At 33.2% G+C, this 72,089-nt stretch overlaps 1 non-coding gene across 1 annotated transcript; it reads right to left on the reverse strand.

The window, feature by feature from the left end:
• Nucleotides 1-1,540: 1,540 nt before the first annotated feature.
• Trnay-gua (transfer RNA tyrosine (anticodon GUA)) lies at nucleotides 1,541-1,613 on the reverse strand. The gene has a single exon. It is a non-coding gene; the product is annotated as a tRNA-Tyr (tRNA).
• Between the last annotated feature and the right edge of the window lie 70,476 nt (nucleotides 1,614-72,089).

The following is a 72,089-nucleotide window of genomic DNA, read 5'->3' on the forward strand; positions in this document are numbered from 1 at the left end:
TAAATCAATTTGCCGAAGTCTTCATACGTTGGAGTAATTGCAAGAGACCGACGCAGAAGAAATGGAGCAAACGCCTTGCCACTATGTTATTGAGGCTTTGGAATATATAGGCCACTAGATGACTGCAAAATCGCACGAACATCACACTTCATTACCTGGTGATTTTAGTCCAGAGAAATAAGATTTTTCTCGTGACACATCCCCCTCCAGGCCTAAACAAATTTTTTGAGTAGTACTAACAGTAGGACATCTATATTAATAACCTATATGTTTCCTGCAGCCGATTTTGATGATATTCATAGTTATAAACAAATGAAGATCAAAAACGGTAAATGTTCGCTTTTTTCGTCTATTACTAAAAAGTGAAGCACTTTAAACAAATTTGAGAGTAAGAAACTCATAAATCATATAAAAAAGAATGTGGGTGTACTTTGTACGCACGTAAGAAGTTATACTTCTATTATATAGTTTCAACGAAATAAATATACTTAACAGGTTATTCGTATTTTATTTAAATATTAAACTAACTTTCCTACCTACCACTTTTAAAAATTTTTGAAGTTATACTTCTTTACGCGCGATATGAGGGTGAATTTTTATATGTTAAAAAACGTACGATCCCGGCGCATGCGCATTATAACTTTGTTCTGATTGGATGTTCAAATGACATGTCAAAAATTATCCAATATGGCAGCTGTAGCGCAGCTGTGGTTTGGACGGTTGACGGTTTGGTTATGTATGGTTGTTGCGTTTTAAAATTTGTGGGAAGAGAAACAACAAAGGTTAGTTAATAGTTATACTGCCTTTTTAAATAGTTTTCATATTATATTTTTGAAGTTATACTTCAAAATGTTTTAATTTATGTATCAGTCCAGAAAAGGTGTGGAAAGAATATATTAGTGTTTTTAAATATATCTACAAACGTGTCAAAAATGCAATTTTTAGGACTCCATAAGAGCGTTAAAAATGCTACTTTAAGGCACTAGTGCTTTAAAATTTTTAAGGCACTTCAGTTAAAAGTGAATTGTCAAATTGTGAAACGTCAAAATATTTATATTTCATTTATTAACATTAATATTAATAATACAACTTGCGCAATTTGAAAAAGGTGGTTTAAAAGGTTTTTTATTATAATTTTGTGTCTTTGGATTTGTCTTCCTTGGGCGTAAAATAATAAAACATCTATTTTTATATTTCACTTGTCACCGTGATGTATAATTATGTATATCTGAAAGGTAAGTAGCATGCGGCTTGATGGCCTTGTTGGTAGAGCATTGGACCAGAGATAAAAAAATCGCGAGATTGCAGGTTCAAATCCCGGAAGATACATATTTTTTTCTTTTTTTTTTTTAATATTTGGCATTGGTTTTGGTTCATTTTTGGTAATTATTGTTAATTTTTTGTATTGTAACTGTTAAGTAGGTATATTTATTTCGTTGAAATTATATTATAATAGAAGTATAACTTCTTACGTGCGTACAAAGTACACACACATTCTTTTTTATTAAAACGATACCAAAAATAAAAAAAAAAAAGAATATGAATTGTCCGGGGTTTGAACCCGGGACCTCTCGATCTACGGTCAAATGCTTTACCAACCAAGCTATCAATCCCCTTGTAAGTGACGTCTCGGATATAATTATACATCACGGTGACAAATAGATCAAGTGGAGTATAAAAATGTTATAACAGATATTTTATTATCTTACTTCCGAGAAAGACAAATACAAGGACACAAAAATTATAATAAATAATACATTTACTAAAAACACTAATATATTCTTTTAATGACTTATTTGCGCTGACAGCGCTGATACATACATATCTTGAAAAATTAGCAACGAACTACATACTGTCTGTGTGCGCATGCGCCCGGGATTATAAAATTTCACTCTCGATCGTAAAGAAGTATAACTTCAAAAAACTTCAAAATGGCTTTCGCTGAATATGTCTATCCTTATTGGTTGCTTAGAAAATTGAAAAATAAATCATAAATTTCGAGTTTTTATAAATATTCATGATTTATGTAAAAATTAACTTAGAACCTTCTTATTACACTGAATGCTGAAACTTCTGGTATACCCTAAATGTCAAAGCAATTGGTCAAATAGTTTAAAAGTTATTTAATTTGTTTTTCCCAAATTAATTTTTTTGCAACAATATAAATCAGAAAATTATGAGGTTACAGTAATACTTCGGACAGTTTATGAAAGAAAAACATTTATACTATTAACTTAATTAAAAAAAAATGACAAAAGTAATTTTAAACAGTGTAAAATTATTTTGCAATAACATGTCGATTTTTTGCTTACTTATAAACAATTAGAATAACTCTTTAACCGTTACCCGTTGAAAAGTTATTTTTTCCTATTTAGAAAGCCTGAATTTTTAAAAGAAAAAAATTATCCTAGGACAATTAGGGACGAAGTTAGCCCCCTCCCCCTTTTTAATTCACATGTTCTTGCAAAATAATTTTGAAATATTTAGATTTTTTGTCATTTTTTTAAATTAAATTAATAGTGTAAATCTTCTTCTTTCATAAACTATCCAAAGTATTACTGTAACTTCATCATTTTCGGATGTTGCAAAAAAAAAAAATTGGGAAAAACAAATCAAATAACTTTTAAACTATTTGACCAATTGCTTTGAAATTTAGGGTATGATTTAAGCACCAAAAGTCTCAGCATTCCGTGTAATAAGAAGGCTCTAAGTTAATTTTTACATAAGTTATGAATATTTATAAAAACTCAAAATTTATTATGATTTATTTTGCAATTTTCTAAGCAACCAATAAGGATAGACATATTCAGCGAACGCCATATTGAAGTTTTTTATACGATTTATGAGCTCCTTACTCTCAAATTTGTTTAAAATGCTTAACTTTTTGGTAGTAGACGAAAAACGCGAGAATTTATCATTTTTTGATCTCAATCCGGAATATCATATAAATGGGCTACAGGAAACATATGGGTTATTATTATAGATGTCCATAATACTCAAATAATTTGATTTCGGCCTGGAGGGGGTTGTGTCACCAACAAGATATTTATTTTCCTTATTTCTCTGAACTATTTCGCGCTCGATTCTATTTTGTACGCGTTTGACGAAAAAATAAATACAGTGGAACCTCGATAAGTCGGATTAATGGGGACCGCGGCCGATCCGGGTTACCGAAAATCCGGGTTAGCCGGAGAATATGGTAAAAATTAATAAAATACATGTAAATAATAAACAAAAAATACACATTATAATTGCAAAAACATAAAATACATATGTACAGTACATCTAAATTACGTACAGTTGTTTTGTCTGATGAAAATCGGTCCGGGTTAGCCGGACTTCCGGGTTATCGGAGGTCGACTTATCGGGGTTCCACTGTACACGTAACGCCGCTTTTCGGTTGAGTATCGCGCGTTTTCCGAAAAAATAAATACAAGTGATATATTACTACAACCCCCACCCCTTGTGATATTTCGTGATTTTTTATGAACCTCCCTCCTTTCCAGCCTCACGTTATTAATGAACAGTCCCCTACTTGCTAAATTTGAAGTAAAACGCGCCACAAAAGTTTGCAGTTTGAGGCTCTTTTGGGGCTCGGTTTACTTCAAATTTAGCAAGTACTATGGAAAAATCTTTCAAAATAAATCTATAATTTTATGTTCCATCAAAATGAAAACACATTTTTGCGCTACGCAATATTCATATCAGCTCTTTTGTAGCGTGAATATTGTGTGCGCCACTCATTGTTAAGGTGTTTTTATAAGTTTTTTATAAATGAAATGTATGAACTTAAATGTACTGTTTATCGATTACACGTTAAGTGTTATAAACCACTAAACCATTATCGCCGAAATAGTCTAGTGGTAACGATATTAAACACCTTGAATTCGGATTGCCCCATCAAGTTTAGCGTCGTAACCACTAGACCATTTCAGCGATAATGGTTAAATGGAATTTACTTTTGGAGCTCGATAACTTCTAGATTCTATATGGTTTAACCGATTTTGATCATTAAAAATGATCAAAATGAATTTGAAAGGTATTGACAAGTAGTGTCTGGTGCACTGAAGGTCAAATATTATTTTTAAGTATTATAGGATTTAGTGAGCTTAAAAATAATTTTTTTCTATAGGAAATTGATTTTATCGTACTTATAAAGCAGTGTTGCAAAAGATACGCTCATAGGCGTAACCAGGGAGGGGGTTTGGAGGTTTGGGGATTATAGCCCCCCCCCATTTGGATGTACTTTGAGCTCTACATACTACCCAGAGGGGCGCGACCCAAAATAGTGACAACTCTACCTCATCAATAACAGTCTACGAGAAGTGCAGGGTAAATTGATGATGGAATTACAAAAAAAAATTTATATGTCTTTGTACTCGCTGTATAATGCTCAAAAAATTACAGGTATATTTTTTATACTTCTCGTTTCAAAGTTGCGATTTTGGGGGCGACCCCTCCCAGAGACCATCCAGTAGTTGTAGCTCCCCCTCCCTTAGGATTAGGATCCTCCTGGTTTTTTTTTATCTTTTTTATATTGAATACATTACTGAAAACCCTTTCTACACTAGCGTTTGAAAATGGTAGCACAAATAGCAATGAAAATACTTCTTTAAATTAGGAAACAAATATACATTAGCTATATTTTCTAATTTTACCATTTATCCATTATAAAAAAATATTTTTACAAACCAAAACTTATTTCAACAGATGTTTATTTGAGCATGGCACTATATAAAATAAAAATAAAACTAAATCGTGCAGTGGCTATCAAAGACTAAAAACCCATAAATAAAATCGGACGGCAGAATCCCTGTTTTTGAAATTTGAGTTGGATCAGTATGCCTTAAGTAAAAACATTTGTGCATGTGCATTCAAATTCTATACAAAACAATTCGCACAGGTCCCTTTTGTCCCTTCTTATCTTAGATAATTACCATGAAAAGTATCGGATGTCGCTAACATTCATATATGCTATTTATAGAAATTTGGGTGGAACCAAAGAAAATTAATGTGTTGTTGGAAATATATGAATTAGAAGCGGATTTTTTCCGGAGAAGTTTATTTTTGTTATTAGCCTGTTGTAATAGATTGGTAGATATACTGAAAAATATACGCAAATATCCGATTTATTTAAAGATACGAAGAAGATACGACAACTTTCAAGAGTATAAGCAAATCGGATAATTATACGCCGATTGGCAACACTGATATAAAGCCTATTACTTAAAAATTCGTGTTTTCCCAGATATGAGGTATGTATACACCGTTAGACGTGCCTGGAGTCCTCCTACAAACGCTTAATTATTGGAGCCATTCGTAGGCGGAAATTTTGAGTAATTGTCGAAAAACCAAAATTTTCCAAATCAATTTTTTTAGTTTTTCCGCTATACTGAGCCGTGTAGGTATATCCGCAGGTAATGTCCGATCCTGACCACTTATAGTCTAGGGCGCATCTGTTTTGAGATGGACGTTGAGAGGTGACTCAAATTTTTTTGCAGAAATTGCTTGAAAATAAATCAAATAATAATATTTGAGTTATCCTCCCTCTCAAAAAGGTCCGGAACATTGTTTAAATAATCAAAATGTCAAAAAATTGAGGAAAATTCGATTTTTTTCTTCGTTTTTTGATTATAACTTTAAAAGTATTCATTTCTGAGAAAAGTTGTACTGACATAAAAGTTGCGTAATTAAATTTCCTACAATATAAAATTGGTTAAAAATTTAAAAAATAGTCCCCATAGTTGCAAAATAGCAATAATTGCGAAGAAAACCATACAAAAACAAGTATTCGCATTTTACGTTTTTCAACCATTTGTGCTACATATAGGACCTTCATATTTCACTCAGAAAAACTTTATGATACAGTAAAACAATACTGTAAATTTCATTAAGATCGGTAAAATAGATTTTGCAAAATAAATTTTGCAATCCAACTTTCGCAAAAAAAATTCATTTTTTCAAAATGTTACAGGACTGAAAATAAAGCAGATAGCAAGTTGAAATTTTTTTGCTTATAGAAGTGTACCGTACCTTTCATTTGTAATTTGCAAAATTAAAATCGATTAATTACCACGGCGTCAGGAAATTTTTTAAATAAACAATAATTTTTGGTGCTACGCGCAGGACAGCGGTGTTCGATTCACACAAGTTGATTTCCACCAAAATTTCTTCCAATCTTTATCTAATATATTATTTTCTTACTCTATATTTTGTTGTATTTTAATATTTTATATCCACAAAAATTAAACTAATTTTATTATTGTTTGTGAAATATTGTTTAAACAATTGCATATGTTTAAAAATAATAAACTTTTATTTTTTAAGTTAAAATATGTGAACAAAGAAAGTTTTTGCTAATAAAAGTATAGAGGAGTTTGCTATTTCAAACGATAGAGTATGTGTTTTTATTTTGCAATAAACAAATTTATTTATTTATATCGATATTTAATAAAAATTAAAATGTATCAATCATTATCGAAGGTCATTGGAATGCCCAATCAGAGCAAACTATCCGCTGTCCTGCGCGTAGCACCAATAATTAATGTTAATTAAAAAAAATTCCTGACGCCGTGGTGTTAATCGATTTTAATTTTGCAAAATTGCAAATGAAAGGTACAGTGGACTTCTATATGCAAAGAAATTTTCAACTTGCTATCTGCTTTATTTTCAGTCATGTAACATTTCAAAAAAATGAATTTTTTTACGAAAGCTGGATTGCAAAATTTATTGAACCGATTTTAATGAAATTTATAGTATTGTTTAACTGTATCATAAAATTTTACTGGGTGAAATATGAAGGTCCTAAGTGTAGCATAAATGGTTTATTATTATTATCCAGATTTAGCTATACGGCTCACACTCCCTCTAAGGGGAAAATTGACTCATCCCAGATACCTACGGTATCAAAAGGATTGAGCTCTGGTGGGACTCTTTCCGTGTTATCGAGCCCTAGGTGACTTGGTATGCAGGTGTATCTCCCAAAAATTTTCGTACACATCTGGCCGTTGCGAGTAGTACAGCTTTCTGCATGGTCTTGTAAAGATGTTCATTTAGACCCAGCCTTTTTATGCTTTCGAGGAGGTTCTTCGGAATGACTCCAGTAGTAGATATAACAATAGGTATCGTCTGGGTACTTTGCATTCTCCATTGCCTTCGTATTTGAATTTCTAGATCTCTGTACTTGGCGATCTTTTCAGTGAATTTACTACGTAGATTATTGTTGTTAGGTATCGCCACATCAATTAGTGTTGTTTGTCTTGTTAATTTATTAACTAGTACGAGATCTGGTCTATTATGTGCCACTGTTTGGTCTGTGAGCACAGTGCGGTCCCAGTATAGCTTGTAGTTGCCATCCTCAAGCATACTCTCAGGGACGTATTGATAATACGGGAGATGGTCCGTTTGGAGAAGTCCCAGCTTGATAGCTATCTCTTGATGAAGGATTTTTCCCACTGCGTCATGCCGTTCCTTGTATTCAGTTGCAGCAAATGCCTGGCAGCCCCCTGTAAGATGTTGGATGGTTTCTTGGGCTTGACATCCATATCGGCATCTGTCGTTTTGAACCTGAGGGTCTTTTATGATATATTTCAGGTAGTTTCTGGTTGGTATAACCTGATCCTGAATGGCCAGTAATGAACCCTCCGTTTCAGGGAACATCTTTCCTGATGTCAACCAGTAGTTCGACGCTATATTGTCGACATAATCTTGGCTGACCTCATTGGGATGTCGCCCGTGCAAAGGTTTACCCATCCAGGCGCGCACTTTTTCGTCCTTAGTAAGGTGGTTTATGCGCAGTTCTGCTTCCCTCAGTTTGATCGGTGTTGTGTCATCTACTGCGCAGATAGCGCGATGTAGAGTAGATGTCTGAGCCTGCATCTGAAAATAAGTTCTTAAATTAGCAATTTGTTTATCTAATTGCTCACCTATATCCATAAGTCCTCTTCCTCCTAAATACCGGGGTAATGTCGTTCGTTCTACTGCACTTTTAGGGTGGTGTTTTTGTGCCTTTGTGAGGTGTGTTCGTACTTTTCGCTGAAGATTTTCTATATCCGTTTTTGTCCACTTAACAATACCAAATGAATAGCTAAGCGCGGAACAAGCGTAGGTGTTTAGTGCCTTAAACAAATTTTTACTGTTAAGCTGTGAACGAAGCAGCTGTTTTACCCTTCTTATAAACTCAGTAGTTATCTCAGTTTTCATTTGCTTATGGTCAATTTTCCGCGCCTTCTTTACTCCAAGATATTTGTACATATCGTTGTCGCCCATGGCCTCGATGTTCTGGCCATTTTGCATATCGAATCCACCGGGCTGTACCTTTCCTCTGACTATATTCAAAACACGGCACTTGTCTAGACCGAACTGCATACTAATATCATTAGAAAATGTTTCTACAGTTTTTAGCATCTCTTCTAGGTGTTCTCGAGTGGAAGCCATTAATTTCAAATCATCCATATACAACAGATGATTGAGCTTCGCTACCACAGTATTATTGCTTTTAATGCTAAAACCTGAGTCAGTGGAGTTTAATAGTTGGGAAAGGGGGTTCAAAGCTAAACAGAACCACAATGGACTCAACGAGTCTCCTTGAAATAGGCCCCGGTTGATTGCGATATTTTCGGTTTCGATATTGTTTTCACCAGGTATTTGGAGGTGAATTTTAGTCTTCCAATCTCTCATTATATGCCTTAAAAAGGTCACTATGTTATCATCTACTTTGTAAATTTTCAATATATCTATTAGCCATTCATGCGGTACTGAATCAAAGGCCTTTTTATAGTCAATAAAAGCAGTAAAAAGGTTCCTTTTTTTAGTGAATGCCTGGTTAGAAATGACTGAGTCGATGATAAGCTGTTCTTTGCAACCCATGGAACCCTTAGCGCATCCTTTCTGTTGAGGCTCTATGATATTGTTTAGAGCACAGTGTTGGTAGATACGCCGGGTTACACATGATGTGACCAATTTATACAAAGTTGGAAGACAAGTAATTGGGCGGTACTTGGATGGATCTTGGGTGTTATTTTGATCCTTGGGTATTAAATAAGTAGTTCCCTGAGTTAGAAATGATGGTAATTCCTGCGGATTAGAAATAACATGATTAATTAATGTTGATAAGCACTCATGAATGCTCCAAAACTTTTTAAGCCAGAAGTTCTGAACTCCGTCTGGTCCAGGAGATTTCCAGTTATGAAGCTCTTTGATGACATTTGAGACTTCTTCAGTCGTGAATGGTTCGTAGTTAGCAGTGACGTAGTGGTGACAGTTGTGCGTCGTATCTTCTATCCAGCCAGCATTGTTGTTAAAAGCAGCTGGTGTGGAAAGTTGATTTCCCCAAAACTCATGAATTTCTTCTTGGCTTGGGTAAGACTTGTCGACACTTTCTACGGTGGAATTGAGTTTTCGGTAGAACGCCTTCTCAGAGTTCTCAAAAAGTGCATTGTCACATTTTCGGCTGTTACTAACTTTATACCTTCTTAATCGTCCTGAATAGACGGAGAGTTTTTGTTTTAATGTATCCAGACACTGTTGGGCTGTGTTATTTTCTGGATCGTATCTCGAGTGTCTTGCAGTGCTCCGCATTATTTCTTCAGCTCTTTTAATGACTTTTCTACTTGTAACACCTCTTATATATTCTGTGACTTGACCAATATCCCTACGCAGTAATTCAATTTTTCCGAGAAGTCTTTTTTCCCAGGGTGCAATTCTGTTACCAGTCCTTCCGTTATTAGTACCCCGTCGTGTTCTGATCTTAACGCCCATTACATTGGCAATTGCTGTAGCTGCACAGTAGATTAGCATATGCAGATATTCCAATGTGTGGGCTTCTACGACATAATTGGGTAGGACTTCAGTATTCACAATTTGTAACAGTGCACCTAGTTTCTTACAAGAGTTTATTCGTGGTAGCGGTGGTCTGCTAAGTGGATTTGTTCCATTAAACTCTTGTACGGCACGAGCCATTTCGTTCTCTAGACTATCGCGCAACTCGTTGTTTTCCTGCTGTGTATTGTCAGGTTGAGTTTCTGGTATGGGAATCTCAGGAATCTGCTCATCAAGGATTTCATTAGGGACTTGATCTAAAACTAGCTCTTGGTTATTAATCTCCCGTTCGACTTCGCTTTTGATCGTATTGCGTCTAGTCTCTGGGATAAGGTTGTTTCTTACGATTACCCGGTATTGATCTGATACTCTTTGCTCCGATACTTGAATATCTGGGTACTCCCTGCAAAATTCGGCATACAGCTGTTGTCTGTAGCCGATCGTTTCTTGACCGAGATTTGTCACCTTATAATAGAAGCGCAAAATGCTTTCGTTAATGGACACAGTCCATTTCATGCGCTGCCTCGGTCGTCCCGCTTGAGTGAGCGCCGGCTGATGTTCCGGCGCAGCACCTTCAGCGAGTGGAGCTCTTGCTGTTGTTTGGCTCGCTTGTGGTTGTTGTTCTTGTTGTTGGGCTGTAGCTGTTTGTGTGACAGGGGCCCGCCTCCTCAACACCCTGCCACCGACGTCCCGCATGCTGTCACGTCCAGCGTCGGCTCCAGACGTGCCCTGGCGATCCCCAGGCAGCGGCCCTAAACATAAACTATTAGTCTCCATTCTCATGGGTGTGCATTTTATACCTACTGCCAGGTGTCAGTTTTTGTTCCACGGCAAGTATTCCTGCTACTCTCTGGGTATTGGCGCTACGAATACCCAGAAAGCATCCCCCATTCGCAGGGGGCCGCGCCTGATAGAAGAACTGACATAAAACTCCCACAAACTTATTATTATTATTTATTATTATTATTATTATTATTATTATTATTGCTATTTTGCAACAAAAGTGACTATTTTTTAAATTGTTAACCAATTCTATATTATAGGAAATTTAATTACGCAACTTTTATGTCAGTACAACTTTTTTCGGAAATGAATACTTTTAAAGTTATAATCAAAAAACGAAGAAAAAAATTGAATTTTTCTTGTTTTTTTTTACATTTTGATTATTTAAACAACGTTCCGGACCTTTTTGAGAGGAAGGATAACTCAAATATTATTATTTGATTTATTTTCAAGAAATTTCTGCAAAAAAATTTGAGTCACCTCTCAACGTCCAAATGTACTAATATTTTTACAGATGGGCCCTGGTCTATTAGGCAGGATTTTAAAGCTGAACTCAAGCGCTAACATTCTAACAGCAATATTTAAATTAACTCGTAAGTATAAACATAGATTACTTAGATTTGATTTATTACGTTTATTTTTAGGTTTGTACACTTGGCGTATAAGGGCTTGTATTGTTACTCTTTTGGTTTATTAAATTCAACTCGATAATGATATTAAAAGTCCACATTGTGCAGGATTCACACACTCCCTTTTTACTAAATTAGAAAAGGGCCCCGGCATTTTTTCATGTAAAAGTGGATTCAGGCTGAAAATTTACAGAGAGATAATTTTGTTCATTCTGGTCAAAAGTTCTCACTGCCCTAAGAGTCAGAAATCATTTGTTTCTGAGTTACACATGTTCAAAGTCTCACATGTTGAAAGTTTTTAATAATTTTTATATTACATATTTGTATAATATACTGGGTGTTGGCAAATAAGTGCAACAGACTTCAGTGAGTGATTCTGCATGAAAAAATAATGATAGTGTGCTATATAAACGTATGTCCACAAATGCTTCGTTTTCAGAGATACGGGGAGTTGAATTTTTTTCTTAAAAACTGACGATTTAGTTATTGCTCTGAAACCGATTATGCACGTGAAATTTAGCCCGATCAGGGAACACAAAATTTTACGAAAACCTCCAAAAAAATAAAGGAAGGATGAAAATTTGGGAAAAGGTAGTTGAAATTGTCTATTATTATATAAGAAAAAGTTTACAATTCTACATCCCCTCCATTTTAGAAAAATTGGAAAATACGGGGTGAAAAATATTTTCTCGGTGGTGAAAAAATATACGTTCAAAATAAGTCCGAAATTGTATAAAATGACTAATTCTAAGTAACTTTAAAGTTAATACTTTTCGAGTTATTTGCGAGTTAATATGTTCATTTTTAACAAAAAAAAACATGTTTTTGGACTGTTTTTCGCAGATAACCCAAATAGTAAGTATTTTATAGAAAAAAATATTCTTAGCAAAAATATAACTTACTAGCTGACCCGGCGAACTTCGTAGCGCCTTAGATAAGGTGTCATAATTAGATAATGTGTCATAATTTTGATTCTAGGTCAATTGCTCGAACTCAATTGCTCGAAATCAATTTCTCGAAATCAACTGCTCGAAAATGAAAATTGATCAAAATACAAATTGTTTGAATAAAAAAGAAAATTATATGTCTACATATTGTATTCACAATAATGCAAAATATGTAGGTACATAAGAAAGATACATTTAATATGACAAACTATGTGATATTCCACGTATGTATATAATCACATAATATATTAATTTGTGGTTCATAATGGTTTATTAAACGGAATAACCTATCAACACTATCTTCTATGACCATTGCGAGTTTGTTTGCCACTTATGTACTGTTCAATTTTTAGTTCATTTAAACTTTGTTCTTGTTTGGAGGGGAAATAAATTTCCGCCGTTATTTTTCTTAATATTTCCAAAGTTCAAACATATTTCAGATTTGTAATAAATATTTTTTCAGCATAAATTAATATACGATTATATACGTGGAATATTACATAATGTGTCCTATTTAGAATATTATTTTGTAATTTTCAAAAATGTGCTTAATCCCAGAATTTATTAAAAATAAGACACTAAAAATTAGTGCACTTTTAACCCGCTACTATCAAACATTTATTTTTTTAATACATACCTTAAAATTTTATATATTAATTAATTATGACAATAACAAAAAAATAGTGTACACTATATTTTTAATATATTTATATAGAAATATTGTATTTCGGACACCCATTGCGCTAGAGAAAAAATTTTAGTACGGTTCTGCTCGGAATTCAGCAAGGAGTATACCTACTTAATTTCGTATTTTTCACGTCATTATTGTGAGAGTTATGACGTCATACGCAACCCACTTATGACGTACGGGTATGAAATATAGATAGAAACAACCTACTCCCAGCCCGGTCGAGTCTACCTGCCAAATTTCATAAAAATCGGTCAAGTGGTTTCGGAGGAGTATGGCAACAAACACTGCCACCGGAGAATTTTATATAATATAGATGTTAAATATTTAACTGGCTATTTATATAAATATTTATTTAAATAACGGTTGAAGATAAAAAAGTGAAAATTTAGGATTGTATGTATCTTTTGCTTCTTCATCATACAAAATTAAGAAAAAACGGTTTGTCCAATGATTAAAAAAATATATCAGGGTGGGCAAGCCCCTTATGACATACGGGCATAAAATAAAAAGGACAGTTTGTCCTAGAAAATAAAAAATATTTATGGGGGCAAGCCCCCCCTTTTTAATTAATCGTCTCCAACGTCAAATAACCATATGGTTCTAGGCCTTCATTTATTTCGTTTTCATGTCGACCACTATTGTAATATTTTCGTTATTGTTTTTGTATCTTCTTGTCTCTAGACATATGCCAGCCATAACAGTCTTTCACTTCTCACAAATTTTACAATATCATACCCTCCATTGAATTCATTAATTTCGTCGATTCTTGATACTCGCAAAGGTGGCATCTGAGTTCATGACTTTAATTAAGATCATCATATGATCAAATGCATAGTTTGCGAGTCTATAAGGAACATACATACATACATACATACATACAAACATTCATTTTTATTTATATAGAAGAGGAAATATTTAGATGGCTGTTAAAAAATAACGGTTGGTGATAGGAAAGTGAAAATTTAGGATTGAATGTACATTTTGGTTCTACATCGTATAAAATTAAAAAAAGAGCAGTTTGTCCAAATAAATAAAAAATAATTATGGGGGGGGCAAGCCCCCTTTTTAGTTAGGTTGGTCGTACCAACTCAGAAACTATCCCGGGTTCATGTACAACAACTTTGATTGAGATCATCATACGATCAAATGCATAGTTGGCGAGTCTATAAGGAACATACATACATACATACAAACATTCATTTTTATTTATATAGATAAAAAATTGAACGATGTATTCGTGAGGTCTGTAGACCCAGTAGATGCAGAGTTGTAGCTAATGAAAATAGGTTCTTCTCCGTCAAATTCCAAATCGAATATTTCAATTTGAAATAACCCAAAAACAGAGCTCTTTTCGGGGAAAATTCGTTACAACTTTTTTAAAGTGTTTAAAAAAAGGTTTATGTTTGTTTTTTAAAAAAACTTGTAACATTAAAAGTAAGTGAGTTACGCTCAAAATATTGCTGGTCTTTTTTATTTTTTGCTAAAAAAATCCTGAAAATCACCCCCTAATTAGCTTCCCAAATAAAATTAATCCATACCGCTTCACAAGTTACTTTACTTATGTATTGTTTATATTATCTATAAGTTATATTGGTTCAAAGTGCTCATTTTTGAAAAAAATTGGGTTTAAAATGAAACATTTTTTTTAATTTTGAAAAAAATGGAATTTTTATGGAATTAACTTAAAAATTATTAGCAATACCAAAAATAATTGATGGATTCGACCGTTACTTGATGGAAGTTCATTTTATCTCACAATAAAACACTGAAAAACGTTTGTTTTTCTATACTTCCACAAAATTTATTACAACTATGTTATTACTACAGCTGTTTCGGCAAAGTGCCTTTCTCAAGTGATATATTTAACAATGCGTTTGCCTTTTAAAGTCTTTAACTGAAGAGGTTGAGGAGTGGGGAGCTGTTTGTCTCGAGTTGGTCATTCAGAATTATATCTGTATTTTTCAATTTATTAATTTCCATTGATTCTAAAAGTGATAGCTTAAGGCCTTTATTTTGAATATGTAGAATTTGAAACTCTTCATTGAAAGAATGATTATGATCTAGAAGGTGAAGTGCGTATGTAGAAGTGTCTGTTTTTCTATTGTTGAAAGCCCTTTTGTGTTCTGCTATCCGTTTGTCAAAAGTTCTGCCAGTTTGACCGATGTAAGTTTTCGGACAGTCACCACAAGTTAGTTTGTACACACCACTCTGTAGTTGCTTTCTCTTTCGGCTTTTATTGTTTTTAATATGTTTGCTTAAGTTGTTGTTAGTTCTGAAAGCTGGTGTTATTCCTTTCTTTTTTATGTATCTGGCTATTTTTGTTGTTATTTTGCCAGTATATGTGAGAGAGCAGAAGGTACTGGGTTCTTTCTGTGGTGGTGGATACACTAATTTCAAGGCTTTCTTATGGAGTTTTTGGTTTAAAATGTTGTTAACTGTTTGTTCGTTATAGCCATTGTTTACTGCTATTTGTCTAATGATATTTAGTTCTGTCTCGAAGTTATTTTTTGTCATAGGAATTTCTGTCAGTCTATGTACTACACAACACAAATTAGCAGCCTACCATAGCATGATACATAGACTGACAGAAATTCCTATGACAAAAAATAACTTCGAGACAGAACTAAATATCATTAGACAAATAGCAGTAAACAATGGCTATAACGAACAAACAGTTAACAACATTTTAAACCAAAAACTCCATAAGAAAGCCTTGAAATTAGTGTATCCACCACCACAGAAAGAACCCAGTACCTTCTGCTCTCTCACATATACTGGCAAAATAACAACAAAAATAGCCAGATACATAAAAAAGAAAGGAATAACACCAGCTTTCAGAACTAACAACAACTTAAGCAAACATATTAAAAACAATAAAAGCCGAAAGAGAAAGCAACTACAGAGTGGTGTGTACAAACTAACTTGTGGTGACTGTCCGAAAACTTACATCGGTCAAACTGGCAGAACTTTTGACAAACGGATAGCAGAACACAAAAGGGCTTTCAACAATAGAAAAACAGACACTTCTACATACGCACTTCACCTTCTAGATCATAATCATTCTTTCAATGAAGAGTTTCAAATTCTACATATTCAAAATAAAGGCCTTTAGCTATCACTTTTAGAATCAATGGAAATTAATAAATTGAAAAATACAGATATAATTCTGAATGACCAACTCGAGACAAACAGCTCCCCACTCCTCAACCTCTTCAGTTAAAGACTTAAAAAGGCAAACACATTGTTAAATATATCACTTGAGAAAGGCACTTTGCCGAAACAGCTGTAGTAATAACATAGTTGTAATAAATTTTGTGGAAGTATAGAAAAACAAACGTTTTTCAGTGTTTTATTGTGAGATAATACCAAAAATCTAAAAGAGTAATAAAATGTTCGTTTTACTTTTCTGAATATTTTTGATTTTTTGTTTTCTTATTAGACAAAAAATGGTTATGCTATGGCTGTTCAAAATTTGCCTAAACTGGTGATTAATTACTCGTTCCAGCCATTTTAACTACAGATTTTTCAAAAATAAGCACTTTGAACCGATGAAACTTACAGACCATATAAATAATACATAAGAATAGTAACTTGACAAGTGGTAATGATAAAATTTATTTGTGATGCTAATTAGGGAGTGATTTTTGCGATTTTTTTTTACCAAAAAATAAAAGGGACCAACAATATTTTGAGCTTAACTCACTTACTTTTAATGGGTTTGGGTTATTTCACATTGAAATATTCGATTTGAAATTTGACGAAGAAGAACCTACTTTTCATTAGCTATAACTTTGCTTCTACTGGGTCTACTGACCTCATGCATACACCATTTTTTTCAATTTATTATAAGCTGTATCTTTGCTAAGAATGTTTTTTTCAATAAAATACTTACTTTTTGAGTTATCTCCGAAATACCGTCCAAAAATATGTTTTCTTTTTGTAAAAAATAAACATATTCACTTGCAAATGACTCGAAAAATATTGACTTAAATAAAACTCTATAGAACAAAAGTTGTTTAGAATTAGGCATTTTATCCAATTCCTGTTTTATTTTGAATGTATATTTTTCACCTTCGAGAGGGGGCATTCCCTCCATTTTTGTAAAATGGAGGGGATGTAGAATTGTAAACTTTTTCTTATATAATAATAGACAATTTCAACTACCTATTCCCAAATTTTCATCCTTCCTTTATTTTTTGGGGTCACCATATAAATCCAAACCAAAAACCCCCATAAAATTTTTATGAGCTGCAAAAATTTCACTGTTATTTTTTAAAGATGTTCCCGTCATAAGAATGCCATATGTCTATTTTCAATAAAAAATCTCTAATATTTCGATATATTGGAAAAAATTGACTTTTTTCATTTTGTAACTTCAAAGAGCTGTAACTTTTTTATGTGAACATTTATATTACGGTAAATTAGGTTCAATCGAACTAAACTTGCATGCATAGAAATCCGCCCACTTAAAAATTTGGTCATTTTTAAGGTCTTGTATTTCCTAAACGTGTTGGCCGAATTATGTGATTCTTTTAATATGTTATAGCCCGATTCTTTAGCAAACCGCTATAATAGTATTGCTAATAGTTGCTAAACAGCTAAATTGCTAATAGTAGTATAATAGTTGCTAAACAGCTAAATTCTCATTGTGTACCAGGTGTACGAATCAAACTGTGTTTTTTTATCAAAGTTTGCAACACCCTGTGGAATATTCTAGCATTTAAAAAATACTAAAATTGAAACTCCACTATAGCCACAGGTTTTCTTAACATTCTGTTTTTTGATTCATTCGCTTATATTGGATAGTAAAAAAATTAGGTACTTTAACAATTAGCCATGTTTTTCATCAATACACGGTGTCGCTAAATAACTGCGACAAATTTTAAGGGGAAATTCTGCATGAAAAAATAATGCTTTATAGACGTGTGTCCGCAAATGTATCGTTTCCGAGGTACAAAATGTTGAATTTTTTGTTATAAACTGACGATTTATTTATAGTTCTAAAACCAGTTGAGATATGCAAATGAAATTTGGTAGGTTTTAAGGGATAGTTATTTCAGATTTTTTGACCCACAATTAAGAATTTTATATTCACCATTAGCGTGCATATGGGTAACATGTTCGGTCATATTACCCGTTTGCGCGCTAATAGTGAATATTTTATTATTAATTGTATGTCAAACAATGTGCAATAACTACGTTTTAAAACCTACCAAAGTTTTATAGCAATAAGTAAATCGTCAGTTTGTAAGAAAATGTTCAACATCCGCTATCTCGGAAACGAAATATTTGCAGACATACGTTTATAAAGCAAACTGTCATTATTTTTTCATGCAGAATTACCCCTTAAAGTTTGTCGCACCTATTTAGAAAATCCCTGTATTGATAAAGAACATGTCTAGTTGTTAAAGTACCTAACTTTTTTATTATCCAACATATGCAAATGAATCAAAAACAGAATATTAAGAAAACCTGAGGCTATAGCTGGGTTTTAATTTCAGTGTTTTGTAAATGCTATAATATTCCACAGGGTGTTGCAAACTTTGAGAAAAAAACACAGTTTGACTCGTACACCCGGTATACAATGAAAATTTACCTGTTTAGCAACAATATTATTAAAACGGTATTGCTAAAGAATCAGGCTATAACATATTAAACAAATCGCTTAAATCGGTCAACAGGTCTAGGAAATACGAGACATTAAAAATGACCAAATATTTAAGCGGACGGATTTCTATGCACGCAAAATTTTATTTTGGTCCCAGAATTCCAGAACATGCGATTTAATTTATAACCTGCCTTTTTGTTATACCCTGTATAAATAATATGTGTCTTAGCTGCACCAAAACTAGTAGCACATAAATATTGATGATGCCTGATCCACGACTTTTTCGAGTCTATAATTCCCAACTTGCTTTTATTCTTAAAGGCGTTCTCTATAAAAGAAAACTTAAGTAAAAACAAGTAGACTAATAGCGCCGCACTGGTAAATCCCCTACCTCAACTTGTTCAACGAGTCCCGGTAATAATTCTTAAAAAGGACTAAGGGCTACTGGCAGGCTCCAAAAAAGGATATATGACGACGTTCTTATCCTCTAGCACGTTTTTGCTAACTCTCAACCCTTCGATGTATTTAATCTTTCACAATGATTCCTTTTAACGAACCCATTTTTTATTTCTGCTATAAAAAGTGATTTTTTATGGCCGCCAAAATGCAGAGACGGTTTAAGCTGTTTCTTTTCATCTTAGTAATTCATGTACGTGACATAAATACGGAACGAGAAGTTCTGTTTTAAAATTTAGAGGGTTTTATACAGAAGGGATGTAATTTTAACAGTAAAATACGACTAATAAGATCAAATAACAGCAATAATTTGTCGTCCAGGCTCTTGTTTCGTTTTGCAACGAAATTACTATTTATTTGTATTTTGTGTTACTCTTATCTGAGTATGCGGGACCATATTTTCGTTGGAATTTTGCCATGCTGGACAAGCGAGATGTGAGATGCAATTTCTAGATCTCCCTCGACTTTCTTTGCTCCGGCATTCATTTGACTTGCAAATTTTGGAAGCCACGAAGGCGTTACCAGAAACTTAGTCCCAATAAAGTTTTAGTTTAATATTTTAAAGTGAAGCTTTCGTTTCTTTTCAGCATATGTCGCCACGACACTTGTATCACGTGGTTTTGTTGTAATTCGATACTGACAGCCAGATTTGCTTCAGTTTGTTCAGATATAGTCATATATGCACTCTCTTATGAGAGCTTAACTAAGCTCGTAACCGGTTAGAGTGCTTATGGCACTCTCTGAACGAACTGAAATATTAGAAATAATTATTTATTAAAATATTATAAGTTTAAAAATCTTACCAAGTCACTGATTTCCCTATTCGCGACTCTATCACGTCACATATACCGGTTTCACAAGCGGTTGCTTCGTGCACGAGTTTTAATTGTTTTTAACGGATTAGTGTCGTATTTTTGTTGCGCAAAATATAGGCGTTTGGTCAGCGATAATGGCACCCAGAGAAAGGTCCAACTGATAATAGAATAGAAATATGCTTTATTGTCATGAAAAATTTAACAGTTTTATAGACAAAGCTTACAAGAATCATAAATAAGAACAATAACAAATAACAAATACAATTTACTAAAATGATATAAATCGTCAATATAAATAAAATATAATGAAGTGAAACAAAAAACAGTAACAATATATTGCAAAATTTAAAAAAATTTACAAATTGCATAATCTACCTTAAGAAATTTAATACGTTAAGTTAAGCTACTGCATATAACACTCACATATAGATTAAGATTCTACTTATAAATAAGAATACTCTACTTGCCTAGTTATTGGTTAAGAAACTCTGCTATTGAATAATATGGTCTTTCATATAAATAGGCTTTAGTCATTTTACGGAACTTGGGGAAAGATGTTGCAGATTTAAGTTGTAGAGGGAGATAGTTGTATAGTTTTTTTTGCAGAATATAATATAGATTTCTTTACTAACTCACTGGACGGGATCGGTAAATAGATGTCAAAGGTAGAATTTCTGGTGGAATAGTCATGTCTAGGTCTTGCTGGACCGACATGTAGATGTTTACGAATTAAGCAAACAGTTTCTAAAATAAATAAAGAAGGTAGTGTTAGAATCCTGTGATCTTTGAAGTAACTTCTTCTGAGGCTAAATAGATATATTACTGCTATTTTTTGTAATTTAAAAATAACATCGGATTGGGCAGCCGTACCAGAACCCCAAAAAGGGAGACCATATCGAAGATGGGACTCGAACAAAGAAAAATATGTTATTTTGGAAGAGGCTTAATTCATTTCCTTCGAAACAGATCTTATTGCAAAGCAAGCTGAGGATAGTTTCTTGCTTAACACATCAATATGAAGGGACCATTTAATGTTGCTATCCAGAAATATATCAAAAAACTTTACAGAATCAACAATACTGATCTGCCTGTTATGAAGAGGTAAGGGTTGAAGAGCTCCTTTATAGGATAATGCTACTGTTTTATCTACGTTAAAAGAGAGTAAATTTGAATCGGACCAGGATTTTATTGTGAGTAGATCAGAAGTTATAGTAGCATAAAACGTTGCGATATTTGAGTCGCTCTAAGTGATACTTGTATCATTAGCAGAAAGAAAAACTTTTCCCTCGATTTTTAAGCTAGTGATGTCATTAAAAAAGATAAGGAAAAGTAGAGGACCCAATACTGAACCTTGTGGTACCCCACATAAAACATTTTTGAGACTAGAGTCTGTATCATTTGCTCTAACCAGTTGTTTCCTATTATCCAAGTAAGATTGAAACCAGTTCGAAGAAATACCTCGAATTCTATAGAATTCTAGTTTTTTTAACAAAATGTCGTGATTTACACAATCAAAAGCTTTGGCATAATCACAAAAAACAGTGGCAGTGTGCAGATTATTGTTTAATGCTTGATAAACCGCATGTAGTACAGAAAACATGGCATATGTGGTAAATACATTTATTATTTAAAAAGCCGAACTGATTTTGTTATAAAATATTGTTATCAACGAGAAAGGACATAAGTCGGGCTTTTATGAGTCTCTCAATAATTTTGGAGAGTACCGGTAGTAATGCAATAGATCTATAATTATTGCAGGCATTTGATTTTTCACCACCCTTATGAAGAGGAATAATGATGGCCGTTTTTAGGCACTCTAGAAATTTATCTTTCTCAAAAGAATCATTAATTAGATAGATGAGGACTCCCAAAACACTGTCTGGGAGATTTGAGAAATTTTTTATGGATAAAGATCTGTCGCTCACGAAAGCTGACACAAGAGAAATTGAAAATTGAGGTTGAATTCAGAGAGGTTGAAGCGCGTGAATACCATCAGTGGTCGACACAAGCTGGCGGTCTTCACCCTTCGGCGGGCAGTACTAGAAAGATCGAATAGATTTTCAGTTCACAAAATGTCACAGAAAAATTCTCTGTATTGGGTCGGAAAGAAATCTAGGTAGCTCTAACTAGGTAGTGTTAGTCAAGCTTGGCTTAAAACTTGTTTAAAATTGAGGATAAAAATTATTGAAATCTTACAGCAAAAAATATAAGATTATTTTTTGTATGTGAAACGGTAATAATTCTTAAAAAGGACTAAGGGCTACTGGCAAGCTCCAAAAAAGGAATATGACGACGTTATTATCCTCTAGCACGTTTTTGCTAACTCTCAACCCTTCGATGTATTTAATCTTTCACAATGATTCCTTTTAACGAACCCATTTTTTATTTCTGCTATAAAAAGTGATTTTTTACGGCCGCCAAAATGCAGAGACGGTTTAAGCTGTTTCTTTTCCGCTTAGTAATTCATGTACGTGACACAAATGCGGAACGAGAAGTTCTTTTTAAAATTTAGAGGGTTCTGTACAGAAGGGATCTCAATTTAACAGTTAAGTAGGACGGATAAAATCAATTAACAGCAATAATTTATCCATGCAAGAAAATTAGAGACTGAAAGCCCTTATAAAAAAAATATCCTGGTTATTATACGAGTATGGACCACATTATAAACAAATTTGAAAATAAGAAACTCATAAATCATATAAAAAACTTCAATATGGCGTTCGTTGAATATGTTTATCCTTATTTTTTGCTTAGAAAATTGCAAAATAAATCCTAAATTTTGAGATTTTATAAATATTCGTAACATGTAAAAATTAAGTTAGAACCTTCTTATTACACGGAATGCTGAAACTTCTTGTGCTTAAATTATATTTTAAATTTTAAAGCAATTGGTCAAATAGTTTAAGTTATTTAATTTGTTTATCCCAAATTCATTTTTTTGCAACACTATAAGTCAGAAAATTATGAGGTTACAGTAATACTTCGGACTGTTTATGAAAGAAGAACATTATTTGTACATACTATTAACTGAATTAAAAAAAATTAGCAAAAAGTTATTTTAAACAGTGTAAAATTATTTTGCAAAAACATGTCGATTTTTGCTTACTTATAAACAATTAGAATAACTTTTTAACCGTTACCCGTAGAAAAATTATTTTTCAGATTTAGAAAGACTGAATTTTTATACATATTTAGAAAGAAAAACAATAATTGTCCTAGGACAATTAGGGACGAAGTTAGCCCCCCCCCCTTTTCAATTCACATATTCTTCCAAAATAATTTTGTAATATTTAGAATTATTTTTGGTCATTTCCTTTTAATTAAATTAATAGTGTAAATCTTCTTCTTTCATAAACTATCCAAAGTATTACTGTAACTTCATCATTTTCTGACTTATAGTGTTGCAAAGAAATTAATTAGGGATAAACAAATTAAATAACTTTTAAACTGTTTGACCAATTGATTTGAAATTTAGGGTATGATTTAAGCACCAGAAGTCTCACCATTCTGTTTAATAAGAAGGTTCTAAGTTAATTCTTACATAAGTGATGAATATTTATAAAAACTCAAAATTTATGATTTATTTTGCAATTTTCTAAGCAATCCATAAGGATAGACATATTCCATGAAAGCCACATTGAAGTTTTTTAGACCATTTATAAGTTTCTTCCCCTCAAATTTGTTTAAAATGCTTAACTTTTGGTAATAGACGAAAAAAGCGAAAATTCACCGTTTTTTGATCCTCATTTGTTTATAACTATGTACGTCATCAAAATCGGCTGCAGGAAACATATAGGATATTATTATAGATGTCCATACTACTCATGGATATTTTTTTTCCTTATTTCTCTGAACTAACTCGTCAGCGATAAAAAACTGTAAAACCGTGGAATTTTGAGAATCAACACCGAATTTAATGAAAATTAGGGTTTAAGCTCTGTTGACTCTTCTTTAAAATCTACCCTATGCCGAACTGCGCTTTTGCTCTGCGGGTGAAAACAACCCCATCTAGGGGATGAAAATTTTTTAATCAAAATAACTATGGAAATAGATATAGTGACCAATTCTGAGTAAATTTTGTTCTATAAATTTTTTTTTGCAAAATTGACACTTATTGACTCCAAGTTATTTGCGATTGAAACTATGCATTTTTCATTGAAAAAACTCACGTTTTATAACCGATTTTCATGAATAACCTTAAAAAATTAAATTTTATAGAAAAAATCTTTAAAAACAAAATTGTTGCAAACAAAAAAACAAATTTAAACTATTTATAATGGGAAATAAGCCACAATATTATTTAAAAAATGATTTTTATTAACGTTTCGACGCCCAAATCGGGTGCCGTTGTCAAAATACAAAATAAAAAAATGTCATTTTTTAATAATATTTTGCCTTATTTCCCATTATAAATAGTTAAAATTGTAAAAATGCCACAAGAAAATAGCTTCAGAACAACATTAAAAAAACAAAGATATTCGCGTCGAAAAGACCTAAGTAAACCCAATAACGACTGAGTAATTGCTCTTTAAAGGATGGTTATTTTCGAAGAACCTCGAAATGGAGAACTTTCAGAGACTAGGTTTTTCAACCTAATAAAAATATTTATATTTGTAAAATGAAATATTTTTAAAAGATTTTTAATTGAAAAACTTATTAGTCCATTTCCCTGGTGACACCTCCAAGGCTTCTACAATATGCAAGCCAAATGGATGCTGCAGTGAAGACAAAAGGGAAGGAATTCTACACTATGCAATTCACAACCCCCGTCTGCAGCTTGGTAAAGTTCCAACGGAAAATGGACCTAGTTACTCTATAGGAGTAATACTAATATAAAAATAAAAATGTATACAATTTTTATTCAGTTGCAATGCGAAGCCAAAACCGTCTTAATTTTTACTTAGATTAGAGAGTGCAGCCAGCACTCTTATCGACGATTTCCCCTCCTGTTAGAGGCTCTTCAGAGAATGCATAGGCTGCTTTCTCTAATCCTTGTAAAAAGTTTTCGACATATTAGTCTCACATTGCAACTGGCGTGAAGGTAGTAGGTGCGTAGCGGCATCTGCTAAATGAAAGACTAAGTTTTTCAACCTAATAAAAATATTTATATTTGTAAAATTAAATATTTTTAATTGAAAAACTTATTAGTCCATTTCCCTGGTGACACCTCCAAGGCTTCTACAATATGAAAGCCAAATGGATGCTGCAGTGAAGACAAAAGGGAAGGAATTCTACACTATGCAATTCACAACCCCCGTCTGCAGCTTGGTAAAGTTCCAACGGAAAATAGACCTAGTTACTCTATAGGAGTAATACTAATATAAAAATAAAAATGTATAACATTTTTATTCAGTTGCAATGCGAAGCCAAAACCGTCTTAATTTTTACTTAGATTAGAGAGTGCAGCCAGCACTCTTATCGACGATTTCACCTCTTGTTAGAGGCTCTTCAGAGAATGCATAGGCTGCTTTCTCTAATCCTTGTAAAAACTTTTCGACATATTAGTCTCCCATGAAAGTAGAACTTTCAATCTCAAATAACTCGAACATGGTGCAATTTTTTGGGAAATCTTAAGAGATATCTTTTAAAGCTCATTAAAAATCTTTCAAATAAGCTGTGACAAATGTTTTTTTCATAAGAACTGACTGACTTAATGACGAATGATGAAAATAAAGTCGTCCTCTGCTTTTTTCTTTTTGAAATGTAAAAATTAAACCCTCGTCGTTATAATTCTAATAGAAATGAATACCTTCCCACTAGCAATTATTTTTATTGAGGTATATTTGATACGATCCATGTGATTTGACCGGTTTGTAATGCTTAGTTTAGAAAAATTGTTGATTAAATTGAAAATGACATTATTATAATTAAAAAAAAGTGCATTTTTCTTAAATCTAAGTAAGTAAGAATCCTAAAAGTATTCACGATACAAAAACAAAAAAAAAATCAAATTTTTTAGTAAAAGAAATTCTACAATTAATATTTGGAACATTTTTTCATATTGTAAATACTTTTAGATTTATTTAAGAAAAATGCACTTTTTTAAAAAAATTTAAAAATGTCATTTTCGATTTAATCAACTATTTTTTCTAAACTAAACATTCCAAATCAGTCAAGTCACATGGATCGTATCAATTATACCTAAACAAAGTCAATTTCAAGAGGAAAGCTATTCCTTTCTATTAGGATTGTAACGACAAGGGTTTAATTTTTACATTTCGAAAAGAAAAAACCAGAGAGCGACTTTATTTTCATCATATCTTTGTTATTTTGTATTTGTCCTTCTCTTCCTTAATATTGGTGTCTTTAATTTTGATTATTTTTTGAACATCCTACCTATAGAGTACAGGATGTATCAAATTAGATTTAAAACGCTCCCATTTGGGAAGAAAATATTAGCTAGTCAATTGAGTCGTAGCCCCTTAAGCGGGGGAATTTGAAAAAAGTGCAAATGAGCGTTTTAGTAGGCAATTTTTTTTTCTAAATACATAATAGATTCACATAATCAGCAGCTGAGTAAAAGTTAGTGATATCAGTCGTTGAAGACGTATTTCTGGTAAAGCTGAAGTGAATAGACGGAACAAGAGTTGTTGTCGTATTTATATAATAGTATATTAAGTAGAAATATCCTCTTTGTACAATATTTTTCCTGGTTTAATATTTTTTTACGATATCCATTTTAAAGCTGTTTGAAGTGCCGTCACTGTCTGGCAAGTCTCTTTCAAACTCCAACCCACTGAATAAGTTTTTATCTAAATACATGGCAAGCACGTATAGATGCTCAAAGGTTTTTTAGGGCAATAAATGTAAGTATGTCAAGCCGAATGGGAATTTCCTAATAAAATTTGCACATATGGAGAGGATTAGAATAATGCATTTCTCTTCATTCGTCAGCGGTTTTTAACAAACAGAAAGAGATATTTTAACTAAAGTAACTGCAGTCATTATACCTATTACATGTTCATGAAATGATATAGTTTTATTATGATTTCGTCTAGCCCTTGATATTTCTACTCTGCATATCTTCTTCTAATAACAAACAAACTGAATGAAATTATAACATTAGCAAAAGAACAACAAAATTTTAGGGGGAAGATCATGCACCGAAGCTGTATGTAAATTGAGGCAAGTTCAAGAAAAATCATTTGGATATAACTAACCGGCATATTTATGTTTCGTGGACCTTAAGAAAGCATTTGACAGGGTCAAATTAAAGGACGTTATCCATTTGTTATACTCAAGAGAGGTACCTCTATAAATTAAAATGATCGAAAACGTCTGCGAGAACCACACAATAAAAGTAAAAGTAGAAGATAAACTAACTGACCCAATTGAAGCTGGCAATAGGATAAGACAGAGGAATTCTCTGAGTCCTTGATTGTTCAACCTGATAATTGATGAAATAATAAAAAATGTAACAACTACAAAAGGATACCAAATGGGAGAAAACAAATTAAAATAATCTTCTATGCAGACGATGCAATACTAATATCTCAAAGTGAAGATGATTACCCTTGTTGACCCTTCCCAAATTCTACGCCACTGGAGGAATGGTTATTTTATTGCAATTTTTCGATTCCCCGATACTTGCTATGTAAATAATATACTTCCCATTCTTAACGATAGTAATTCGTTTTCGAGATATTTGTAATTAAAAATGAAGCGGCTATAAAGCTTGAAGTTATTTTGACTAATGTACATTTGTGTAATAAATAATTATGACCCAAAAATACCGACATAATTAATACCTACATTAGTCAAAATAACAGTTGTCTCTTCATTGCTTCAAATATCATGTCGAAAACTAATGACTTAATCGTTACAAATGAAGAGTAGCTACATTATTTACGACCGAGAACCGTCACAAAACGGCAACGCTCCTGCGCAATAAACAAAATCCGTTCCAACAAAAATATGATCGTCATCGGATCGTCCTTCCCACTGTTCCAACAAGAATTGTGATCTTTTAGTGACGGTTTCGTGATGATCATTTCAGTAATCGGGCCATAGCACATATCCCCGGGGGAAATGTATTGTGTGCTTAACATGCAAATCGAAAGAGGGAAAGCGGGAATCGTAATCGACTCAAAGCACACAAGCTGTCACCAACAAAAATGACAAATGATAATGATAGATAAATCAGTTATCAGTCAGATAAACCGTTCCAACATCGGTTCCCAAATTACCGTCATGGGACGATAACTGGGCGATACAATTACGAACATGCGCACAACAAACAGTACAAGTAGTTTCGTGACGGTTTCCGGACCGGCCAACCTTATAGGTTTGTTCCAACATGAACTTTTGGCCGGTGCAGAAACCGTCACGAAACTACTTGTACCGTTTGTTGTGCGCATGTTCGTAATTGTATTGCCCAGTTATCGTCCATGACGGTAATTTGGAAACCGATGTTGTAACGGTTATCTGAGTGATAACTGATTTATCTATCATTATCATTTGTCATTTTTGTTGGGGACAGCTTGTGTGCTTTGAGTCGATCACGATTCCCACTTTCCCTCTTTCGATTTGCATGTTAAACACACAATACATTTCACCCGGAGGATATGTGCTATGGCCCGATTACTGAAATGATCATCACGAAACCGTCCCTCAAAGATCACAATTCTTGTTAGAACAGTGGGAAGGACGATCCGATGACGATCATGTTTTTGTTGGAACGGATTTTGTTTACTGCGCAGGAGCGTTACGTTTCGTGACGGTTCTCGGTCGTGTTGGAACCTGCAAAAATTATTGGAGAATCGAAAAATAAAAGCAATAAAGCTAAAATAGCAATTCCGCCAGTGGCGTAAAATTTGGAAAGGGTCAACTATTCACTTTCCCGTGTCGTACGCCTCTGGTCGTAGCAGAAACGTTTATTTAACATAATTTAGTAGGGTGTACAGTACCTACACTCTCTGCTAAGTATGACAAGGATATGTTGAATGGTTTTAAAGTACTGGGTACAAATATTTTTTTTATTAAACACCCTGTAACTCAGTAAGGAGCCACATTTTATGTAAGTGATTTGGAGTAAACCTTAATATTTTAAACCCAGGTATCTACAGTTAAAACATTGCTAATTATTAATGAAACACCCTGTAATATTACAAAATAAATTCGTGAAATTTTTAAAAGGTTTAAAAAACAAAATGTAGTGTGTTGTTAATTTTTTCCAGTATTTGTTTTTTTTTAATTATTTTAACTAGACATTTAGTAACACATAGTGACATATTTAAAATAGCATAACTATGCTTATATTTACCTTCATTTTTATTTTGGTAAATTCTTTTGACTCCTTTAATTCTTAACAGTCTTTTAATGAGCACATAATATGTGTTTATGCCAACTAAATAATTACGAATGTATATAATTTAATAAAAAACAGTTAACCACAAGGTACCAATAAAACCGTCAAGTTAAATACATTAAATTCCCTGATTTATAATTTATCCTGATAACTCAACGTAAACATACTTTATTGAGCCAATTCCGCTGAAAATCGCTCAAAATTAGTTTACTTTCAATCAGCCGGATGTTAAAAGTATCTAAAATTAGATGTGCCTTACTATATTTAATCTTCAAATAGCAATAGCAGATCTTTCTCCGCACAGCGGCTTGGTATTGGATTTGGAGCGGAAAGGGAATAAAAAAAAATCTGGAAACTGTTTTACTCGTATTGAAAATGTTAATAAATCTTATAGTTCAAACACTAAAAGCGAAACAGTAGAAGCGGGCCAGCTTCTTGTAGATTTGTAATTGGATTCACGTTTCAGGTTTCGTCAATAGAAACCTTTTTCTAATAAATGAATACTTAGTAAATGTACATGGGCAAAATTATCATGGGCAACATTAACACAAATTCTTCTTCTTCATGTACCATGTCCTTTCAGAACGTTGATTACCCTCATAGTTTTATTCACTGCCACCCTAAATAGCATGCTTATATATTATCAACACGAAGTTCTTCTTCGCCCTGGACTGCCTTTGCCTGCTATTTTTCCTTGCATAATATTTTTTAGCAACCTATATTTGGGACCTCTCATTACATGTTTCATTATCCTTGCTGAGACGTTCTAGTATTCTGGAGTTTCGAATCTTCTCCACATTTCAAAAGCCTCAAGGCGATTTAGATCGATTTTATTCACAGTTCAAGACTCGATGCCATATAAAACCGAAAACACGTAGCAGCGAAGTAGGCGGATCCTAAATGCCAATTTTAGGTCTCTGTTACTTCTTTTTGTTCTTTTAGCCCATTTTTATCCCACGTTGGACATAGGCCCTCCCCAAATCTTTCCATTTCCGTCTGTCCTTGGCTGTGCTTTTCCAGTTAGTTCCTGCAGCTTTTACAATATCGTCCTTCCATCGCATCTGAGGTCTTCCTCTTCCTCTTCTTCCTGTCCACGGTCTCCAGTTTTGTATTTCAGCATTCCATCTCTTATCTTCCTGTCTCGTATTGTGGCCCGCAAACCTTAATTTTAACCCTGTTATATGTTCAGTTACATTTTTTACTTTTGTTTTCTCTCTTATCCATTTATTTGTTTTTCTGTCTTGTAGTTTTATTCCCAACATGGATCTTTCCATTTTTCTTTGAGTTATTTCAATTTTGTTTATGTTGGCCTTTGTTAATGTCCATGTTTCTGAGCCATGCGTCAGAACAGGAAGGATGCACTGGTCATACGGGTTTTTAGGTACTGTTGTATCTTTGTGCTTTTTAGTATTCATCTTAACTTTCCAAATGCTGCCCACGCCAATCGGATTCTTCTCTGTACTTCAATTGTTTGGTTCTGTTTATTAGCTTTGATTATTTTACCCAGGTATATATATATATATATATATATATATATATATATATATATATATATATATATATATATATATATATATATATTCGTCAACAACCTCAATATTGACATTATTTATATTTACATTTATTCTGTCGTTTTGGTAGGGGAGCAAAGTATGCTAAATGTGCAGTCACTCGAGCGCTTTGGGGACCTATTGGGTTGTGAAGAGTAGGTCCTAAAACCAAAAAAAGTTAAGTAAAGTTTTCCATTTTAGTGGGCGCTTGCCATTTTTTAATTTAATTTTCCATTTCCAACAATTGTTTTTTCCGATTATAACACCATCTGTGCATAATTCGAAAAAATGTTTCGAATAAAAGTTACTTATTTTTTAATAAGGAATCAAAATCTGCAATAAAAAACGTGAGCTCCTATGAAAGATTTTAAAGTAACCCCCCATCATACCTCCGTGGGGGGTCGTGTTTGATGCCATTCGATAGATTTTTCAAAAATATTAAATAAGTGTATTTTACAGTTTTTCGATCTGATGTTCGTTTCGCGAAATATCGCGGGATTCGTATTTAAAATATTAAATTTACCCCCCACCCCTCTCCGTGGGAAGTCGATAGATTTTTAAAAAATATTGAATACATATTTTTTAGTTTTTCGATCTGTCATTCATTTCGCGAAATATTCGCTTTTTTCTTGTAAAACTTTGGGACTCGCCCATTTCCTTACGCCCAGCTCAAATCGTCAGATTTTTGAAATATACACTCTTTCGCATGTACTTAACTTACCTCATTTTAATCTGACAATTTCGAGTTTTTTTAAGGATAGATTTTGTTTTTCGGGCCCCCCTTAACGAACTCCCCTATGTTAAAAGCCAATATATGGTAGAGGTACATCTGCAGGGTACCAGGTTTCTCTCCATATGATAATCTGACGCGCTCGAGTAACTGCAAAAATCCCCGCTTGGGCTCCCCTACCATTGTATTTGTCATGATTTTGGTTTTACTCATGTTCATTTTTAATCCTATTTTCTCCGATGCGTGTGCTAGTTGAGTCAGCATTGTGGCTAGTTCTTCTTGGTTGGTTGTAATAAGGACAACAGCATCGCAATATCTGAGGTAATTGAGATTCTTCCCGTTTATATTGATACCCATGTCTTCCTATTCCAGTTCTTTAAAGACGTCTTCCAGAGCTAAGGTGAAGAGTTTTGGGGATATTACATGTCATTGTCTTACGCCTCTACGTATTTCTATGGGATGAGTTTTGTTTGTTGTATTTTCCCATTCGACTGTCATAGTTGCTGTTTTATAGATGTTATGTAAGAGTTGCCTGTACCTGGAGTCTATTCTGCTGTTATTTAGAGCTTTTTCTATCGCCCATATCTCGACACTATCGAACGCTTTTTCATAGTCTACAAAGGCTAAACATAAATCTAGGGTGTATTTGTTTGCCTTCTCTATCAATATTTTCATAGTGAAGAGTTGATCTATGGCACTAAACCCTGTCTCTATTACATAATACCAATAATACAAATTAACCAACTGAAATATTTATCTGTTAGTCATCATCATTCAACCCGGATCTATCCACTGCTGTATATAGGTCTCCCTCAGTCTTTTCCATGTATTTCTGTTTTATGCTGTTTGCATCCAATTTTTGTCGATCCGTTTTATGTAAGCAGACCATCTTGTTGGCTGACGACCTCTACTTCGATATACACCTGTTACTATGTTTAACTAAATAATCTAATATTTAAATAAGACTTTTTAAAGGCAAAGTTTTCAATCTAATAGAAACATTAAGAATATTGAAAAATATTAAAAATATTCCTAAAGGATATTTAATTGACTATTTCACTACTCTGTTTTTAACTGATAAAACGGCATAGCAACGCTTCGTTTCCTACTGACAAAACTCCTTAACGACGTGAAATCTCAGCGACAAAATTTTGACAGATAATAAATAAAGATAAATAAATAAATAAAGAAATAAAGATTATATTTCGTTGATATGGTGCATTAATTGTCTCGTGAAATAGTCTTGTCGAATATCATTCAAGAGAAAATTATTTCCGGCAAAATGTTCTCCTGGTTTCATTCAAGTTCGTTGCCTTTTGGTAATTTTCGCTTATGAAATTTTGACAAAATCACTCGACTGACGTCTCGTGATTTAAGTCAAAATTTAATTCGCGAAAATTGCCAGGCAACAAACTTTCATACCAGTCGAAAATATTGCCGGCAAAATTTTCTCTCTTGTGATATTATACAGTGCTAGTCAAAAGTCCGTACCCCCCCTCGTATCTTTTGAACGGTTATACCTATAATAGTGAAATTTGGAGGAAGGAAATAAACGGGCGTAAGCTTCTTAACTAGTTATGACAGGTGACGTAATAGTGACAGATGACATTACAGAGCCACTGTGACCGATAATTTTAAATAGGACCTTATGGCAAGTGATACCTCGTTTGAAAGGTATTTAAAATACCTATTCAGTCATACTAATTTTTTTGAGTTTAGGTTGATTTTGATTTTGGTGAATAAATTAAATAAATATAATGACTGGCCTAATCGAGCTAGAACGAGTTATTTCGCATTGGACGACCTCTGTAATATTTTGCAGTTTTGGTGGAGAAAAAGTTGATGTTAATTGATAGGAGTCACAGTGAAGTGAATTTATTGTGTTGTGCCCCTGCTGGTGATATTTCGGTGAGTGAAATTTAGTTTTACTGCACTTACTGGCACTAAATATAAACATTCACAACACCATATTTGCTAAACAACTTTTTGCTTCTCTTATCAATAATCACAACAAACCTATTATTGGAACAACTAATCAGCTGTCGATAGGCAGCCAGAATTACGATGAGTAATTACTGGTTGCTGAATATAATATACACAAATAGAAGCCAAAAATAAAAGATCATCTCTAGGGTTGCTTTTGACTACGAGGGCACCCTAAATAAAAAAATATGAGTTCACCAACCGAAGATACCACCATAATGACAAACACCTCACAGCCTTCCACTTCGTACACAGCAGCAGTAAAGAAAAATATACCACCGAAAGTATCCTTCCCCAGCAAACAGCAAGCCGTAGTGATGCACTCTGAAGAAGACCTTAAGTTATACGACTACGTCAAATCCATAGGAGACATTATCGGACCAAGAAATATATGCTTCGCCTCAAGGATCTCAAACAGCAGAATATGTATTTATTTAACCAAAACCGACCTAGTTGAGCAGCTTATTTCCACAAACCCTACTATTAACATCGGAAGCCATATCCTGTCAGTAAGAAAATTAGTCACACCAGCAAAACGACTGATCATATCTAATATATGTCCCTCAATACCACATGAAATGTTAGAGACCGCCCTGAAAAATATAGGACTTCAGTTAGTTTCTCCAATATCATTTCTACGAGCTGGTATTCCAGGAGATGAATACAACCATATTTTGTCCTTCCGTAGGCAAGTATATTTTGTGCCACCCCATGATAATCCTGAACTTGAAACATCCCTGATTATTCCATTTGACAATCTTGATCATAGAATATTTTTATCCACAGATAAAATGATTTGCTTCTTATGTAAAAAACCTGGCCACACTGCATCAAATTGCTCCACTCCTGAATCTAATCAATCAGAAAATTCGAACAAAACACCTTCCCCTCCTTCTGATATTTCCCAAGCTGCAAGTCTAAACAAACCATCGGTAGCTCCACAAGACCATAATTCGGAAACTCCCAATGACACGCAAAAAATGGATGTAGATTCAAAAGGTGCAAAGAGACCAAAGTCATCTGACTCGTCAGAAATAGAACAACCAACTAATTCAGAGTTTATCAGACCAGAGCAAGCCACAAAAAAAGCAACTCAACCCAAAAAGAAAGTCAAAAGGGACTCTTCAATTCACGATGACTGCAAAATATCTTTGGAATCCAAGAATGCAATCAGAGACCACTACCAAAAAGATTCCTTTATGTTACCGGTCGATAACTTCATAGCTTTCTTAGAGAATTGTTACGGTAAATCCAGCCCACTGAGTGAAGCACTTCTGTTTACAAAAAATATAGAAAATCTCCTCTCTGATATTTCCAAGATCCACAAATCACTAACAGATAGATCTCTCAAAAATCGACTGACTAGAATTATTAAAAAAATTAAAATGGAACTAGGCTCAAGTAATTCTGACGCAGAAAGCATAATCTCGGTATCCTCACAGGACAATTTCGAAGAAGACCATTTCTCTGAAGGTCCAGCCACATCAGAAATATAAAGTAATCATTTTCAATTTAATCCAATGGAACTGCGACGGGTTTTACCCCCGTCTAGAACGTATTCAACAATTAATTATGGACACCAATGCTGACATTATCTGCCTACAAGAAACAAACTTCAAGCAAACGGACAAGGGTTATCTTAATGGTTTTGAAGCACATCACTTTTTAAGAACAAATTACATTAGAGCTAGCGGAGGCACTTCGATATATATTTCTAAAGACTACTATTGTCAAGAAGTACACTTAACTACCACACTAGAAGTCATTGCGGTTACTCTTTGGTGCCCAAATATAATTACTATCTGTAGCATTTACATACCACCTTCCCACAATCTTACTGAATCTGAACTAATAAATTTAATTAATCAACTTCCAGCCCCCTTTATTTTAGTAGGTGATTTTAATGCCCACAATTCACTTTGGGGATCGGAAAGAACATTTGGTAGAGGAAAAGTCGTTGAAAATGTTCTAAACTCCTCGAACATCTGCATCTTAAATACTGGATCCAAAACACACTTCAACATTTCTAGTGGTACTTTCTCCTCAATTGATCTCAGCTTATGTGATCCAAGGTTAACACCACTTCTAACTTGGACCACAATGGACTGCCTTTATGATAGTAACCACTTTCCTATCTTGATTTCTAATTCTATCAGCAAACCCAGAGCAAAAATTTCAAGATGGAAATTATCTCAAGCTAACTGGAAAAATTTTTCAGACTTCATTGAAAACAAGCTCAACCAGGTACAACTGTCAGAAGATCCTGATACAGCACTAGACTCCTTAGTGAGTTTAATCTCCCTAGCCGCTGAAACACACATTGGAACATGCACAATATCGGCTTCTCGAAAAACTGTACCCTGGTGGAATACTGAATGTAAGAACGCTATCCGAGAAAGCAAAACGGCATTAAATAAATATCGTAGAACCAGAACCGAGGCAAACCTGATCAAATTCAAACAACTAAAAGCTATAGCGCGACGAGTCATAAAACAAAGTAAAAAAGACTGCTGGAATAAATATATATCTTCCATATCTGTCGATGCTCCTTCCGGTCAAGTTTGGAAGAAAATCAAACAAATGCATGGGAAAACAACACACTTGTCAATTTCAGCCCTTAGTTTTCATAATTCAATAGTAACGGAAGACGACCAAATTGCTAACATCATGGCAACTCATTTTCATAATAAAAGCAAAAATGACCACTACAAAAATACTCTAATTCCCCATAAAGTTATGTCTTCTACTACAGATCTGTCAGATGACCTTCACGCTTTAAATTCACCTTTTACCTTTCAAGAGCTTACTTTTGCGATATCCACGCTAAAAAATTCTGCGGCAGGAACTGACAATATACCATCCATATTCCTCAAAAATTTAGCTATCAATGGACTTACAAAATTACTTTCATTTTATAATTCTCTTTGGATCAACGGAAAGTTTCCTAACTTATGGAGACAATCAATCATTCTTCCAATTAAAAAACCCGACAAACCTTCAATAGAGCCATCCTCTTATAGACCCATCTCATTAACTTGTTGTATGTGCAAATTAATGGAAAAATTAATCAATAATAGACTTATCTGGTTTTCTGAAAAGCATAACATAATTAGCTCGGTTCAATCGGGATTCAGACCACAGCGAAGCGCAATGGACAATTTAGTATTACTACAAAATCATATAACCGAGAATTTCAATAAGAAACATGATACAGTTGTGGCAGCCTTCGATATTGAAAGCGCCTTCGACAATATTCCAAAGAATGTAATATTACAGAAACTCATCGATAATAATATTACAGGCAATATTTACGCATTCATAGATAACTTTTTAAATGACCGTAAATTTAAAGTTAGAATAAATGGAAGTGAGTCGCATGTTCTCGAACAACTCAATGGTGTACCTCAAGGCTCTGTTTTAAGTCCAACTCTGTTCAACTTAACAATTAATGATATTTCAGAAGAAGTTAATCAACCGGTAAAAGCTCTACTATACGCTGATGATCTACTTATTTACTGTAGTGGAGCAAGCATATCCAGTACATCAAATCTTATTCAAAACGCTGTAAACAACGTATATTCCTGGTCAACACAACATGGCATCAAACTTTCCAACTCAAAATCTACAATACTAAGATTTACCAGAAAGCAATCAAGTGCTCATAACCCGGAAATATATCTAAACGATGTTGCTTTACCCACAGTAAATCATCATAAAATCTTGGGGCTAGTATTCGATCAGAAGTTAAATTGGAAAATACACTTAAAAAATCTAAAGGACAACTGTGCTGGTAAACTAAACATCTTGAAAACACTTGCACATCATCAATGGGGAGCAGAAGAGAAAATGATGCTGATAATATACAGATCCCTGATTCGTTCCAGGTTAGATTATGGTTGTTTTTTGTACATGACTGCATCAAAATCTGATTTAAAGAAGTTGAATCCGATACACAACAGTGCTCTGAGGCTATGCTTGGGAGCATTCAGATCCAGTCCCTCAGATAGTTTACACGTTGAAGCTGATGAAGCTCCACTTTGGGTCAGACGCCAGCAGCTACTACTTAACTACGCTGCTAGGATATCAGCCACTCCCAGTAATTTAGTACATTCTTTGATAGCTAACCCCCAAGAAAATATTGGTCTTACTTCGGGCAAACTACCCACGATTCGACAGCTACTCTCACCGCTTTTACAAAATATAGACTTGACAGCTACTTCCCCCAATAAGATCTCCTCCGTTCCTCCTTGGAATAAAACTGTCCCCAAAATAAATACTACCTTAAGTCAATATCCCAAACATGAAACTCATCCGTTAATTCTCCAACACATGTTCCTAAATATTGTTAGCCAATTACACTCTGACCTAATAATCTACACTGATGGCTCCAAGAATAATGGCAGAGTTAGTTGTGCAGTCACAACGTCAACAGAAATCATCAAAACATCGACCCTCCCATCATTTTGCAGCATTCATACAGCTGAATTAGTAGGAATACTTCACGCAATAAACTCTTTATCACATAACTACGCATCTCCAGCAATTTGCACTGACTCCTTAGCATCTATCAATTCCATAAAAAATATTTTCACAAGACATCCAATTGTTAAAGCCATCCATGACTCAATTAACTCACTGACCTCTCAAGGAGTCTTCCCGACAATCATCTGGGTACCCTCCCATGTAGGTATTCAGGGAAATGAAAGAGCAGACGCCGCAGCCACATCAGCACTATCATCAACCAGTGATCCTGAATGTATCCAAATAGACAAAGGTTTAAAATGTCATTTTAAACATTTAACAGGCAATTGCTGGCAAACCCATTGGGATAGGCTACCTTCGAAACTGAAAGAAATTCAACCGAATATTGGTACATTTACACCGCCGAATCTCTGCAGAAAATCAACCGTAGTACTTAGAAGACTGAGAATTGGGCATACCAGACTAACCCACGGATATTTAATGGCTTCTGAAGACCCTCCTATGTGCCAATATTGCCAATGTCAGCTGTCAGTGAAACATATCCTATTCGATTGCCCAAAATATCAACATGAACGACGATTTCATGGACTAAAGAGTAGCCTGAATGAAGCACTAAACTCGCCAACTGATATTCTCCACACCATAAGCTACCTAAGAAGCATAAATATTTTCAATAAAATATAAATGTTCATGTAATGTAAATCACTAGTGTCTATGTATTAATTGTATGTATGTATTGTTCAATAATGTATAATTGTACCTGTGTCAATGATCATTGTAATCGAGACACGTTAATTCAATAAAAAAAAAAAAAAAAAAAATAAATAAATATAATATTTTAGTTTCGAATTTAATTAATAAAAATTCAAATGTCCGCCTATGGATTTTTTGTCAAAAAAGTTGACGTTTTTTAATTCTCTAGTAGTTTTTACGTCAACGTCAACCTGTTTGACAAGTAATCATAGGCGGAATTTTGAATTTTTATTAATTAAATGCGAAACTACAATTTTATATTTATTTCATTTGTTCATCAAAATTAGCTTAAACTCAAACAAAATTAGTATGACTGAATAGGTATTTTTAATACCTTTCAAACGAGGTATCACTTGCCATAAGGTCCCATTTAAAATTATCGGTCACAGTGGCTCTGTAACGTCATCTGTCACTATTACGTCACCTGTCATAACTAGTTAAGAAGCTTACGTCCGTTTACTTTCTTCCTCCAAATTTCACTATTATAGGTATAACCGTTCAAACGATACGAGGGGGGGTACGGACTTTTGACTAGCACTGTATACGAAAACTTATTGGTCCATTTTCCTGGTAACACCTCCATGGCTTCTAAAAATTGCAAGCCAGATGGATGCTGAAGCGAAAAATACAAGAGGGAATTCAAAAACTGACAATTCACGACCCCGTCTGTTCAGCTGGTAAATTCCAACGGAAAATGGACCTAGTTACTCAAAGGAGTACAAACCAGTATGAAGATAAAATAAAAATGTATTCCATTTTTATTCAGTTGCAATGCGAAGGCAAAGCTGTCTTATTTTTCACTTAGAACAGGGAGCGCAAACCAGCACTCTAAATCGACGATTTTCGACTCTAATTATTGGAGCCATCATCAGAGAGGCGTAGGATTGCTGCTCTCTCCAAAAGTCCAAAAGGCTTACTGTCACTTGCTGTTGCGTTTAGTAAATTTCAATTTCCGACTTATCATCGACTTATTTCGTATGCTTTAAATCAGTGGTGCTCAGACTTATACTGTGTAGGATCTACTACACAAACTGCAAGCGTCAAGCGATCGACTGCTAGTAAAAAAAACAATGAAAATATATGTAGTTATTTTCCTAACTAGTGCGGAAAGTGATACTTTCACGCACGAGACTGCCGTTGACCCGAACGACGCGATAGCGGAGTTCGGGCAAGCATTCGAGTGCGGGGAAGACACTTTCCGCATGAGTAAGGAACAATATTTTTTCTAGGGCCGTACGTTTGAAAAAAAGCCACAAAAAATAGAGGTATATCAATTTTTATTTAGAAGTGAAAATACACAAATTAATTCTTTGACAAGGTTGTCAAAACTAAACTTTCAATATAATGAGTTACTACAACGACGATATTGGTTTCCATGACGACGATTCAAAACCATTGTAATTGTCTACTGATCTGACTTTTAAATATTATGTCAAAATAATTTTATTTCATCGAATTATCAGTAGTAATTGCACAAGAGCTCTAAAATTATTGAATTTTTCCCGAGTGACACTTTAATGGTCTTAATTTCACGAGCCAAAGGCGAGTGAAATTATGTCAAAGTGTCACGAGGGCAAAAATTCTATATTAATTTTAGAGTTCGAGTGCAATTTGTTGCGATTATTTCATGAATAAAACTGTTCAAAACCAAAATTTTATTGTAATTTATTTATGTAAGTACAAATTAGTACAATTAAACACAAAGTTTTTATAAATATTTGACGACTGAAAGTCATCATTTTTATAATTTTTAAAACATTAATTGTCATTAATGTCACTGAATGTATTTTTTCGTAGCAACGAAGGGCATCTGACGTAATATACTTAACGACGGGCAATTATCAAAAATTATCGATTTAATTAAGATTTCTGTAGCTTTCTATTGGTCATAATCTCCTATGAATGAAATAATCGCGCTAATTTCATTAAAACATGAACACAATAAGATAAATTTGAAATAAATTAGTAAATAATATCTAAATATTAGTTTATTGCATGTATTATAATATATTATAATGCCATATTACAAGGTATTTTACTTTCCCGCACGCCGTGCGGGAAAATTTACTTTCACGCACGCCGTGCGGGAAAATTTACTTTCACGCACGCCGTGCGGGAAAGTGCAACTTTCGGAAACGAAATGCGTGCGTGAAAGTGGCTTTTTTAGCACGGCCGTAAAAAAACTTTATTGCCCATTTCTATTTGATAAGAAGTTGTAACTACGGAGAGTTGTAATTAAAGTCATGTTTCATCTTAATTTTATTTGAATGTTGATGCATGGTACGTAATTACACCCGTGTTGAGCTGGCCCCCCCCCCCCACTTGAAAAAATTAAAAAACAAATAGCCCTGATTTATGAGCTATTTATGAGCTCTCATATTCCGCAAACTAAAAATTTTGAGCTCGTTCCACTGAGCAGGAATTTAATACCCTAGTGGGGGGGGCTGAGTCAGCCCCCCCCACTACTTAAAAATAGGAATATTGAATCGGTTTTTGCGGCAGAATTACGAGCTATTTATGAGCTCTTGAAATTATATAGTTTCGATTTTTGAGCTCATCCCCTTCACCCCCAAACAACCCTTTAATTGATTTAACTTAAGAGAAAGATGCTGAGAAAACTTAAAATATATCGTATTGCGGATATAATTCCTATAGCTTATATACTCTAAGAATAAACTATTAAATCAAGGGCATTTCGATTATTGAGCTACAACCCCTTCGCAAGAAAACCACCCTATCTTCCCGGCTTAAGAGAAAGTTGTACTTAAAATGCGTTAAACTAATTATTTGGCGACTACATATCATTTAATAATTTATAAGCTTCCAAATTACGCGCATTTAGATCAGTAAATTGCAATTTATTTTGTATAGTGCAGTCACTGAAGGTAAAAATCAACGATTACCTTCAATTTCGGTGAACCTTCATCGATTTTCACGAAAATTGGTCAGTGATTAGAGGATACGTCAAGAAACAAAGGTGACATGGTACCACCTTGTTCCTTTACCCTGAGGGTGGATACCGCCCCTTCTCCGGGGAGAAAATTATTTTATAAAAAATAACTGCACAAATCAATAAAAGAACAAATTAAAAGCAAAATTTATTATATAAAGTTAATAAAATAAGTCAATACTTTTTAAGTTATTAAAGATCAAAGATTTTAATTATTTGTGAAAAAAATGCATGTTTTAAAGAGGTTTTTTGTAAATCACTGAAAAACTGTAAGTTTTTACAAAAAAGTTAATAGTAGTTTAATTCGTATAGCTTATATTCTAAGAATAAACTCTAAAATCACACGCCTTTCGATTATTGAACTACAACCCCTTCGCAAGAAAACCATCCCATATTCCCGGCTTAAGAGAGGGTTGTACTTAAAATAATTTAAATTAATTATTTGTCGACTATATATTGTTTAATAATTTATGAGCTCGCAAAATATACGCATCTCAATTATTGAATTGCCATTTTCTTTCTATAGTGCAGTCACTGAAGGTAAAAATCAACTATGACCTTCGATTTCGGTAAATCTCCATTCATTTTCACGAAAATTGGTGAGCGGATTTTGATACTATCAACTTTTTCTGGATCTTATTTTTGATGGGTATTTCTAAGTACTTTGACAAGTATTTAGTACCTAAGTGTTATAAAATGCATCTTTTTCCCGTTATTTAAGCTTGAACCCTTAGATCTGAACAGTCGCGGAAAAAAATATACATTTAATTACCAATAACTTACTTTAAATTAACATTAAAGGTTTTTCAAGTAAGCAATTTATTATATTTTTATTAGCTTGAATTTTAGTGATGAAAACTTTTTTGTAAAAACTTACAGTTTTTGAGTCATTTATGAAAAATCGCTCTAAAGCATGCATTTTCTTTCCAAAAATTAAAATATTTGATCTTTAATAACTCAAAAAGTATTGATTTATTTTAATCACATTATATAACAAATTTTGCTTACAATTTGTCCCTCTCTCGATTTGTGGGGTTATTTTTAATAAACTAATTTTCACTCCCGAGAAGGGGTGACATATACCCCAGGCTAAAACCCCAAGTTGTTATTGTCAATTCTTGAAAATAAATGGAGATTTACCGAAATCGAAGGTAATAGTTGATTTTTACCTTCAGTGACTGCACTATAGAAAGAAAATGGCAATTCAATAATTGAGATGCGTATATTTTGCAAGCTAATACATTATTAAACGATATGTAGTCGCCAAATAATCAATTTAAATTATTTTAAGAACAACTCTCTCTTAAGCCGGGAAAATGGGGTCGTTTTCTTGCGAAGGGGTTGTAGCTATAGAATCGAAAGGTGCGTGATTTAAGAGTTTATTCTTAGAATATAAGCTATACGAATTAAACTACTATTAACTTTTTTGTAAAAACTTACAGTTTTTCAGTGATTTACAAAAAACCTCTTCAAAACATGCATTTTTTTCACAAACAATTAAAATCTTTGATCTTTAATAACTTAAAAAGTATTGACTTATTTTATTAACTTTATATAATAAATTTTGCTTTTAATTTGTTCTTTTATTGATTTGTGCAGTTATTTTTTATAAAATAATTTTCACCCCCGAGAAGGGGCGGTATCCACCCTCAGGGTAAAGGCGCAAGGTGGTACCATGTCACCTTTGTTTCTTGACGTATCCTCTAACCACTGACCAATTTTCGTGAAAATCGATGAAGGTTCAGCGAACTTGAAGGTAATCGTTGATTTTTACCTTCAGTGGCTGCACTATACAAAATAAATTGGAATTTACTGATCTAAATGCGCGTAATTTGGAAGCTTATAAATTATTAAATGATATGTAGTCGCCAAATAATTAGTTTAACGCATCTTAAGTACAACTTTCTCTTAAGCCGGGAAGATAGGGTGGTTTTCTTGCGAAGGGGTTGTAGCTCAATAATCGAAATGCCTTTGATTTAATAGTTTATTCTTAGAGTATATAAGCTATAGGAATTATATCCGCAATACGATATATTTTAAGTTTTCTCAGCATCTTTCTCTTAAGTTAAATCAATTCAAGGGTTGTTTGGGGGTGAAGGGGATGAGCTCAAAAATCGAAACTATATAATTTCAAGAGCTCATAAATAGCTCGTAATTCTGCCGCAAAAACCGATTCAATATTCCTATTTTTAAGTAGTGGGGGGGGCTGACTCAGCCCCCCCCACTAGGGTATTAAATTCCTGCTCAGTGGAACGAGCTCAAAATTTTTAGTTTGCGGAATATGAGAGCTCATAAATAGCTCATAAATCAGGGCTATTTGTTTTTTAATTTTTGCAAGTGGGGGGGGCCAGCTCAACACGGGTCGTAATTACCGATGGCCAAAAGCAAGCATGATGAGAGATGTTCGTCAATTAGCCGATTACGATAATTTGATTTCACGACTATCATTTGGGAAAATGCAGACTCACACAATTACATTGATCCAAAGAATACTGTGAGCTGCAGAGCTACCTGCATCAAAGACAGATATTTGTCAGACGATATCAAAGACCAAAATTTCGTATCGGTTGCTCTGGATTTAAGGTGTAAATCCGAAATTATTTTCAGTACCTCATTTTGAACGGAAATAATCTCCATATTGAAAGTAATGGAAATTTCAGTAGCAATTTTTTACATCTCTTCATAAGAAAATGTTACAATATCTGTCAGTTTTTTAAAATGAGCTAAACGTCTTGCAAACTCGCTATGAACTGCCTGTAACTCCATCTCCTAATAAACTTAATTCAAATTAGTGGTTACACTTTTTTTCAACGATGGAAAGTTGTTTAACTCCTTTCTGTTCATTGGATTAATCAATATTTTCAATTTTCTTGTTGACAAAAGAATGTACTGCGCTCATCATATCGATAATTGTTTTATTCGTATCCTGTAGTTCCAAATTAAGGAGGTCCAAATGATTTGCTAAATCTGATACGAAAGCCAGATCACTGAGTCATTTTTCGTTTTGAAGTAAATTAGCATCGTCCCCTCGTTCTTCTAGAAAAGAAATTATTTCCGTAAGTAACTCTTGGAAGCTATCTGAAAATTTTCCATGGCTCAACCACCTCACATCTGTATGCAGAAGTAAATCGGTGTGTTCCGCAGAGTCGCCAGCTTCCAATTGCCCTTTAAAAAACGTCGTTCCAAGCTTCACGCTCTGATTGAATTCACAATTGTTTTTGTGATCTTCATGACGTCGTTCATATTTAAAATTTTGGAACACAAAACATAGTGGTGAATGCTGCAATGAAATGAAAAAAAAAACGATGGAAAGTCATCGTTAACTCGACATAATGCAAGAAATCCATTGTTAACGCCAGTCATGGATGGTGCACCATATGTTGTTACTAGCATGTAAATCGGCAGCTCGTATTGTTTTACAAAATTTAAAAAAACGTTGTTATCTTATCCGCGAGTTTTTTCTTTCAGAGACAGCATTGTTAATTAACAATGATTCTTCTTTAGCCAACATATCAGAAAATACCATCCGAATGAAAATACACAAATGGGCGGTATTGGCATATCGGTTGCAAATTGCAAAAAAAAGTAATATACACTTCATGATATCACGGTTAACATTGCTTTCCAAATCTTTGCCCATGACTTCGATACGTCTAGTAACCATTGGACGTTACAACCGGACTTCTTTGGTAGCAGACATAATACCTTTTCCATTTTTATTTTTTTCGCGAATCGCGATCGACTTCAAAAACTTTGGCGATCGACCGGTCGATCGCGATCGACCCTTTGAGCACCGCTGCTTTAAACGATGACGCACGGGTAAAGATTCGCGGACTCAACTGTAACCTTCTTAACACTTCTGCATTTGTAACTCGTTGGATCCATGGTATTTTCAAAATCCTTCTATAACAAACATTATACATTAAAGGGTTAAAGCAAACATTATACATAAAACATTAAACAATATACAGGGTCGCATAAAAGTTACTGCTTTCTGAATTAAGTGGAATTTAATAAAAATTTAAAGTTTTTTGGGTTGTTACACATCAGAAGGTCTACTCAGTGATAAGTAACTAAAAATAACCTGGAATGAAGGAATATACATGTTGGGGGATGGTCTGATAACACATATCTATAAATTTGTTAAATATTGGTATTATCAATATTGGTAGACAAAAAGTATCTTTTGAACATTACACGCTGTGCTTGATTAAATGGAAGGAATAGAGAATAATTACTAAAACGATCTTGTCTAACTGCATATTTATCCTTGTAAATTAACATTTCTGAATATTTATATGTAATTAAATTTTCACCCACTCCATTTATAATTATTGGCCTTATATTCTAGACGCAACATAAAACCAAGGCTTATATCATCATTAACTACCTCTTAAAATCTACCGAAGAGTCTACTTAACCAGACGTACAGATATACTTAAAACTTCCCAACTTCACGTCAGTTGTAATTTATAATTAATTTGCAAAGCGCCCTGTCTAAGGCGACGCTAATGAAACCTCAGCAGTAGCTCGGAACTCCTTGATTGTTTATTAAGTAAGTTAGAACTTAAACTGTTTTTATAGTGTACTATTATAGATAAAGAGTGTACTGTCTGATAAACCGCTTTGAATATACGAGCCCTAACAACTAAATTTAAATAAAATAGAAAAAATAAATTAATACACGCAAAAATCTGCGAGTTATATATGGTCCTTGCAGGGACAGTGTGGCAAATGAAAGGAGAAGCAGATACAACAATGAATTAGAGACTCTCTTGGGACACGGAAACATCGTGAGATACATAAAAGCCATGATATAATAAAACCCAAGATATGACATGACGCAACTCCTGTCAAATGTCAAGTGACGTCAATACGTGACGATCCCGACATTTTTGTCATTATGTCATTTGTTGTTTGTTTCTGCTATTTATATACAGGATGTAAGCTTTCAACGATTGTTTTATTGTGAATATTATTAGCGATTGACAAATATTGGTGCAAAATGAGTGAATGATTTTTTACTTTCCCAAAAGACAACAGTGTGAGAAGTTTTAGGCAACAAAGATGTTGGCGTGAAGACAATTTTAATTTAAATACTGCTCGCATTTTGTTCTAACCATTTCACTAAAGATGATTAGGTGCCAAATTTAAAACATGAACAACTAGGATACACCCAAAAACATTTTTATAGATGCTTAAAAAAGAAGATGTTTCTTCAATAAATTTGCCCCTCTCTGCAATAAAAAGCCTTCACACAAATTTCCACTGCAGAACAAGTTACAGATGTAATGATCAAACCTCTAACGAAAATAAGATTCCACATCCTCTCAAAGACGGGACTGATGTAGATGCGAAAAACCTTTTTAATAACGGAAAGTGCTGAAATTTAGTAGGTATTAATAAGGTTTTTCTCATTGTATTCAGTGAATGTCATAGTGCCATGTTAAGTGCTAATTTGCCTATTTTATTTTCAATAAATCCATAATTCACAAAAGTTTATATCCCTTACTTTATCACTACGTTTCGTAAAAAGAAATTTAATATAAATAATCCGTAATTTTGTTACCAGGATGCTTCCACTCTTCATGTTATCCATAGGTTATTTCAAATTGGCGCCGCTAAGTAGTCACATATTGACGTCATGCGCAGAACCGAACGAATTTGAAACACTTTGGTGTCATATCTATGCATAAAAGCCCATAGACTGAGATCCCTACGTGGTATCGAGTGATGACGACAGACTGATTATAGCAATGTGTTTTGGGAAAGACCAGACAGTAGAAGACCGGCCGGACGGCCTAGAAAAAAGTGGAAAGATGCAGTCAGAGAAGGCCTGGATAAGATGGAGGTGAGACCATGGGAAATAGTGGCACAGGATCGGAGCCAATGAAAGACAATAGTAAACGCGGCAAAGACTCACGAAGAGTTGTAAAAGCTAAAGATGATGATGATGGATAACTAACTTTTCGTACAAACGAAAATTTATTGAAACCGTTCATTTTCACAACCTTATTAATTAATTATCTCCTTGTTAAAAAATCACCTAAACTCTCCAAGATTTCTCCTAAGGATCTTCCTTTGAATTATTCTTAGCTTGTTTTCGTCTCCATTAGACATGTACATTGAGTCTATTGAATAAAAAGAAGTATTTGCTTTTACTTAGTAAGTATTTAAATATTTACTTAATACTAATTGAATAAAGTCATTTCTTTAATGCTTTATTAAATTGCTATTAAGTAAATACTTAAATACGAGGAAGTAAAAGCAAATACTTCTTTTTATTCAATAGACCAATTGTCTCGGCTTTGTAGGTTATGAAAGGTCTGATTGTTGGCTTATATATTTTCATTATTTCGTGTTTGCTGATATGTCTGTGTTTTAGTAGTTTTTAGTATTCCCAATATGCTCTATATCCCCTAATTTATTCTTTTAATAATCTCTGCTCGTCTGTGTCGTTTGAGCTGTCTATTGTTACACCTAGATGTTGTCTCATCTAGGTGTAACAATATACAGCTCAAACGGCATAGGGAGTCAAACGTGGTAAATGCATATTGCATATGCATCGATGGCTCCAAAAAGGAAGAAGGTTTCTTCCTGTGTATTTAGATTCAAATTATTAATACACCGAACTCTTAAATATCCACTATTATATATCAGAACATGCCGTGTTAATTTCTTACTTTAAAATGTCGGTTCTATAAATCATTTATAATTTTGCTAATAAGCTTTTCGCATGATTGCTATGTTGACCTAGAAATATTTTTTCCTTCTAAAAATAATTGAAATTGTACCATTATTGTTTTTGGGTCTAACTATTGTTTTGGGTCTATAATATTATGCATCCAAAAGTAGTTGCGTAAAGTGCAATAATAGATTTGAATAACCAGTAATAGTATAAGAGCCGGTATAGGTGAAATTTGCTAATCATTTTAGGCACGATAAGAGCCTATAACTAAAATAGTAGAAACTAAAAGAAAACGTATGAACACTGTGCTGTCACTTTTTAGTGGCACATGTGTCGTCAGTGGCGCATCAAACTTTCCACTTATGGACGGGATAAATAAATTAAAAGGTAGCCTACCTCACTACCAGAATTCATTTTTCTTTTTATTTTTTTAAGTTCTATGTGATTAAAAAATAAGACTCAGCAATCAATTTTAAAATTTCAAAAAATTCACACGCATAGTTTTACAAAACATGTCTATTTTTTATAGACGCGTAAGTTGAGTGTACATAACATCAATTTTTTTTAATTGTTTGAGAAAAACGTATAGCTTATTTTGGGGATCCCTGCAGGTCTATTTTTTTTATATATTAAATGACCCAGTTACTTAAATTTACATATAACCTATAAATTAATAAACATTTACTTGATCTAATTTGAAGTCTATAAAATAGGGAAAATTTTTGAAGGTGGCAAACCTTACGAAAATGTCTGAAAAAAAAATTAGAAATATAGTGTTTGATAAAATATGCAAGATTAAAAAAATAATACCTTCAGCCGTCTCCAAAAAAAGTTATACGCTTTTTTCCAAAAAAAATAAAAACATTTTTTTGTGGTTATAAAAGCCCCAACTATGCGTATGAATTTTTGAAGTTTTAAGATTGATTGCATTCCACCTAAAAAAAAATAGAAACGATAAAATAAAAACGATGAAGTTTTTGATGGTGGGGGAAGGGGGAACGGGTAATGGGTTAACATTACCTTGAGTCTTATTGTTTTAAACACATAGAACGTAAAAAAAATGAAAAAAAATTGAATTCTGGCAGTGAGGGAGGGTACCTTTTCATTTATTTATCCCGTCCATAAGTGGAAAGTTTCATGCGCCACTGTCGACGCATGTGCCAAAAAAAAATGGAACGGCACAGTGTTTATACGTTTTATTTTAGGTTTTACTATTTAAGTTTATAGGCTTTTATCGTGCCTAAAATGATTAGCAAATTTCACCTATACCGGCTCTTAGTCTATAAGAAGTTTCGCTTCCGTGCGTCGAGTATCTCACAAGTGAAGTGTCTCTTCAAATGATTTCACCATTTTAATAATAATTCTTATAGGTTACCTATCATCCTAAAACTAGGATCTTTCTAGGAACTTCCTCTTTAAACTTCCGGTTTAATATTTATATACTTCAGATCGGAAACTTTATGTTTTAAAACAATGTGTTGTACAATGTAAAATCAATTTAAGCTTTACAGTTTTATCGTTGCTTGAAAAATATACAGATAGTTACCAGTATATTTATCAATCAACTGTTTTATCTTTATCTCTTGAGCTACTAGCTAATTCTCTTTTGTATTAATTTTTTTTTTATTTTCTTGTATTAAGTATACGTACGTCGTTCCAATATTTCTCAAAAAATAGACAAATTGGGCTAATATTCAACATTTTATAACTTGTAAATTAATGTATCTTTCTAAGATACTTACGTGCCATCCTCAAGACACTTGATAGCGCGTGGGACAGAAACTGATTTCGCATATTCTCCTGAGTCTTCTTATTTCGTTTAAACTAATTTTGCACTCCCAGACAGCAATTTACCCCTAAAATCGTGTTGTCGCCTAGTAGGTAATCTGTTTACCTTAAATGATAATATTCATACTATTTCATAGTCTGCTTAAGCGGCATTTTTACCAAGAAAGTTTCCTATTTTTGGTGCTTTTTTAAATGTTTCTCATCATCACGATGATATCGCCTGGTGAGAACAATAGTGACGAAACTTCAAAATGAACATTTAGAGATTTAGTATTTGAATTTTTGATGAAACTGCTAAACAGTATAACTGGCTAATAGGTAATAATTTTGCAGAATTTTTCTAATAATATGCTTTCTAGATATGTCAACCAATTGGTAGAAGTAATTTTATTTGAAGAAAAGATGGATATTGAATTTATTTTTGATTTTTTTTCTGCGTTACGCCATTATTGCATTATCGAAGATGTTTAATTTTATGTTTCGCCACTATACTTTACTACTACTATACTACAACAGTTTAGTTTCTGTTTTAAATAATTAAAAAATTTACTTTTAAAATTAAATTAAACTCATCAAATAAAATATTTTACTGTACACACCAGTTATTCGCAAAATGAAACTAAAGTACCATAGAAAAATAAAAAAATTAGATCTTAAGTAATAATTATGAAAACTATAAACATGATAAAAGATAAAAAGTAAGCAAAAGAACTTTGAATAGTAACATTAAATTCATCATTTCACTCACGTACGTTTCCTATTTTAAACGACTAAAGAAATGATTATGGGTAGAAGGAATTGATTTATTTTCAGACTTCTTTTTAGAAATGAATATTGGTTCTCGATAGTGTGGAAATAAACAATACTGATCCAAAGTGGATAGACGCTTTCTTGATTTGCTATTTCTAAGTACCTAAGAACGATTGAAACTGAGTTTCTCTGTAAGAAGTTTTGTAAAAAAACACAAAAGCAAAAACGACCACAAAGACAAAAGTGCTCATTCGCCACTATTGCGCATTGTACTACTATCTTTAATAAAATATCTAATATTTCAAATACATGCAGGCACGGCGTAATTACAGATTCGCCAGTGTTGATATAAAGTTTGGTGTGCTTTCGTCGTTAATGCATCAAAATATTTGACAAATTCACAATACCATAAAGACTTGTAGGCGCCCTCTAGTAATAAGGAGATTAAATAATTGTTAGCCGATGTTGCACATAAAAGAGGGCATATTTAGTTTTACTAATCTTAGATACCTATATCTAGCAAATAGAGCGTACTTTGGATTAAAGGAACTTTTAACATCAAACACGGTCACAAAAAGAACGAAAATATTGATATACAAAACTCTAATCAAGCCCGTCCTCACTTACGCGTCAAAAACGTGGACGATACCAAAAAGTGATGAAGCACGGTAAGGCTGTGTTGAACCTAAAATCCTCAGACATATACAGTGGAACTTGGATATTACGGCCTCGGTAGTTACGTCATCTCGGTTGTAACGTCAATTTTTAATAGGTCCGGCTAAAAACTATTCAATAACATTATTAAAAACCCGGTTTTAGCGGCTTAAAATAAAGTAACACTCGTCTATAGCGTCATAAAATTTTACAGTAGGTTGTCATATTTTTATTTTATGCCGGATTTATACTCAGCTATTGCTACTGCCGCTGCCGTTGACGGAAATATTGCCCGAAATATGATCTCGACACGAGTGAGGTGTTTACATCAGTCTCATTACCGAACGAGTCACAAGAAAGGAATGTGACAACAACATCGCCTTGCTCCCTTACTCACTTGCCGCTCTGCCGGCGGCGAAGCCGCCTTTGACTTCTCTCCTTTGACTTCCGTCACTAGAACCGACTTTTTGGGTATGTAGGTGCAGTGGCAGTAGCATGACGAGTAAAAGCGCGAGTGAGCTATTTACACAATCACGCTGCCCACTTCCCTGTCCAATTCCCTGTCGAACAGGGCTGAGTATAAATCCGGTATTATGAAGAATACAGTGCAATGCGTTTCCGGTTTTGCGACATTGCTCCTTCCAAGAATGTGAGAAAGTTAAATCATCCCTTCTGTGTACAGTTATGTGACCTTAACAGTTCTATGATTTCTCATTTGTCAGTACCGTCCTAACAGTCAAATTTTTCTGTTTCAGATTTTAATTTAGTAATTAGCTTTTTATTTTTTAATATGGCAAGTTGTAGTACTAAAAGGAAGGTTTTGCCTATTAAAGGTAAACTGCGTGTTATAAGAACATTTGAAAGTGTCGAAAAATTACTGATGTATGTCGGCAATTTGGACTTGTTAATTCGAGTGTCATCTTAGCTGAATCCTAAAAAGCAAGGATATAATTTTAAAAGCCTTTAAGAAGACGGAGAAAATGTTAAAAAATTAGGAAGCGCGCTCGTGGCGATGTAGATTCATTAAAAAATAATATATCTAATGTACCTAATATAGCAATAATACTGTAATAAAATTTTCCCTCGTTAAAATTTCATTTTTGTATACCTCTCTCATAACGTCACTCTAATATAGCGTCATTTTTTTAATGGACCCTTCAATGACGTTATAACCAAGTTCCACTGTATTTATAAAAGCGGACAGGAAAACGAATTATGGCATAGATGCTATAATTTTCAGCGTTACCGCCTTTATAGTGAGTCTAGTATTGGTATGTGTGTTCACACACAATGCCTATACCAGAAAACAAAAAACTAATACCACCACACCAATTTGGGTTTATAAAACAACATTCAACAATACAACAGGTACACAGAATTGTGGAGAGAATCAACGAGGACTTATAGGACTGAAAATAATAGGTACTGCTTGGCGGTATTTCTGGACGTAAGTCAGGCATTTGATAAAGTCTGGCATAAAGGTCTATTATGTAAACTAAAACAAAATTTACCTACAAATTACTATATACTTTTAAAGTCCTATATCACCAACAGAAACTTCCAGGTCAAGTATGAGAATGAATTCACAAACATACAACAAATTCTCGCTGGGGTGCCCCAAGGAAGTGTACTAGGACCTATAATATACCTTATATTCACTGCTGACCTACCGACAGATACACATATCACTACAGCCACATTTACGGATGATACGGCAATACTATCATCGAACAAAAATCCCAAAATAGCCTCAGAAATCTTACAAAATAACCTAAATAAAATACAACAATGGATGACAAAATGGAGAGTTAAAATAAATGAAAACAAATAACTACACCTAACATTTACCACGCGTAGGGAAACCAAATCAATCCCAACTCAAGAATATCCGTCACAAAAAAATCATAGCATGTGATCTGTCTTTAAAAAGACAACCAAATGCAATGATGACAGTAAAATTCTCGTGTTAGAGATTCCATAGTAAATCACGAGGGAAAACCAGGAAAAAACCTCGTGATACTATCCCGACATCGTAAGTATTTGGTCTTATATTTAATTTACCTTCAAAAAACTAATACCAAATTCTGACTTTAATATGTTTAAATTATAAATAATATTAATAATACATAGATATACAATAAGTAATACTAAAATATAAAATTTGTACTAACTCGATATGTTATTGACTTACTTATCGTGGTATTTTCTTTCTATTGACTTCCTCTTTCAGTATGGGTAACCACATCCTACCGCATTCTACCGAGGAATTCGCGACACAATTGGTTTCATTTAGCATAATTAGAGCCGCTTCTTTGATTTTTCTCTTTTTTACTATCTGATTCTTTCAGGACTATACTTGAATCTCTCCACTGAACTCTATGTTCATTATCCCATGTGTGTTGACATATTTGAGATCTATCAAATTCTCTATTTTTAATATAAGACTGATGTTCACTTATTCTAACATTTAATGGTCTTGGTGTTTCACCTAAATAAAATTGTTCGCATTCACAAGGTATTTTATAAATGCAATTCTTTGTTCTTTCTTGTTCATTGTTAGGTTTAGTTTTAGATAGAATAGATCTCAATGTGTTTGTTGTTTTGAATGTTGTTGACATGTTGAATTGATTTCCTATTGTTTTAAGTTTCTCGGATAGTCTTTTTATATATGGTATTGTTATTTTCCTCGTATTATTTCTTGTGAATGTTATAGGATCCCGTTCTAAGTTGTTCTGTTCCATTGGATCCAATCTTGTCAATTCCTTATTTATAAACGATAAAGGATAATCATTTTTTAATAAAACAGATGTTAACAATTGTTATAATCGAAACGTTAATAAATTCATTTATTACTTACAGAAAATACTTAATTATAAAAATGCCACAAGGAAATAGCTTCAGAACAACATGAATCAAAAATGTTTCCTCTACTCTGTTTTAATCTCTCTTTGTACGGCCTTGGCCACGCTTCCCGAGATTACGATTTCAAATTAAATATTGAAAAATAGTATTAAATTACCTTACATTAAAAAACCATCTTTTTTTCCCGGCATCTTTCATAATCGGCAAAAAACTCGAGGAATGCACAAACAAAAGTGTCGACTTTTTAATTACTTTCCTCTTTAATTATTTTCTTTTGTATTTAGTTGACTTAGAATGTGAGGCGTGGATATAGTACATTTTTATCTTGTTTTTTAAATGAAGCTTTGCCCAATAAATAAATATTGTGCAATTTTCCATTGATATAAACAAACAAACAGAACTTCGACATGGAGATAGTATGTCGTGCTTTCTATTCAACATTGCCCTTTCTGTTTCTCAGCAGGGGAATATGCTGGTCCCGTCTGTCTGGGTATTAATGAAATATGTAAAATAACTACCGGCTGTATGAAATATACCCCTATATCCATACTGTACCAAGCAGCTGGATTCGCATCACCAGAAGACCGTAGATGCCCCTCGAAATATGTGGATCAGCCTCGTTCAGTCAAACTTTCGATGGAAGGCACCAATTATACGGGTTTGACGAAGCGCCAGGAACCAACCGGCTTAAATCAAGGAAAAGGTTTATGAGAAAAAATATAATTAAAGGCCTTTCTACAAGGTATATAATTTAAAATCAATGGAAAAATCAATGGGTATATAATTTATTGAAAATTCCCTTCATCACAACGTTTTCGATCCTACTGCATTTGTGACGTAGCCCTTTTTAAGGAATTTTTAATAAATTATATACCTTTTATAAAGGATTTTAATTACATTTTTTGTGGTATATGGTATACAGCCAGCTACAGGAACACTTTTTGAAGTTATGCTTCTTTAGGCGCGATTGAAAGTGAATTTTTATTATTCTGCGCGCATGCGCACACAGGCAGTATGAGGTTCGTTGCTAAATCTTTTAAGTTATGTATGTATCAGTCCAAAAAAGGTATGAAAAGAATATATTAGTGTTTTTAGTAAATATATTTATTATAATTTTTGTGTCTGTGGATTTGTCTTCTGTGGGAGTAAGAGAATACGTTTTATTAAAACATTTTTACATTTATACGGAGAGTAGGTATAATATTCTTTGTTTATACTTCACTTCGTTTATTTGTTACCGTGATTTGTCATAATGTCTGGGAAACCGTATAAACAGTGAGGTCCTGGAGTCGTGGGTCATTTATTCGACTACATATCGAGAGGTTCCGGTTTCAAATACGAACAATTGCTGTCTTTTTTTATTTAATTTTTGGATTTTTGGAAAGTGATAAGTTTTAGTATTAGTTTAATATTTAAATAAAATAAAAATAAACTGTCTAAAATATTTTATTTCGTTGAAATCATATAATAGAAGTGTAACTTCTTACGTGCGTACAAAGTACACATACATTCTTTTTTTCCTTGTGGATTTGTTTATGAGAAACGTCAGCGTCGATCCAAAAGAACTGTTTCCCCTACACCCAGAACCACCTATACTCCAGGCTGTGGGTGAAAAATAGGTCGATTTCAGGATATAATTCAGGAATTTTTGAAACCTATCAGGTGTTGTAAAGGACGAAGCCAGGAATAACTACTACTAAAATGTGACCAAAAATATTGTGAGCTTTTTGTATTATTGCGATTTTCATTTGTTAAATTCGCAATTTTTAAAGATTTTTAATTTTGCAGCTTAGGATATTGATTTTAGAGAAAAACTTTTAAATAGATAGTTGTAGTAAATTAAAAAACCTACAATTTGAGCTATAGTAAGTTTAATTTCGTTTATTGGTTATTGCAAAACAGCCTGCGAAAAGTCCAAAATGGCCGTTTTTTACAATTGCGTTATTTATTGTACAAATATTTTTTTTTATTTTTTAAAAGCTTTAAAATTAAGATCTTTCAATTCCAAACATAAAAAAAATTGTAAGGCCGGATTAACGAATTTGTTGCTTAGATATTATAAATTGTTTATCCCAAGAGGTCAAATGTCGAAGGCTATAACTTTTTGAAAAAAAATCGTAGAGAGTTGATGAAACATCCAATCTCCTTCTAAAGAGTTATGTTTTCATATTCTGATGTAAATAAATGCGTAAAACATTTTTAAACCTCTAATTTTTGGGTTTGAAAATAAGGGGGCAAATTTCTTTAGAAACATTTAGAGCTGAAGCGGCCCTGTACATCCTATGAGTTTTTAACTTACAGATTATTGTTACTGATGATGAAACGAAGATTTATAAAAAAATTAAAAATTTCTACGACCAACTGAAGCCGAGCTAAATGTTGGGTTTGAAAATAGAGGGGGCAAATTTCGTTATAAACATTTAGAGCTGAAGCGGCCCTGTACATCCTATAAGTTTCTAACTTACAGATTATTGTTGCTGAAGACAAAACGAAGATTCATAAAAAAAATAAAAATGTTCTACAACCAACTGAAGCCGAGATAATTGTTTCTTTTTTCTTAAATCGTAGTGCCTTTATTTATATCAATTAAGAAATTATTTTACAGTCATTGACTAAAGAAAGACTTATATTATCCTAAAATAAAAATTATTATAAAATATAGTTACATTTAATTATTAAAAATTATTTTTAAAATCGGTGCTTTTGCGAGCGGCCGAATTTTGCAAATCGCCCGGCTCGCTTCAAATCCGCGCGCTCGGAAAATTTTTACGTAACTTGTATTACATTTTGACCAAAAACAATTTAATAATATTACCATTATAATATACAGTCTATTTACCATTGTATTTGTTTTTCTTGATAAACTTTTATATGTGAAATCTCATTTCTGAAGAAATAATATTACAAAAATGATACATATATATGAAATATATAACTATATTTTTAATTTTTTCATTGTTATATAAATATAATAATAATAATGTTGCTTCTTATTATAAAATATAAAACTTTTTCTTCTTGTAGTGACTATCCGTTTTGGATGTTGGCGACCATCATGGCAATTTGGCAAACCCCATTTGGAAACTGAGAACCAGGAAGGCGAAGGATTACCTTGCTAGAAAATTTATTTACGTACGTCGTTCAACACAATAACTACAAATCTTTTTAGAGCAGCAGTACCGATATAGTTTGCAAGTACAGATTTTTTCATTAATAATTGTCCATATAGTAACTGGAGAAACCTTAGCATAAAATACGAAGATTTAACCTAAAACAGTTAAATAAAATGTGGTTCCTTACTGAGTTACAGGGTGTTTTATCTAAAAATTTAAAAACTATTTTTGCTCAGCATTTTAAATCTATTAGACGTATCCTTTTCATACTTAACAGGAAGTATAGGTACTGTACAAACTACTAAATTATGTTAAATAAATGTTTTTGGCAATTACCAGAGGCGTACAACGGGGGAAAGTGAATGGTTAACCGTTTCCAAATTCTACGCCACTGGCGAAATTGCTATTTTAGTTCAATTTTTGGATTCTACTATACTTTCTATGAAAATAATATGCTCTTCATTCGTAACGATAAAGTCACTAGTTTTCGAGATCTTTGAAGTTAAAAGTGAAACGACACGGTTATTTTGATCAGTGTATTGTGTCGCTTCATTTTTAATTTCAAATATCTCGAAAACTAATCATTTTATCGTTACGAATGAAGATATATTATTTACATAAAAAGTATTGCAAAATCAAAAAATTACACTAAAATAGCAATTTCGTCAGTGGCGTAGAATTTGGGAAGGGTCAATCAGCCACTATCCCTTGTCGTACGTCTCTGGTAGTAGCTAGAAACGTTTATTTATCTTAATTTAGTAGGGTATACAGTACATCTACTTTCTGCCAAGTATTATAAGGATACGCTAAATAGTTTTAAAGTACTGGGTACAAATAATTTTTAAATTTTAATCATATGAACCATATTATCATAAATTAATCAAAATAACTGTGCCGTTTCATATTTAACTTCAAATATCTCGAAAACTAACGACTTAATCGTTACCAATGAAGAGTATATTATTTACGTAGACAGTATTAGAAAATCTAAAAATGGCACTAAAATAGTAATTCCTTCAGTGGCGTAGAATTTGAGAAGGGTCAACCATTCACCATCCCCTGTCGTGCGCCTCTGGTAGTAGGTAGAAACGTTTGTTTATCATAATTTAGTAGGGTGTCTAGTAGTCGCACTTTCTGCCAAGTGTGAAAAGGATACTTTGAATAGTTTTAAAATGCTGAGCAAAAATAATTTTTAAATTTTTAGATAAAACACCCTGTAACTCAGTAAGGAACCACATTTTATTTAAGTGTTTTAGGTTAAATCTTCGTATTTTGTGCTAATGTTTCTTCAGTTACTATATGGACAATTATTAATGAAACACCCTGTATATTTCATATATGTATGTCTATGTATCATTTTTGTAATATTATTTCTTCAGAAATGAGATTTCACATATAAAAGTTTATCAAGAAAAACAAATACAGTGGTAAATAGACTGTATATTATAATGGTAATATTATTAAATTGTTTTTGGTCAAAATTTAATACAAGTTACGTAAAAATTTTTCAAGCGCGCGGATTTGAAGCGAACCGGGCGATTTGCAAAATTCGGCCGCTCGCAAAAGCACCGATTTTAAAAATAATTTTTAATAATTAAATGTAACTATATTTTGTAATAATTTTTATTTTAAGATAATATAAGTCTTTCATTAGTCAATGACTGTAAATAATTTCTTAATTGTTATAAATAAAGGCACTACGATTTAAGAAAAATTATCTCGGCTTCACTTTGTTCTAAATTTTTTTTATTTTTTATAAATATTCCTTTCGTCTTCAGCAACAATAATCTGCAAGTTAGAAACTGATAGGATGTCCAGGGCCGCTTCAGCTCTAAATGTTTATAACGAAATTTGTCCCCTTATTTTCAAACCCAACATTTAGCTCGGCTTCAGTTGGTCGTAGAAATTTTTTATTTTTTTATAAATCTTCGTTTCGTCTTCTGCAACAATAATCTGTAAGTTAAAGCTCATAGGATATACAGAGCCGCTTCAGCTCTAAATGTTTATAACGAAATTTGCCCCCTTATTTTCAAACCCAAAAATTAGAGGTTTAAAAATGTTTTACGCATTTATTTACATCAGAATATGAAAACATAACTTTTTAGAAGGTGATTGGATGTTTCATCAATTCTCTACGATTTTTCTTCAAAAAGTTATAGCCTTCGACATTTGATCTCTTGGGATAAACAATTTATAATATCTAAGCAACAAATTCGTTAATCCGGCCCTACAATTTTTTTTATGTTTGGAATTGAAAGATTTTCATTTTAAAGCTCTAAAAACTAAAAAAAATTATTTGTACAATAAATAACGCAATTGTAAAAAACGGCCATTTTGGACCTTTCGCAGGCTATTTTGCAATAACCAATAAACGAAATTAAGCTTACCATAGCTCAAATTGTAGGTTTTTTAATTTACTACAACTTTCCATTTAAAAGTTTTTCTCTAAAATCAATATCCTAAGCTGCAAAATTAAAAATCTTTAAAAATTGCAAATTTAACAAATGAAAATCGCAATAATAAAAAAAGCTCACAATATTTTTGGTCACATTTTAGTAGAAGTTATTCCTGGCATCGTCCTTTACAACACCTGATAGGTTTCAAAAATTCCTGAATTAAGTATATCACGTTTTTTTCACCCACAGCCTGGGGTACTAATGGAATGAACCTGGACTGGGGAATCTGGCGGACACTCAACCGCATACGCACTGGCGTATACCCCTGTAAAACAGAACCTCATTAAATGGGGTTAGAGACAGATAACGACGAACTTTATGAGTGTGGGGAAATACAAAATAAGGACCACCTTGAAGGTACGTATCCATACAAGGGTGAACTCCGCTCGGCGCTCACCCTCTTCTATTCAACCCGTTTGCGGTTTATATGTAGGGGAGCGCATGCCGTATCCATTTGAGCAGCTACACGGAGCGGAGTTCACCCTTGTATGGATACCTACCTGAAGGGCTTGTTTATATGTGGGCGGTTTGCCAACATCGACTGCGCGGTTTACCTGTTTTCCCCCTGTTTTACTTGGTATTAGGGTGAAACTTCAAAGGCGTCATTATGGTGAGATCAAGTAAAACAGGTAAACCGCGCAGTCGACGTTGGCAAACCGCCTGCATATAAACAAGCCCTAGCAGACTTTGCCCATCACAGTGCATCATCGCTGATTTATGACTCGCAAATACAAGGGGTGTAGACATAGCCCGATACTCGACAGAAAAATGTAGTCAGGTTTAGACTCGAAAAATAAAGTAGTACTGTATAAATGTCAAGGAATATTTTTATTTATAAAGTTTTTTTTTCTAGTATAACTAAATCACAAAATGTATAATTTTATATTCACAGCAAATATTCCTTCATTAAACCAATTAGGAACATCTTTATTTTCAAACTGCTGCAAACAGTGCTACCTCGCCCTTTATCTCAGTAAAAGTAAGTCTTTACTAATTATAATAAAGATATACTTCAAAGCAAACATTTTTCATGTTACTGTATACCTCTGTATATTTTCTGAAACGAAGGTTTTTAATATCTGCTAAATCTCTGCGGCAAATATTTGCTGTGCCGCCTTCCAAGCGGAAGTTAAGAAAGTTTAATTGTGTTACTTTTACAGCCTTCTCGTTGGTGTGTTTTATAAAATATTGCGTGAAATAATTTTAATAAAATATACGTAGCGCTGGAGTAATATTTCTTATTCCTTTTTTGAAAAATAAAATGTTTTGCAGCATTTTCCTCTTTGTCCTTTATTAAGTTAAAGAGCTTTATATAAAAAATACCTTATTGTCGATGCAGCTGTAAAATTCATATATTTATTCACTATTGTTTAGTCGATCTAATGTTAATTTCTGTAGAAAGAGGAGTACATGGTAATCAATATTTCACATGGGGTTCTGAGGAGAATATAGTAATCAATTTTTTAAATAACGCAAATATAATTGCCAATGATTAGTTTTAAGACAAACAGCTGTCTCCCTATTAGCATGAGAGCTGTGAGACATTTTTGAGTACGTATTTTAGGCAACCTGAAAATTTTTCAGGTGACTCTTCCATGATAGCCTAATACGGAAATGCCGGTTTGGCTGGAGAGTAGCGGTTATTTTCCCCAAAAGTCCCCCCCCCCCCCAATTAAATAAAGGGTAAAAATTGTTATTACAACAAATATAATTGACGTGACTTTAAGTAAATTTAAATATTCAAGTATAAAGGAAATAAAGAGGCCCAAAGCGATCTGAGGTCGTTTTTAACTCTGCAAGATACTTGCATGGGCGCCCCAGGCCCCAGGATTATTTTCAGGGAGTGCATCTGAACTTGAGAAGATTTCACCTGAATCTGTACATACTATTAACGAGTATAAAATATACAATTATACATGCATAACTATGTACATTCCTTCCGGACAGGGAGGTGCAGTTGTGATTTTGACAAGGTATTTTTTAATATTAAAAATAAATATTCTCAAAAAGACCGGTTTTTTTTTGGTGAAATTTTCCAACTGCCAGCTGATCAAACAAATTACACGTGCATGTAAATGAAAAGCGCTATAGGTAAGCAGCAGTGTGACAAAGAGCGTATACCGATAGCTGTTTGCGTCCTCTGTTGTAGCTGAGCGAGTCCGTTCGCTCGAGAAAAATCACGTGACCTGTCGATACCCATGTTGTTGTGCCCCGAAACGTTTAACTTTTTATTCATTAATGGAAAATAATACGTACTATACAATAGATTTTGCAAATATGATAGAAAAAGACAAATTTAATACAATGAATATTATGTAGGTAAAAAAGTATAAAACTGTAAACTAAATTAATTCTGTGTCCGAATCTTGTACTTCTTCTTCAAACTCCTCTTCTGAGCTTAAATACTCATTCTCTTCTTCTTCGTCAGACTCCCCTCGAGACTCAGATTCCTCTTCTACATGATCTGTAAGTAGTTGTAATATGTATTTAGAATTAATTAAATAGTAGTTAATTAGTGATTAATTAATTGAGTTGCTACGTATTCTCTGTCGTTTTATACGGAGTCGAAGCCTCGACAATCACGGGCGCATCTGAAAAAAAACTTGCCATTGTTCAGATGTGGTGATATCGAATAATGTAAAAAATATCATGGACACAACACGTAACAAACACGGAAACATTAAGAAAAATGAAAAAGGCAAAAGAAATACTCCACACTATGAAGGAAAGAAAAATGAGCTGCTGTGGTCATATACTAAGAAATAAAAAACGTGATGTGATTGGTTATATAAGAAAAAGTGCAAGAAAAAAGAGAGCCGGGAAGACGATGCCTATTCTGGTTGAAGAATTTAAAGTAGTGGAGTGTAAAAACAACAATAGAACTCTTCAGAATCGCTGCAGACAGAATAAAATGGGCCGTGATGATCGCCATTGTCATGAAAGGATGAGGCACACGAAGAAGGAGAAGATTGAGTTAACTAAAGAAAAAAGATTTCAGTTATAAAAAGAACATGTATGTAAGCTGACCTTCAGCAATATATCTGAAATTATCTTTGGTTCGCTGATGAACTATAGCCTCATAAACTGAGGCAAACAATCTCCCTCAAACCAATTAAAATCTAATTTATTCATATTTAGTATCCATCCATTTCCGTTAGGTGTTAAAGAACTGGGAACTTGCAAATATGCGTTTCGCCAAATGCTCGTGATATACTGAGTTCTTAGCAGATGTTGGCTCAATTCGGCTTTGTACGGTGGCAAAATAGAAGGATCACACTTTTTCAATATTTTCTTAAAAGGCTCATTTTTCTTATTAGACTTATAATTTCGGCAGAATGTTTGAAATCGTGCTGTGTTAATATTTGATAAATTTTTTGTACCATAAATTTCGCACACAAATTCTTCCAAAGTTTCGAAAATTTCATCGCGCGTACCGGTAACTTGGACAGCTCCAAGATCCGTTAATGCTTTCTGATATATTAAATTTTTTTTTAGTATTTTTTTTAAACGGTCTAATCTTGCTCTTTTGGAAAAAAGACGAATTATAATCACATCCAGTTAATGCGTGGAAAGCAGATAAACTCGTGAAGATTGAAGATTTTTGTGTTTGATGTATACTCCCATCTAGGGGTGAGTGGATAGCATACAATTTTTTTTCATGTCGATCTTGTAGTCCACTGATAGACCTAGCATTTTACCAAACAAATCACGTTGCATTGAAATTTCTTGGATTTTATTGCCACTCTTAACAACTTTTTTAACAACGTCGGAAGAAAAGTTCATAATTTTTACTTTTTTATGGTATTCATAAAATCACCACTGTATAGCGCTTTTCATTTACATGCACACGTAATTTGTTTGATCACATGCAGTTGGAAAATTTCACAAAAAAACCTGTCTTTTTTAGAGTATTTATTTTTAATATTAAAAAATACCCTGTCAAAATAACAATTGCACCTCCCTGTCAGGAAAGAATGTACATATAGTTGTATATTTTATACTCGTTAACAGTATGTACATATTCAGATGAAATCTTCTGAAGTTCAGATGCAACCCCTGAAAATAATCCTGGGGCACCCATGCAAGTAACTTGCAGAGTTAAAATCGCCCTCAAATCGCCTGGCCTGGTTATTTTCTTTATATCTGAATATTTAAATTTCTAAAGTTTGGCCTAGGACAAACTAGTTTGGCCTACGCGCGATAGGACCAACTAGTTTGGCCTAGGCCATACTAACGCATCCTCCTGAAATCGGGTTTGGCCGGTAACAAATATACTGCACCAAAATAATGTTTTAGTTGTTCGCTTAGTTTTTAAAAAAAAATACTAGATCGTTTGTAAAAGGTGTATTTAAAAGTCCCTAAATAAGGGGTTAAATCACATCACAGAACGTTTTCGGATTAAAAAATCCATCATCAGTGTTAAAATAAGCCAATAGTTTGCATGCCTGAGCCACCAAAATGTTTTGGGTAGAAACCCTTTAAATGTTGAAAAATATTGTAATTTACTACATACTGTTAATAAAATTTTGTGAAGCTGCAAATATTCCTGGATATTATCCAGGTATACAGGACTCTTCCCACGTGGTTGAAATGTAAGGAGGATTGAAATCTCACATATTGGAGTTGAAAGCCAACTAAGTTGCCTAATAGACCTAAACATGAATATCCAAATATATTTACAAACAAACGGTTAGAAATCAAAATTATATGTTCATTCACTAGTAACTAAAGTTCATCGGTACAACGTTCTGCATAAAATTAGGTAAATCAATAATTGGCACAAAGGGAAAAAGTTCGGCTTAGCCTTTCTAGTCAAAGGTGGCAACGATATCTCTTGGAAGTTCGAAGTGTTGAAAGGTTCGAAACAATGTGACTAACTTGCTAATCGTCTTTCGCTACGGCTTTCCTATGAGCCCTAATTTCCTTTGAGATTACAACTTTCCGATTGGATCGATTTCGATAGACCAAATCTTAAAAAATAAACAAATAAAATTTGTTTAAAATTAAATTTATAACAAGTTGTTTGTTAAAAAATTAACACAATCAAAAAAGTATAATACAGAATACAGTAGAGCGTCCATAATCCGAACTAATTGGTACAGGGGTAGTTCGGATTATGAAATTGTTCGGATTATCGAACATATGCTCAAAATACATACAAAGCTTATAAACATAGTACATATGTACGTATGTACATACGTTTTGGTACAAGGAATAAAACACCTGCATAATAAACAAATATATTGTATGTATTTCTGCATAAACAAAACAAAAATCCGCGGTCATATTTTGCCCATATTGTCATATTAAATCCAAAAATTCGGTCCGCGATCATATTTTTTAATTTAATAATTTTCTTTTGCGTTCGGATTAGCGAACGTTCGAATTACCAGGGTTAGCATTATCGACGCTCTACTGTAGTTATTTATATATCAAATCAGTAAAGATACTCTTTATCGAACGAGTCTGATATTACGAGCAGATGGAGTAAAGCGAGCGAGGCGAGTAATAGACGAGTTCGATAAAGAGTCTTTACTGGCGAGCTGCATACAAAATTTTATCGTCAATCATAAAAAACATTAACACTTACTTAACACTTACTTACCTAATTACATCCTTCTAATGAAAAAAGAGTGTGTGTAGGTACTTTGTACGCACGTAATAAGTTATATTTTTATCATTATGATTTCAACGAAATAAATATACCTATTTTAAACAGTTTAATTGTATTTTTATTTAAATATTAAACTTAAATACTTAAAATAAACACAAAGACATCTGGAGACCAACGAAATAAAGATCTTAAGAAGGATTGCTGGAAAAGGACTACAGGACAGGGTAAGAAGTGAGGAAATCAGACGCATATGTGTAGTGATGTTGAATATAGTTAGTTTCGAGTATTCGTTACAAATCGTTTCTTTTGTATAAAGTAATCATTTACAGTATTCGTTACTTTGATTACTATGATTACTTTTGTTACTTTTGTATTTGATTGCCGGTAATCATATCGAGAATCGTATTTCTCAGTAGGTAGGTATTTTGTATGGGCATTTCTATATAACAACGACCTTCACCGATCTGTTTAAGGGATAAAAATGATTTGATTACTATAATTACTTGTGTTACTTTTTTATTTGAGTACCGGTAATCATATCGAAAATCGTATTTCTCAGTAGGTAGGTTTGTAAAATGTATTCCGATATAACAACAACCTTCAGCAATCTGTTTAAGGGATAAAAATTATTTGATTACTATGTTTACTTTTGTTACTTTTGCATTTGAGTATCGGTAATCATATCGAGAATCGTATTTCTCAGTAGGTAGGTATTTTGTATAGGTATTCCGATATAATAACGACCTTCACGAAGTTCGAAGTAATCAGAGTAATCAATGTAATCAACGTACCTAGATACAATAGTCGTAACTCGCTCTGTTAGGATTGGTACGAAGTAATCAGAGTAATCAAAGTAATCAAAGTAGATATAATAGTCGTTACTCGCTCTGATACGATTGGTACGAAGTACCGAAGTAATCAGAGTAATCAAAGTAATCAAAGTAGATACAATAGTCGTTACTCGCTCTAATACGATTGGTATGAAGTAACGAAGTAATCAGAGTAATCAAAGTAATCAAAGTGGATACAATAGTCGTTACTATCTCTGATACGATTGGTACGAAGTAAAGAAGTAATCAGAGTAATCAAAGTAACGATTTGCCTCTCTGTATAGTAATCGTCACTTTCGGTATTCGTAAGTAACGAGTACTTTGTAACGAATAGTTACTTTTTCAACATCACTACATATGTGGGGTAGACAATATAACTACCTGAATAAAGAATACAAAAGAAGAGTGGAATCAACACATAAGCAGGATATCTGAATCAAGGATAGTAAGAATAGCCAGGGACAAGTCACCGTTAGGCAGAACAAGTATAAATAGGACCCAAGGAAAATATGGAGTGGCAATTTAGGGACAGAATGAAAGGCACCGTTGAAAAAAAAACAGTTTTTTCATATTATGAATATTTTTAGATTTATTTAAAAAAAATGCATTATTTTTAAAAATTTTAAAAATGTCATTTTCAATTTAGTCAACGATTTTTTCTAGACTAAGCATTCCAAACCAGTCAAATCACATGGATCGTATCAATTATACCTAAATAAAATTAATTTTAAGTGGGAAGCTATTCATTTCTATTAGCATTGTAACGACGAGGGTTTAATTTTTTACATTTCAAGCAGAAAAAAGCAGAGAGCGACTTTATTTTCGTCATAAGTCAGTCAGTTCTTATGAAAATTTACTTTAAAAGATCCCTTTTAATTTTTCAGAAAAAAAAATGCACCACATTCGAGTTATTTGAGATTAAAGGTTCTCCATTTCGATGTTCTTCGAAAATAACCACCCTTTAAAGAGCAATAACTCAGTCGTTGTTGGGTTTACATAGGCCTTTCATATGCGAATATCTTTGTTTTTTATTAGGTACAATTTTGTTATTAATGAGTTAATCTATAAAATTTTTTTTAAGTTATTCATGAAAAACCGATGCATGGTTTCAATCGCAAATAACTTGGAAAGTGTTAATTTTGGAAAAAAATTTATAGAACAAGATTTACTCAGAATTGGTCAGTCTATCGATTTCCATAGTTATTTTTATTAAAAAAGTTTCATCCACTAGATGGGGTTGTTTTCACCCCCAGGGCAAAAACTCAGTTCGTAATAGAGATTTTGACAAAGATTATAATTACTACCTAAATCCAAATTTTCAAGGAAATCGACCTTGGTTCTCAAAATTCCACAAGAAAATGGCTGTTGCTTGGACTAATATTAGGAAAAAGTTTATCTTCAAAGCTTTCCCTAATTTGAATTAACACATAATTTATTAAAAAGTAAAGCATTCCCTGTAAAAAGATTTTTTATATAAATAGAACAGCTTCATTTAAAAGGCAAGATAAAAACGTACTTTAAATATCCACGCCTCACATTGTAAGTCAACTAAATACACAAGAAAATAATTAAGGAGGAAAGTAATTAAAAAGTCGACACTTTTGTTTGTGCATACCTCGCGTTTTTTTGCCGCTGATGAAAGAAACCGGGAAAAAAAGATGGTTTTTGAATGTAAGGTAATTTACTTTTTTGAATATTTCATTTGAAATCGTAATCTCGGGAAGCGTGACCAAGGCCGTCCAAGGAGAGATTAAAACAGAGTGGAGGAAACATTTTCAGATTAGGGTAAATTATTTTGCTGATGTTTAAAAACATCATACGGCGTATCAAAAATATCATTGCTGTGTTAAAATAAAAATATGTAAATGAATTCAACCCAGCTTTCCGTTATGAGTAAAAAAATTAAAAATCATAAATATAATGTGCTTAATTCTGGAACACAAGCAATGTACAGTATTAACATTTTAGATGCGCAAGTGTTGACCACAATTAAAACTTCCCCTGTTCCAGTGTTCCCGTACATCAAAGTTTGTCCGACTAGACACCGTTAAGCTATTAACAAATTTTCAGCTTGCTACTAATCAACTTTTTTTTGGTACGCGGGATCCAGGCCTATAAATACGGACAGAGATATAATCAGTTACAATAATTAGGAGTCAACAGACACTGAAATGTTTTCCCGGGATGTACTGAGGCATGTGTTCTAAGAAAATATTGAATTTTTCTTCTAGATGTCTCGGAGCAAAAGTAAAAGTATGAATATTATATAATATTATGTTGTGGTGGTATTTGCCCTCGGTATGGGATTAGTCAGCAGAAATACATTTATTCGCCCATCAGTACTTTATCGGCAGTTAAATACAATGAATAATACCCAGCTGATGACGACATTTATTAAATTTTACTCTACGTGGCAAGCAACCCGAAACTTGACTGAAATCTCCCGCAATTTGACTAATAATTTTCCTGTTATTCGGCGTGTGTACATTTATTAGATCGATAGGTTTCTATTTACATTTTCACTTTCATTTCTATGTCAACTTTGTATAATGTATGATATACAGTGAGCACGTAAAGGTTGGAATAAATTAATTTTTTCATAAATGGCCGATTTTGGAAATAAATCCCGAAACAGGTCGATTTTATTTTTAAATTATGATTTTTTGGCATATATATCATACTAGTGACGTCATCCATCTGGGCGTGATGACGTAATCGATTATTTTTTTAAATGAGAGTAGGGGTCGTGTGATAGCTCATTTCAAATGTTACACAATGTTGTATTCAGTAAGGTAAACAAATATATAATTATTTATACAGGGGTAAAAAAATATTTTTGAATCAAATTAATTGGGTAAAAATGAGGAATATATATGTGATTTATTTAATTCAAAATACATTTTACTGCTGTCGGCAAACAGAAGAAATGTTTTATTTGAAAAATAAATATTGTTTTTGGCTTAAATTCAATGTTAAAGCTGCTACTGTTAAGCCTGACTCTAATTTTTCTATTAATGCTTCCCAATGGCTTTATTACTAAGTTATGTAATTTCTTTCTTGTTTTTTTATATTTCTCGTACGACATTCTGGATTTCAATGCTTTGTATTCCAAAAAAGCTATTTTCTTCACGCGGCATTTTATCTTTAACATCTTTGTTTGCTGTTTCTTATATGTTCTGCTCTCGCTTCATCTCACTAGTTTCTATGTTGTTTATACTTTATTATTATTTGTATTACTAAAAGTAGAGCTGCCATTTTGCGAAGCATTAACTCTTAGATCCGTGTTGGCTCCATCGCGAAACACAGGAACGGCTTTATTATTTTCCAAAAATTAAAACAAAACAATTTTTTTAAATAATAATATTTTTACATATTTGAAACTATTTATGATATTGAAATTTTATTATTGAGCGGTAACAAAAATTTAAAAGGGAACGGCACTAAAGAATCAAAATAAACTATGAGATTATTGGATTGAAAACAAACCACGATAGTTTACGATTTGTAAAAAGTCAAAGGTTATCATGGCTGAGACATGTTCAGAAACAAAAAGATATAAAAGCAACAAAGAAAATGTTATAATGGAAGCCGACAAGAAGATGAAAGGAAGGAAGACCCAGAAGTAAATGGTTGAATGACGTAATAGATAACCTGAAAACTACAAAGTTAAGCAATGGAGGAGAAGGGCATAATAGGTCTGAATGGAACGATCTACAGTCGACCCATCCTGGGTTATAATAATAACAAGAAGAAGAAGAAGAAGAAGAAGAAGAAGAAGAAATGTAAACCCCAATGTACTTATTACATACGTATATTATAAAAGAAATTAACAAAGATATAGAGTGTAGAATAAAATAATAAAAAGCAAAATTTATCTACCGTAGGTATACGACGAGCATGTGAATCACATCACTATCATAAGAATTTTCTATAAAAATTTTGTTTTTTTTTAGGTTTTGAGCTTTTTCTAACTATTTAATCAGCCGTTAAACTTCAAGCCTTTGAAACTTATTTCTTTAATAGAGCTTTAATACATAATGGTAGGGGAGCCCAAGCGGGGATTTTGCGCATTACTCGAGTGCGTCAGAAAATCACATGGGGAGAAACCTTGTATCCTGTAAATGTACCCCTACCATATATCGACTCTTTATCCAGGGGCGTGTGTCGGGGGCAATCCGTAACAAAATCTATCTTTAGAAAAACTCGAAACATTAGTTATAATGGGTTCGCTAAACTCAGACACAACTGGCTAGTGATTTTAGTAGGTAATTATTTGTTTTTTACAAATTTTCCCAAGACAAAATTACTAACTATTTAGTAATTATTAACTATTTAGTAATTATTGTTTGCCAATTTTACCAAATTGGCTAAATTACTCACTAAAATCATTAGCCAGTTGTGTCTGAGTTTAGACTATAAGACAAGGTAAGCTAAATAAATGATGAACAGTGTATATTTGATAATCTGACGATTTGAGCGGGGCGCAAGGAACAAAGTAAGAGTCACAAAGTTTCACAAAAAAAGCGAATATTTCTCGAAATGGACATCAGATCTAAATAAGTACTGAAAAAAACGTGTTCAATATTTTTCAAAAATCTATCGAATGATACCAAACACGACCCCCCACGGAGGTGGGGTATCTTTAAAAACTTAAATGAGAACCCCAGTTTTTTATTGCAGATATGGATTCCTTACGTAAAAATAATCAACTTTTGTTCGAGACATTTTTTCGAATTATCGATAGATGGCGCTATAATCGGAAAAAACGATTTTTGGAAATAGAAAATTAAATTAAAAAATTGAAAATCCCAACTAAAATGGAAAACTTAACACTTTTTTGGGTTTAGGACCTAATCTTCTCAACCCAATAAATCCCCATGACGCTTTAGTTACTGCAAATTTAGCATCCAATGCTCCCCTACTATAAAGAAATCTATTTTTAAATTATTTTACAGTCCAAACACGTCCATTTATTTGACCAATAATAAAATCCCCGTCTATCAAAATCACACCTAAAGAACCTTTAAACTGAACCGCCAATCTTTTATGTTCCTTTGATTGACATAATTTGATTTCCGAATTTCCCCCAGCACTCCAATTACCATATCGTCATGCATACATAAAACGAAAATATCAATGCACAGATTACTTTATTTTCTCATATATACAGCACAAATGGCCTCACGTGAGCCATAAATTTTCCTATAACGTTTCCGTCCGTCGGGCCGTATTCGTAGACACGGTACTCTTCCGAGACGGCACCGACGCCGAACGATGTCTATGCGGCATGCAGGGTTCAAATACCATTGGCGTGGCAATATGAATATGAAGGACATGTTAGACGAAAAAAAAACACCTAATATGTATATTAGTTTTTTCGTAATGTTTCAGTAACTGTTGTTTTGTGTAAATTTATTTGCAATCTATATACATTTCGCTAGTAAAGTATGGAAACAAAAGTATATATGTGACACCCTGTACGATATATAGTCCCCAGTACAACGTCCTTTTTTGAAAACGATTTCAAAAGTCTTAAAAATGGTTTCGACTGCTTCGTTTAGCTAGTCTACCGCTTTCTGAAAATTTCCAGATTGCAGGTTATACGCGTTTCCGCACGCACAACACTTAAATTTGTAGCTCTAGTGCAGTTATGTTTTGTTATTGCAAAACCATAATTTTTAATTTTAATCAAAACATTATACGTTAAAATAATAATTATTTATGTACCAAGTCAGTAAAGTGACTCTTTATCGAACGAGTCTGATATTACGAGAAGAGCGAGCGTAGCGAGCGAGGCGAGTAACAGACGAGTTCGATAAGGAGTCTTTACT

This window comes from Diabrotica virgifera, chromosome 4 (genome assembly GCF_917563875.1).
Source record: "Diabrotica virgifera virgifera chromosome 4, PGI_DIABVI_V3a".
Classification (NCBI taxonomy): Eukaryota; Metazoa; Arthropoda; class Insecta; order Coleoptera; family Chrysomelidae; genus Diabrotica; species Diabrotica virgifera.